Here is a 72,089-nt window from a genome sequence, read left to right as displayed (position 1 = left end):
GCACTAATAAGAGGAGAAGAGCACCTGCAAAGGCGAAGTAGTAGACGACTTAGGAACAACAACTAGAACAAGAACATGCACAACCTAAACAAGCAGAGCCTCAAGCTAAGCCTACAACTCAAGTTCCAACTCAAGAGCTCGAGCAAGTACCTCAAGTGCCTCTACATCAAGAGTAGGTACATCGAGAGAAGGTATAGGAAGGAAAGGTACAACAAGAGGAGTAGGAACAACAGAGGGTGCCACCAACAACTACACAAGAGAGAGACGCCTCTCCCTCGACTCCAAAAAAGGGAAATGATTAAATCAATTGTGGTGGGAGTAAGAAGGAGAAGACTAAATAAGAACACTCTATTACAAGTTACGATTGCCATTGCACCAAAAGATCGACCTGTTAATACCTAATACAACCACTAGACTTATTGAACACAAGAGGTGGTTAAGCCATGTCACGAATCTTGAAGGGGAACATTGGTGGTTAGTCCAAAAATCCCTCCCTCAATGTTATTCCAGGAGATTCGAACCTGTGACCAAGCTCTGATACCACTTGTTACAAGCTAGGGTTGTTGTTGCACCAAAAGATCGACCTATTAATGCCCGATACAACTACTATACTTATAGAACACATGAGGCAATTAAGCTGTGTCACGAATCTCGAAGGGGGATGTTGGTGGTTAGTCCAACACACTCCACCCCCACAGGTGCTCAAAAAAATCTAGGAATCAGAGGTGGAAGAAGAGGAGGGGGAACCCATTGAATATGTCCCCTTGAGCCAAAGGACTTGTGCAACTAGGGCAACACAAGAGGAAAGGAGAAGAAGTTCAATAGTGACACCTCCATCTGCTCTGAAAGAACCTATTCAGGTTTCAACATCAGAAGATGAGCAACAACAATGAATAGCTGATATGGAGGGTCAAGAAATTGATGTCTTTGATCTCTCTAATTTTGATTTCAAGCCAGTAGGTATTGAGATGGTGGGAGAGAGGATTAGAGATACTCCTATGAGTGAATCCTTAGGAGAGGACTAGAATCAATTGCCACCTCTACCTCAAGGACCTCTTGGCATTCCACCACCACCATCTCAAGACTTAACATTCTTGGATAAAGGCTCAGTGACTCCACTTCCTTAGGCTAAAGGAACAAAAGAACAAGCAATAGAGGAAGCCATACCCCAACAACTGCATGTTGATGAAGTATCAAAGGAAGGGAAAATACCTGAAGGGCCTCAACAAACTTCTCATGACATAGAAGCTAGGACTTTAGCCCAACCGAATACAAAGAATCCAACTGTTGATCCTTCTCAATGAGAAAAGAATTCAAAGAGGACTGATAGGGAAAAGGGGCCTGCAATAGAAACAACCTCTTTAGTCAAGTACATGTCTCCAGTGGGCACTACACCGACATGGCAGAAGATGGAGGTCATGTTTTGATAGAAGAAGCAACTAGATTTAACTATTGAGGAGGGGATGAAAGATCTAGTAAAACCCATCAAGAAGCCCGAGCCACCTACAGGTGATGCACGAACATTGGCCTTCATCATGAAGAACCAAGATTAGGGCTTTCTTGAACACATAGCTATTCCTCCTCCGCATGATGACATCGAGCAACTGACTCCTAAGGACTATCAAATAAAGGAGGTCATGTTGGATAGACCCACGATAGACACTGCTAAAGTGATGATCACTATGGGGATGAAAGAGGTGTTTAGACATATGAGCCGAGATGAGTCCGAGTTGATTGCGCTGCGAAAACATAACAAGCTTTCAAGAGGCGATTTGCATGGAGTTGTGGGCCCTATAAACCTTGATAATCTAGAGATCACTCTTGCTGCGACATTAGAGAGGAAAGAAAAGGGGATTGTACAATTAGACCCATTTTTGGAAGCATGTTAGCAATGGTGTGACAATTTTGAGGAGAAAGGCGTACAAATAATATAGGGGAACTTGAGCCTGTTGCACCATATTTAGTTGAGTATAGAAAAACTAGTATTCATAGTAAACCAAGATTTTGGATTGATGGATGAGGTACATACTTGGGTAAAATACCTTCAGGCCTTGACATGAATAAAATGTCAAAGCTATTGTACGCTCATGGAAGTATATATAGTTGAGGAGTTGAATAAACTTGATGATTGGATTGAAAAGATATTTTCTGGTAATAAAGTCATGGAAGGACTACATGCAGATATTCAAAAATTAAGAGATAAAATTCAAGAGAAAATTTTGGAAGTAGAAATATATTACAACATTGTTTGCCTTGGGATTTTTGAAGATGAGTCAAAATCCAAGCTCATTGCAACACAAGCAGTAGTCCAACAATTTCGAGGAACACACGAAGATGCTTCGTCAGATGAAGACATACGACAAGCATTAAAAACTAAAGAGGTATTGTTGGAGCTAGATACAAAGCTTGAAAATTTTGTGGATACTCGTATTGAAGTAAGTACCTGCAGTTAGTAAAGGACAAATATGAAGCTCTGGATTTGCTAGAAGTTGCCCAGGTAATAGAGATAATAGAGAAATTCAAGAGAAAACATCCAGACATCATTTTGGTCTAAAGGGGAAGAAAACCTAGATGCTAAAAAAATAATTTTGACACTTACGAAAAGTTTGGATTTTTTGAACCTGTCTTCAAGGTGCGTAGGTGCACTTTTCAGACAGGTGCAATGATGGTTTTGAAGAAACAGTGTGCTGATAGTTAACTGCCAGTTCCTAATTTAGAGTATTCCATGCATTGAAAATGCATTTTGACGATAGTTTGACTCCAAGGAGTGCCTAGTTAAGGCCGAGCTTCCAATTTTAAAGCTTCTAGAGACTCCTAGATCATCTTGCTGTTGCATTCTTCTTATCTTCTCATTCTTTTATTTTTTTGTGTCATGTAAAGGCTCATGCACCCATTAATTGATATAAAAAAAGGGTGAAGACCTACATAGCACCATTTAGAGAGTCAATTTGTATATAATTAGATTTGTTTTATTAGGTTTTAACATGAGTTATATTTTAAAAACTCTATTTCCTAACACAAAGGGAGGAGATGATTTCTTATAAATACATGGATGTAATATGTATTCTAGGGCATTATTTTGATGCAATAATATATGCTATTGGTGCTCTTATTTTGAGTGTAGTTGTTCTTTACAAAGTGTGTTATTTTTATGAATGCATGTTCATGTATAATAATGGAGCCAATTTTTTTATCGTGTTGTTATGATTGTGTGACCTTTTAGTTTGGGTGTTTGCCTCGTGTTAACGAATTTCGCTGATGTACAGAGTTGGAGAAAGTGTCTCGCATGAGCACACTTTTCGTGGCCTTGCGATTTGATGAGAAGTGAAACATCTTTAGGTTATTATTGAGTTCCCATCGATGATTGCATCAGTGGAGGTGAGGAAGTGCTACTCCTAATTTCATTGATTTCCTATCCGATCTTTTTGATGATTTAATTCTAGGTGCATTGTTACCGTGGTTTATGTGCATTAGAAATTTCCCTTTTAAATTATTATTTTTAATCTCTTGTTACCTTATCTCTGTTATTTTCTTTTCTAACACTTGGTTACAATAGGAATTCATATAGTTGCATCGATAAATTGCATTCATCATAAAACATAGATTACCAGAAAAAATCTCTTTTGTGGTTAGCTTTTCAAGACAACATATCAAACAAATTATTTGAAATTGGTTCGGACTAGCAAAGTCCTCCTTGTTAACATACACATTAATCTTCAATTGAGCGGATTTCAGTAGGTCTCAAGACCACCTGGAACCTTCGAGTTTATCCTTATTTAGCTTTTCAAGGGAGGAGTTTGAAAAGATCCCTGCTGTTCAACATCATGCAAAATGACAACTCAACAGAATGTTATTCAAAAGAATTCAATTATGTATACCAAAAAGTTCTATGAGAGGTAATTTAATTAAGGAAAAACATTGTGGTGGTTTTGCTGGACATTTTGGAATTGATAAGACATTGAGTTTGTTGAAGGATAAGTATTATTGGCCACATATGTATAAAGATGTTCAAAAGTTTGTAAAGAGTTGTGAAATTTGTCAAGTTGCAAAAGGAGTAAGTTAGAATACTGGATTGTATACACCTTTTTCTGTTCCTGAGAAACCTTGGAGTGACATCCATATGGATTTTGTTCTTGAATTACCTAAGACAACAAGAGGGTGTGATTCCATATTTTTGTTGTGGATAGATTATATAAAATGACACATTTCATACCATGCCGTAATGGTTAATCCATGTTCGAGACCTCATCTCAAGGTATTTGATTGAAACAAAGGTTAAATGCAGTAGAGTGTTTGTTCCTTCGAAAAATGTTTCTTTAAGAAGGGTTTTCCATCTAAAGGAAATATAAAAGGCCACTTCTCTAAAGATTTTGAAAATAAAGAGCTACGTGAATACAATATGAGAATATTCTATGGAGATACCCAAAATATGCTTCCAATAAAGTCGGTCGTAAAGACACAATTTTGATATATAGAAAATCAAGTGTTAGATGCTCAATGCAGAGAATAAGAAAGTGAAGTGCCCAAGGTATTGAAGTATCATTCCCTGCACTTGGATCCTGAATCAAAGGAAAGATAAGCTTAAGGATAGACAAATTTGTGTTCTCTCCTCCGCACATATTAAGTTATTGTATAAATTCTCACTATGGATCCTGAAGTTAGAAAAGGCACTTTCCATTAAACTAAAAACCCTTGTTTCAAAAAGTGGCTTTTAGTGATACGATTTCACTTTAAGTGAGGTAATATGGCTTTTGGATTTATGAATCTTTATGTGCATAGAAATAAAATGTTTTAAATAGCTGTTGATTATTGAATATATTACAAATCCTACAATTATGATCGTTGGTTGTGCTTAATTTTGTATGTGTGGTGCCAACATTCGGATTTATGCATCTATTTCATCGGAATTGTCTCAAAATTATTTCCTCAATGTTTTAACGACTATTTATCGAGAATTGCATCCTCTGTGAAATCAAAGTAAATGACAATACGAGCAACAGTTTATGATAAGATTATAGGCTTCAAAGGTGAATTAAAAGATCTTATTGATACTTCATTTAAGTTCTACAACTTAGGTAGTCTTCATAGAAGGCTTAATTCTCAGCTCATTCACCTGATTACCCAGAAATTGAAAGAGTGGATTGGTGAAAGTTGCCAGATTTCACATGGCTGTGCAAGCTCCAAAGCTGGTTAGAGAATAAATCAAAAGATATGATTTAGAGATGAAGCAAATCTTTTTTCCTGATCAGTCTATCCTTCTTTCAATAAATGAGGCCTTAATGCAGTCTGCATTTGGCATGCCTGTGAAGGAGGAATATTGTGATATTGATTTCGTATCCACTACATCCATGTTTAATGAAAATAAAACTTTGAGAAGAGAGGAAACGTAGAGGACCTGATTCCAAACACCTCACTCATAGAAGAGAAAGATGCTAAAATGCTCTTTGGGACCAATTTGAAGAAATAAATCATTGATATCCTGGCCTTACTACTGATATTGAAAGGAAAAGAAGAAATTGTGGCATTCATTGACCATCACGGTACAAGACATATGTGTAGAAGGATTGTAGATCGACTAGGCTGAGATCATATGTGATGAGCTTGCCTCATGGTTGAATTCAACTAGGGAATTCAAGAAATTTTACATGTCTTCGTATTTAATTGACGCCTCGGCTAAACATCACATATGGCCAAGTCTTCCCAGGACTGAAGACTACGATGAAAATACAAGGGTGTATGAATTCTACCTACACCTTCAAATGCACATGAGCTTTGAGGAGTATGTGAAAGTGAGTGATGCCTTCACTATGAGATTATGTTGGGAATTGCAAGGCTTCTTCGATCGAATATTTTCACCAGAAGCAATTTTGGCTATTAGCCAGTTTGGATGCTCTTTGATCCAATTTCCGAGCTTCTCCTACCTACAGATCAGTGCTTTTGATGGTTTTCCCAAAAGACTTCCTAGGTACTCGGAGGACAAGGTTGTTCTTGTCGAATTATGTTGGAAAATACTTGAAGTGAACACCTTCTATTTGAATGTAAGGAAGATGACTGAGAGTTCCTTCCCATAGTGGTTGGACCCTATTCCTGTGCCTCTACATCCGATTCTCGGAATCTAGTTAAGAATTTTGAAAGTAAATTCAAGTTCATTGATTATGAGGTACTTAGGCCTCATTATGACCCTGTCAACTTCGTGAGGGCTCAATTGAAGTTGGGATATGCCCATAAACACGTTCTAGATATTGAAGATTTTTGGGCTAGATGTTTCAATGAATATCAAACCCAAGAGAATTATTGGTCTGGCTAAAAAATGATGAAATCAAATTGTATAATGACTCTATTGATGTTTTTGATCTTGTAGATGAAGACCACTATAAGCATCCCTCGTCTTATGAGTAGATTAAAGGAACTACCATTATGTCTATCCCACCTGCATGTCTTGTCATCGATATAATGGTGGTCTTGATGTATGGGATCATTAAGAGGATAGAAAAATGGGTAGAGTGGACTCAAGTGAGAAAGAAAAGAATGGGAAGCACAGGATCCACTGCTGGAGTGACTTCCAGAGCTTCTCAATTAGTTGCAGTGACCTCCACCACTATTGCCACTTCAATATATGTGGGCCTAGCTAAGTCTATTGGCCAAAGAGGAGACCAACCCTCAAAGAAGAATCTTCCAGTTACCCCTACTTGTGAAGGAGGATCTTTTCCATACACAAGAAAAGTTAGGGAGAAGGAGAATAAGAACTTTCTTTTAAAGCTACAGTAGGAAAGACAATTTGGTCAAATTGGTAGATCATGGATTGATTAGATAAAGGCACAAGGTCCTCCAATTATTGAAAATTTGGAAAACCTACTATTAGATGCTCACAATTTAAGGGAAGCAACTTCTAATCAACCAATTACCATGCAAAACGCAACAGATAGACTAACAGAGCAATTGCACTAATACTTTGGTAGTGTTTTGCGACGTCAATGTGTATTTGGCATTTTTTTTTGTCTTATAACTCGACGACGTTGCAATTGCGACGTTATTTTTTTATAACGTCGCAATTGCGACATTGTTGGGTTATAAGACCAAAAAAAAAAAGGCGCATTGCTCACAACGTTTAAGAGAAAGTGCCCAATGAAAAATAAAATTTAAAAAAAAAAAAAAAAAAAAAATTAACAAAAGAGAAAGTGCCCAATGAACTAGTTCTCCCAGCTGAGCGAAAAAATCCCTTAGGGCTGAATCGATGATTAGTCGATCTCCCAGCTGAGCGAAAAAATCCCTTAGGGCCGGATCGATGATCAGTGGAGCGCAACTTATCTACCTCCGAGCATAGCTTATGTACCCTTGAGCACAACTTATCTACCTTAGAAGAGTCATCGAACGAATGGAATGAATGCAATTAAAGGGAGTGTTCCAAGGAGATAATTGGTTGGATGAACTTCATTGGTAACACTTCATCTTGACAGAGTGTATGGTAGGTACACTGATTTTCGACTAGTTGCTTTGTTTTTTTGCTGTCTAGGGCAGTGGTCTCCCAAAGGGTTTCTCCAGCAAATCATACTCTCTTCAACACCCTCTATAAATTCTCAATAATGGGGACAGATTTCTCACAAAATTCTTCATAAATCCTCCAAATTTATTCCTCAATTCAGTTTGCATAAATGCTCAATGATGGAGGCAAATTATTCACAGAATTCTTCCCGAATCTTTCAAATCAAATATTGAATTCACTTTAGAGAGTTTTTAAAAAAAAAATTTTGTTTCCTCCTCCACTGCCTCTACATCATGATCATCCTTTGATTTCTCTGAGATCTGAGTACAAACACCACTATCATCATGCTTAGTTTTTGCAACTAGGGGGACCATTGTGAAGTGACTATCCAGAAGCAATGCACCCATAGTGAATGCTCCCAAATTTTGACTTGGATTGCACAATTATTTTGATAGGATTCCCAAGTCTTTTAAAAATCACATACCTCATAGAAATGATCATTAGAAAGTGATCTAAAACTCTAGGGTTTAAGAAGACTCCCCAAACCTCCATTGGATTTATTTTGGATCCTACAACCATAATGGGTTTTTTAGAGGATCTCCAAAAGAACACAATTTTTTTAAAGGATCCCCAACCCTTCAAAATGGGATTAAACTTGGTTCCCATAACCAAAATGTCACCAGCAAAAAAGAGACCCCACCAATCATCCATAGTTGTAATGTGTATTTGGCATTTTTTTTCAATAAATTCCCTATGTGAGCAAAATCATGACTGATTTATCATATCTCTGTTTTATGCAATCTGAGACAACTTTTCATGGTTTTGTTTGATCAAATACATATGGATTCTTGTCCATGGGTTCCTGCAAAGAAGAGGGAATATGAGTACGATTATAGTTAAAAGTCTAACTATCTATCTCAAACTTACAGGTATGTTCTACATGTGACCTGGTATGGTACCTATCTTATCGATTCAAAGCATTCACCCTTGCACCTCATCAACCTTGTAAAGTTTCCTCCACACTGTCATTTTATTGACATCAATAATATAGCATGAAGTTCAAACAACCTTTTAAAGATAAAGATTCTATACAAATAAAGCATATATGTTACAGTTTAGACTTTGCTAAAAGAGATTTAAGATATACAGAATTTCTAAACAAGGGAAAATAATTTTATTTAAGAGACAAAACAGGCTAAAAAGTAACATTATCTACACAGTTGTGCTTGGGACTATATGGCTCAGTCGCCACCTGCTCCTTGTAGCTTTTAAAACCTTCAATGATCACCTTAGTGTATTACTTAGTGATTAGCCTATTGCATAATATAATACAAGTGTTTGAACTTAAACACAACATTGTTGGAAATATTGATGACACGTGCACATCAATTAACATGCTTCTGAACATGAACAAAGAAGCAACCCAAAGCAAGCCACATAAACACAACACCACCAAAACTACAAAATAAAATCGTTGGCAGTTATTTTAAAGCTATATCATGCTAAAAACTTATGCAAGGTAGTAGTAAAATCCCACCTATTGCTTTTAATCCACAAACACAATCCCAGAAACTCAAAATTTATTCTTGAATGAATTTTTGAAAATAAGTAAATACAAAAACAAAAAAATAATGCAGAATAGGTCAGAATGGAAAACTCAAAACACATTGTATTAACAAGGCATATTTTTGAATATTGGGATGCTCAGAAGGATAATTTTGAAGTTAAATAAGCAATTTAATGCATAAAAATAGTCTAGAAGGCGAAAGTTGAAAAGAGATCATATAATATTTATTGTAAATTTCAAACCTATATCTCTAATTCGATTAGAACAGTGAAATAATTTGTAAAGAGTCAAGACTTTGACAAAGCTTAGTTTTGTTAACTTTACATAGCATCTTGACATTCAATGCATGTATGTTTGACGCTGAGCTAAGCTATATGTAAGCGTGATAATTTGTGCTGCACATGGATTAGAATAAAAGTTAAACCCACATCACTTTGCAAATGATTGTTTGGATTCCCAGAATAAATGTGTAAGTGTGATGCAAATCAATTTGGAATTTTCATACTGATAACTTTACCCAGCCTTTTGAGGGAAAGCCAACATCATTTGTGCAGGTTCTTCCGATACTCGAGAATGAAAGTGCATATTTAAAGTGAACAGAAGATTGGGAAAATATTCCCTCCTAAACTATATCTCTGAACCAATAGCCAACCCATGATTATAATAAAATCAAGGTTAGTTGAGCATTTGAAGAAAGTCCATGCAAGGCTCTATTAATTTAGACAACATTGAAGCAAATTAACATTCTGCTTTTTCATGACTATGTAATTTATCTTAATTTTTTGACTGTGTTCAAGATTTATTATTTTTTATTGCAATTTCAGGTATGGATTTTACGATGAATGTTTGAGAAAATATGGAAATGCAAATGTATGGATGTATTTTACAGATCTCTTTGATTACTTGCCACTGACAACCCTTATTGAAAACCAGGTAAAGAAAAAGATATTATACACTATTTTGTTGGTACCCTGTGCAGCACAACGAACTTGTTCTTACTATAAGAAAATTTTCTTTTCTTTTGTTTCATTGCAGATCTTCTGCTTGCACGGAGGTCTTTCCCCATCATTGGACACACTTGATAACATATGAGCTTTGGATCACATACAGGAAGTGCATCTATACACATAAGTATAATGTTCTGTGCTGCATAGATTTGAAAAGAAGATCACAACCATAACATTCAATTCTATGCATGATAGTGTCTTAGATCTGGTTCTATGTAGTGTTCTCTATTAGAAGAATTTTCTGTCCTGGTTCCTAAATAGTTTCTATTTGAAAGTATTTTGGTTGTACTGGCTATGTAGTGCCCTGCCAAGGAACCCTTGGAAGTAAGCGTAAAACATGCAGGGGATTTTGTTAAAGCAATTGCATCATTACACACTTAAATTAGGACAACACTGTTAACACCATGAACAAAAATGAACAAAAAATCACTATCACTTTGTGCTTGTGCACAAGTAGAAGTTTTGACACACTTCCAAGGGTCACCTGACACTCTACTAAACAATTGTAATGAAATTCCCACATTCCATTGTTTTGCCTAACACAAATGACCTGTTATCAGACCAGTAGGGATGAAGGTTCCAATTACTGGTTGGAGGCACTGATTAATGTATGTGTTGAAATATTGGTGGAGACATTAATCTAGCAAACTTTCCCACAAGCTGAGTTAATATTCATCCAAGACTGTGCTAACTCCAACATATGGCTGAATACATAACATCCTCTTCAGTTAGGGTCCAATAACATAATTTTCAAGGCCAAATCACTTCAGTATAACAACATACATATACATCAATTTGCTACATTACAATATCCATGAATACATGCATGACTCTTACCAAAATTGGAAGAGAGAGAGAGAGAGAGAGAGAGAGAGAGAGAGAGAGAGAGAGAGAGAGAGAGAGAGGTGCAGAAGGAACTCATGTAGGTGCCACTAAATCCGATTTAATACTTGTACACTGGTACCCAATAGTGTCTTGTCACACCACTCAATCATGTGGTACTCTCAGGTCCGCCTCACTATGCTTGTGGAGATAGTCACATAGCCCAAACAAGAACACAAGGCATACAAGGAGGTATAAGCATACTCACACCAATCAATGTATACAGAGTGCAAATAAATCATAGGCTTATTTAAGAGAAAACATGGAGCAACACAACATGAAGCAATGGCCACAATGCAATATCTAAACACACTCAATCAACCAATACCCAAGAGGTGCTATTCATACTACTAGGACTTCGGTGGTTGAGTACGGTGCATAGGGAATTTCAATTATTGGTGAAGAGAAAATAACATTAATGATCAATGAATAAGTCTTTTAAGGCATCAACATTTCTTATAATAACCCCATCCCTTCCAAAAAGTTTAAATTCTTCTAGATTATTTAGAATGGCAACATTTGGATGGTGTAATCATTCTTATATATTCAAGTGTGGCTATATACATTGATGGAAGGCCAAAAGCAATAGGGAATATTGCGGGTTTTATAAATAGTACACGACCCGGGTCAACTATAAAGCAACCCAATTGCATATTTGAGGTGCGTGAGGGAAATTGTGTATTCATCTGTGCGATAAAATTAATATGTGCAAGGGAAGAGCTTCTTATTGATTACAATTTGAACCACATAGATACAAACGAGGCTACTATCATGGGGGTGGTACATACTATTAAACCAACTTCTAATCAATGACTCCAACATACCATTTAGTCAATAAATTTTTGGCTAACATTTTTATACTTGATCTTTGACACAAGGGCACAATATGGAGCAACTGCTCGGAGGGGATGCTGGCGATGTTCCCGGCTCATCTACACATGAGCAGGTAAAACTCATTGTAATTGTGCAAACTAGATAGAAGCAAAATGTTATTTTTTAATGTTGTTTTCTTCATTGTTTTGGAGTAATTTTGATAATACTAATACTATAGTTTTCACAGAGGGCTAGTGGTCGGAGGGAGGGAAAGGAACCTGCAGTCCCTTAGCAGCCCGCCCTTGAGGAGGACCCGTTTTATATTGATTTAGTAGAGACCGATGACCTGATCGGTTCGATTAAAAAGTTACTAAAGAAAATTGGCAAAGAAATTATACGTTTGGCAACCATTAAGCCTACTACTCAGGAAATAAAAAATAGGGCATCTGAATTGTTGCACACCTCTGAAACCTTAAAAGTAAGTATTAATGAAATTTTTAATTATAACAAGAGTTCAATAATGGTTTTTATGTTATGCTCTTTTATGACATTAATTAAAATATGGATACGTTGTCTTTACAAAGTTTTTTGCATGATTTCGAGCCCCATTCCCATGATGAGGGTGCTGTAGGTGGTTCAGGTAGATTGCATGTTCCATTCCCCACTTGTGTTTTCCATTGAATATAAATAGGAATTATCATAATCATTGACAATACATGCAATTAAGACTGAATTTATGCACGCGTTCTATATTTATGCATGCTCTAACAATTTTATTCTTCAGCTTCAGATCCTATGATGATGCCGCCTCCATCCAGGACAACCACAAATCTCTTTTCAACTGCTGAGTCGACAACACATAGCTTACAGGCATCGAATGTTGCACCATCTACTGGTACACAAATCCCTCTTTTTCTCTCTTTTGTTATGTGTTTACGATGTAGATTGTAATGACCCCCCTTTGGTAGTCACTCAACGTTTAAACTTTTTCACAATTTTTTTACAACTATTTATTTGATACGCCTTTGGTTTTTATAATTCACGTGAATGATTAACCAGACTCACATGTCTACTGTCTTTGAACTCAAAAATTACTTTTTCGTGTATTTTTCACATCTTCTTTCATGAATCATCACCTTCTTTTGATTGTTACAATTGCCAACTCCTGTTCAATTGCTATTTCAATGAGTACACCAAGCCTACACAAATTATACTTGTTCACTGCAGCCTGAACAGATTTACACTAACCACTAAGCCTGCAAAAATTATTCATCAAAAGAGGATGAATGCACATCATAAAATCTACACTTCCCTCAACACATTTATGAGACAAAATATGGTTCCAGCTATTATTTTGTATTCTTTTAATGATAGACCTTATACAACTTGATATTTGCATCTTAATGAAACAAATAAAATAATAACAACATAAAGTATCCAAAATCATAACAATGCATAGTGGCATGGATCACCCACCTACGTAATGATTTCTTTAAGAGATGCTATAAAGAAAAAGATACATTGTCTATTTTTGGATAGTGCTCCAGAATTTCAAGCACCCAAAGTGCTTGGAACATGACCCTAAAGATGTTTAGTAAATAATCGAACTGTTAATTTATCTGAAACAGGTTCTTCCCTTTTGATTGTACAAGCAGAGAGCAGTATCCTATCAATCCAAGTCCTCTCTGTACAAAAATAGTGGCCTTCTAAAAGAAATAATAAATGTCATCTTTGAGTACATTATATATCAACTTACAGGCTCATTAAATATCTATGGTTAGCAATATTATATTGACGTGATGATCCTAACCCTTGTTCCAAAACATATTCTTAATTACTAGAATGTTTTCATCACACTGAAGAACGAGCCGTCAAGTAAGCAATAGGGACATCTGTGATGCTTTTAGAAGATGAAATTTTTCCAAAAAAAACTTAAGGAAAAGCAAAAGAAACTAATAAAATGAGGCATCAAGTGCTTAGGACAACCTATGGACTTGCAAAATGCTGTCCACATACAAAAAACATAGCTAAATTATGTGCAATGTCAAAAAAAAAAAGCTAACACTAAATTTAACTAGAGATTAAAGGTCTTGCAAGCTAAAATTGCATCATTTCTCCCCAATATCATAGTCATTCTCTGCAAATCTTATGCCACTCATAAGCTAGATGAACAAGACAAACACAAGCACTACGATCTTTCCATTGCAGGCAAAGATTAAAATTATTGTAATTTCCTAGTTTCCTTTGCGGGATATTTGTTAAATCATTCCAAAAAAAAAAAATATTTGAATGCCAATATGTTGACATTCATTTCCTTCCACAATATAGCTTAAATTAAAATGCCAATAAGATTATGGACATGTAGATCCTAACTTCTTTGTAGCTAGTTTTTTGTCACACTAATTATTTTCTTGCCTGCTATTAGTAACTGTAGGTTCATGTTGAAATATACTAGCTAGGTATTTGAAGAAAAAATTGGATTTAGTTTCCAATAAATCTTTGACCATCATGATAATGGAGTTTTGGGTTTTGTGCAAAATGCTGATATTTTGTTTGTTTTGTGGTTTTCTAATTTTTTGTTATTTTTTGAATAAGATAGAATGTGTAGAAATATCAATCTATCCTAAAAAAAATTGGTACAACCAATGATTGAAACAATTTCTTATGAAATAATTTCATGACAAAGACTTATGAAACTTTTTGCAATAGGAGCTACAACATCATTCCCTAGATGTTCCTATGTTCCTAGTATGGGAACAGTGAAGGATGTCATATTGATCATCAGCGACTATGAAGGCATTCCATTAAAAGTAGCCAAAGTTCCAATTACTTTAAAGTTATTATTCTATAGTGATATAATAGTAATATAGTTTTTGATCACTCTTCATTGACTAATGATCCCATGATTGTTTTGTAGGGAATGATGTTTTTTGGAAAAAACTTGGTGATGAGTGTTTGTGAATATTCGGGCCCACCATGCATGCCTGGTGGAACATCATATCCTAACTAAAACCCTAAACCACTATTTTGATTTCATATCATTGCTAGAATAGTTTTCCTTTTCATCCATTTCTTGAACTATATTAAATGTAGGTTCACTTCATTTATGAGTCTAACATTTTTTTTTTACTTAAAAGGTGGAATCTCCGAGACAAAAAGTTGAAAGATGATCTTATAGAGAGCATGACCCAACTCTTTGGACCTCGTGCATTGAAGAGAAACAAGCTCCTTGAAAAAGTTTGTTTATGTTTGAAGTATATTAGGGACCAGTACAAAAAAAATTTATGGGATAACCCTAGGTACAAGCGTCCACCCTATGTTTCTGAGGCTGAGTGGCAGGCTCTGATTTTGGATGGAAAGTATAAAGCTGACAAGAAAAATGCAATTACAACAGTAGAGAGTACACCAAGGTATGTGATACTGTTGAGAATGTAATTATGTACTAATTAACCTTTATATTTATACTATCTAACATATTTCAAACTTTTCATAGATTGCTTGACACAACAAAGGCAACAAAGGCAAGACTAGAAAAGCACGGGACACACAAGTTCGGCTCTGGTGGTTTTTTGAAACTTCAAGCACGAGTTGTAAGTATTCTTGATCCTCAACTTTTGCAACTTTTGTATTTCCTTTTGATATTTTAACTACCCTCCATTGGTTGATGAAACAATGCAAGTAAAATTCACCATACCACGCAAAAATGCAGGGCTCAGAGTTCAAGAGATGCCTCACAGAAGGGGATAAGAGAATTGGCTTCCAACAAGGCTATAGAGCCGTGGCTGAATGGCTACGAGCTGAAATCAGTGTGGAAGGTTCTAATAATGATGCATCTGAGCCACAGGTAAATAAGCTAAATGAAATTTATTTCAAATTGAATACTTTACCAATTAGTCTATTTGATGTTAAGTTCCAATATAAAGTGAGTATATCTGTTTTACGCAAGCAATGATAACAATGCGTAGGATGTTGGAATGCAGCTTGACAATCCTTCTACACAATCTATGAATGCTGAAGGTTCGCATGATGTGCATCCCAATGGTGGAGGTATACATTTGCTATTAAATTTTTTATATGTAATTGCAATTGGTGTTTGGATTAACATAACATTTTGTATAGCAACTGTAGAGGATCGAGGGGTCGATGTTCATGAGCGTGTTGATGTTGAGTCTAGACAAAATGATGCGGTCAGATCAGGTAAAGAGCGCCACAGTTATGTTATTTAAAATAATTAAATACTTGTAACAATTATAATAAATTATTTTTAATTTAACTCTTTTATTCGTTATTGTAGAGGACCCCCCTTTGCAACAGCATAGAAATTTGAGATCATCAAGAACAGAGAAAAGAACTGATGAGGGGGGAATTGATGATGACATTGATGTTCCTCTTAGAGCTTACATAGAAAAAAGAAATAGAAAGAAAAAAAAGAAATGATTGTCATCTATTGATAATGATTGAATTTCATGTCTCAATGAATTTAATTATGTGCTAATGAATGTTCATGAATTATGTGTTAATGCAAAATATTGATGAATGTTGCATGTTTACGAATCTAATGTGTTAATGAATGTTATCATGTGATATTGATTGAATGTTACATTTTATTAATGGTTGAAAGAATGAATGAATGTTAGATGTTAACGGGGAATGTAGAGTGATGTTAGGGGGAGGGGGTGGGGCCAAATGAGCTTCCACGTTCATGTGGTTGGCCCTGTTTAGTAGAGAATATTAAACTATTCTTGAAACAAAGTGAAGCTCAATAAGATGTAAGTGAAGCTCAAATTGGCACAAATAGGGAGTCAATATGATGTAAGGGGTCATTTGAAGTCCTAGGGTGTCCTAGGAAGAGTTATGGGTGGATGGTAGTGTTTACATGATGTAATAGGCTATTAAAGCCCCTAAATGATGTAAAATGCACTCAAAGTGCAAGATCTTGTAAAGTTGCCAACATTGGCAACATAAGCCAACTTAGGCTTGAATGGGGTTAGTTAAGGTTATAGGTGTGTGAAGAGTGTTTTAAAAGATCTTTTATAGTCATTTAGGAATGACATTATAGTTGTGATAAGTCTTTAGCCGAGAAAATGTCAAAAAAGATAATCAAAGGTAATGATGTTAAAAAAGTTATAAAAATTGTCTATTTGCTATCATAAGCCAGTTAGAAGAGCAGTTGGCATCCAAGGGGACTCTAGTTCAGTTTTATGAGTTAGTTAGATGGGAAAACATTTAGAAAAGAAATGTCTTTATAAGAAACAAGGGCAGAAGTTGAAGAGAGGTGTATGTAACAAGAAAATAAATAAATCAAAGAAATCTGCTATTCACTGTCATAGTGATAGTTTCCTAATTGCAAGATTCGACTTGGTAATCCAATAAAGTTCTTTATATTCAAGATTTATTGTTGTTGCTCCTTGAAAAGATTGTCATGATTTGTTAACTCTTGGCAAGGACTCTTGTTAACTCTTTTCTAAAGTTTAAATCACAAATCACAAATGCCTTATTGGTGTAAAGCATGTTACGTACTATTTGTAATGCTAGACAGTATAAATTATCACTCAAAAGTGGAGATTGCATTCCTGGTAGGGTATTTGGAGCGGCATGATTAGTGGAACATTGCTACAAACAATAATTCTTTTGATCATCACATGGAGGACAGACTAGAATAGAGAGGTATTACCATATTCATATTAGTGATCTAATTTTAAATAAAATTGTTGTTTATTTCTCTCACTTGAATATCACTGAACCACTTATTGCCATTTGTGTTTACTTTTAGGCATCAGAAGCAGGAGATAGGATTAAGGTGTGGGAAGGTTCAATAGCTCCCATGATAGACAATTGAATGGAGGTAGAACAGTTAACCATTTTTGGGGGTTTATGAATGAATATGGGCTTGTTTGTATTAGTTTGAAGAACCTATGGCAAGATATGCTCAAGGAGATCAAGAGTTGGCTGTGTTTATGATTTGATTGTACTGCATATCTTAGTTCAAGGATTTTATTTTTTAACCATTTTTAGTTAACATTGGTTTAATTTCTCATCTTTTGCTTTTTCTATTTTTCATTTAGTTACTTTCATGGCTCAGGCTATTCTTACCTGAGGTCGCAATTTTCTTTGTATTTGGTTAATAATTTTGGAGCAATTTTCAATTCGTGGGCCTAAATTGGTGACCATTCATAAGAAACATTTAAGCTTCCTGTTCAATTTTCACATCCAGTGACAAAAAACCCTTGGGCTTCCAAAGATATTAAAGGACAAAAGCTCTCTTGGAGTTCCATTACTAGAATTGCGAACAAATGTTGTCATCTCTATCTAGGACATCTCCGTATGAGCATTGCATTGGAGTAGATTTGACCAGTTATCTTAAGTTTCAGATATAGAGCAACTAGATTTGCAAGGGAATATTATATTTTGGATTTGGATAGCTTCGTTGTTGATTTATAAAGTAATAATTGTTGATCAAAATCATTTCATTATTAGATCTTGAGTGCCATACTTTGAAAAAATTGTTATCATCATAAATTGCTGCCAGTATTTGCACACATCATTGTTTGTAAAGCATTTATTGAAAACTTCTGGCATTTTGGGGGTTTGTTGCAGAGTTCCTAGTAACAAATGAACCGAGCAATTTTTTTGTTTTGTTTTACTTTTTCTGTTGTCGCAATTCTGATGGACCCACTGATGGGGTTGCCGTCGCATCTACAAAAACCCCGTCGCAATTGCCTGGGATTTCGTCACAATTGCGATGCCTACCCCAAGCATTGCAACAAGATTTCTGTAAATGCGACGGCAACCTCGTCGGTGTACCCATCGCAATTGCGACAGTGGTCAAAGGAATTATGACAGGTTGATGCCACAATAAGGTGATTGCATAGCGACGGATAGGCATCGCAATTGCGACAGTAGAGGATAGAGATCGTATTTTGCGACTAAATAATAGTGACGTCTATTACTGTCACAGTGGCGACACATAGCTGTCGTAATTGCGACACATAGCCGTTGCAAATTGATGCCAAATGTATTAGTGTTGGCACTATTGCAAGAAGTGATCGATATGAAGACCTTCGTTGCCATCTCCCACAAGATCCTTTAAACATGTAAAGAGCCATTGTTTCATTGGAAACAATATTTGGAGTTTATAGAAAAAAGATCTGCAAATAAGCTTAAAGATATACATGACCTAGTGCAAAAGGTTACAGAGAAGCTCTTTGTACACTTGAAAGTGTTGCACACAGAGTCATGTATCTAGAAATGGTCGATTGGTAGATATTGAACTGATGAAGACCAAGTTCCTAGCATTTGTCGATGAGGCCACTTATCCACTCAACTTCCAGATGACAAAGATCTAGGAGCTTTTGTTAGTAGACTCCATCTTAAGGCAAGCATTAGAGAAGTTCCAACCAAAAGTCACCAAAGTGGATGAGTTGATAGAGATGCATGACTATTGGATGATTCGAGCTGATAATATCATAATCCCAGGTGTCGATGAGCTAGATGAAGTAACAAATGCAATGAAGGCTTATAGAGGTAAGGGAATGACTCTGAAGAAAGCATGATGCTTTGATATTCTCTCAGACATCTCTCTATCTCTCTCTCTCTCTCTCTCTCTCTCTCTCTCTCTCTCTCTCTCTCTCTCCCCTATCTAATTTCTCTATTGTAGCCACTTTTGGCATTTTCTTAGTATACTTAGACTTTATAACGGACAATGACTCAGTCAAGTCCTCTTTTTTTAGCTTTCTCTGTTCAAAGATGCTTTGCATTGTAATCATCAAATGTCACTAGCCATTTTAAAAGGGCCTATATATGTAACTTTTTGAGAAGTTAATAGGATCGATAAAGTTATTTTGTGGACAAACCCCTATAGCTGGGACTACTGTGTGAGACTTCGAGTCTACATTTTAAATTTGTTGTTCATTTAGTGACTTATGTTATTTGAAATGAATGTGCTGTAACTGAAATTGAATGATTGCAAGTAAAATTGGTTTTATTTCTTTCATCTCATTGGATTGTTAGCTTTACTTTCATCAGCATAAGCATTATTATTTCCCTTTTGTTATGCACTATAATTTGTGTGTGTTTTAGTCACAAGGGGACAATCTGGGTATCATCAAAACTTAGCTATTTCAGCAATTTGGGAATCACCCAATTAGTCATCCTTTCCTCTCTTTTTCTCTTGTAGGCAGCCTTGCATACATTTTAGTCTTTACATTCAAGTTTGAGTAGATTTCATAATAAATGTTAGTCTCCTTTTTGAAAATTGCCTAGGTTGTTCAAAGTGTTGAACAATCTTATTTTTGGCCTCTTCTACTCTCTAGTTAAGAGCATACCCCAAAACTTAAAAACAAAATTCATTCCAAATCTTGCATTTTAGAGGGAGTTGTATCTTTTAATTTAGGGGTCTTTGATAGATTACTACACTGACCCATTTTGTTGTTAGCTTCTTTGGTTTCCATTAGTCATTGGGCACTTTGAGTGTCAATGTATAAACCAAAGTGCTAAGGAAGACAAATTGTTAGCCAACACTTCCTTATGTATGAAATTAGTTTTTGATTCAAGATTATTTTACACACAAATTAGACAATTAAATAAATGGGTTTAGTTTGAGTTAGTGTAAATACTAAATTGAACTACAAGAAAATTCTACATATTAACTACCACTTTTTAGCTTCATATAGCTTTGAGCATTATTTTGACTCACTATTAGGTGTAGGGTAGTGCCCTACTATTTTAAACTATCTTTTATTCTATAACTTTGGCATTCAATGGCCCTATGTTAGAAGGGAGTATGTCATGGCAACTAAATTTGAAATGGGAAGTTGAGTGGATTTAGTAATATGGATGATTGTCAACTTTTATAAGGTATTAGGCATACATTATAGGCTTGAATGATCTCACTATAACTCAAAATAGATGAGGTGGTGAGTTCATGTATGGTGCAAGCTAAGAGTTGTTAGGCTTGGATAAAATGACATTAGTGCAGTGGGAGGAGAAAAAGGAAAAGCATTTTGTTTTTCTACTAAACTACTGATTTGGTGAGTCCCTTGCTAAATAATGCACAAAATTGATTGTTTAAGACAATAGAATAATGCCCAATAGTTAAAGGGAAACTTCGCCAGATAAGCCTTGAGATTCTTAATGTGCTTATTTTGTGGTTGGGCCACTAAGAATATAACTTATTGCCACCTTTTAATGGGCTTAAGCATTAAGTAGTATTTAAAGGGGAAAAGTGAAGAGAACAACTTGGTAGGTTTCTCCTAGGGGTTGAAAGGGTAGTAGGATCATCTAAATCATACAAGTTAGAGAGCCACATATAAGAGCATTCTCTCATAGTATTAAAAAAAATGGGGCAACCAAGTTGATGAGAAATAGACCACTCATATAATTAACCAATATAAAATTAACACACAACCTCCATGCATATTCAGTGAGTCTCATAAGCCTTGAACCATTTAAAAAGATAAGATTTATGAAAATCAAAGAATATGTTGCACAAGATATCTAGAAAGCTTCATGAAAATTGGAACTATTGATTGCAACTAGGGAAGACTTATCCTTCTTTTTAATTACCCTAGTTACAAGGCAATAGGCCTTCACCAACTCTCTAACCAGGTCCATATTCTTATAAACATCAGATACAACCAATTTAGCCACGTTTAACTCCTAAGGATTAGACATTGGAACTCCCTTTCCCTATTATTCCAAAAGTACAAAAACAAAGATTTACCAAAAGTGTTAGGGGTTTCTGGATCTTGACACTAATTGGATGTATTTTCTTAGGCATATTCATTCTTGGACAATCCTTTAGATTTCCTTGATAGAAACTCAATGTATTCTTTTGAATACTTTCTCTCTCTAGTTGATTTCTTCCCTAATTCTTGAGAACTATTGCTACTCATCTTCTCGAAGAAAAAAACTCTAAATTATGCACAATTGTAGTTAAACTAGGGAATTCAACACCATCACCACCTCACACCTTGTAGTTGCAAAGAAAAAGCTTCCACGAATGTCATTAATACTTGAACCAAATTTATGAGATCAAATTGAAAGTTTGCAAAATCCTCAACACAATTGTACCTATACAATTTTTAAACTTGAAAGAATTGGTCATCATCTTAGCCATTAATGGTCATAAATTTGGGCATTAAAACTATAAACTAGTCATACAAATAATAATTCTATAATGAGCTATATGCAAAATTTTGTGGGTTCTACTAGTCACTAAGACACATGACACATATTTGTGGGCTCTTAGACAAAAGGAATACCCATTACGAATCCCCACAATCTGATAACAAGCCCTCATAGTTCTAGCTCTCCAATAAAAAGTTCTAAGCCCTCACAACCTCGAGATCTAGCGATTAAGGGAAAGTTGATCACCACTCACCAATTCTCAACCTCAAATTCTTAAGTCCCTGAAATCATAGTGACTTGGAGCTAATGGTAACTTTAACCATTGTTTTGATCCCTTTAACTATCATGACCTAGTTAGTACCAACACAAACTTCTAGTTTTTAACTTTCCAATGTTTTATGTTAACCTCAGACCAATGTGAAGTAGACATAACCCTTAACCCTAACCTATTGGACACATGACCATTACTCACACATTCTTTTCTTTAAAAAAAAACTACTAGTAAAATTTGAGAGGTCATGCTAACATGGAATAAATCCTTTACTATTTTGAATTTGAACCCTCCATTACCATTTTGAATTTGAACCCTCTGTGTGGCATGCATTTTTAATTTCTCTATCATTAAGATAAACATTCCATTTCATCCCAAGAGTTAGTGACAAAGTAAAAAAGAAACTCTTTTTTAGTCACAAATGAAGGGACATGTGGTATGTAATTGCTAACTCTCAATCTAGCAACACTTAACATCTCTTGATCTCATGAGATGATGATGAGGCCAAAAAATAACTAATACCATTTCATTTTCTAGTTCACAACTTCACTATGGCTTAAGATATATAACCTTGCGAGCTCAAAATAACCATATAACTTTACTGGAAGCCATCTACTCACTAGTTCTCAACCTTAAAAATATAACAAAAAATAGTCTCGAGAGCTAGCAAAAACCATATGAAATGGCTTACTAACTAATTCTCACAATTATAAATCATGACATCGCACCAACTTGAGACCACACAACCATATAAATTTCATTAACACTCTCCATCTCACTAATATAAAATGTTAACACTCAAACAACTAGAGACGTCACAAATGAATAAAAAGAAACACTCACTAACTTGTCACTTAAGATATTAAGCATAGACCAACAAGTTACAAATAAATAATTAAACTTGTCTAATAAATCATTCGACCAAACTTGACACTAACAAGGACTAATAAAGGAGGACAACTCAAATTTCAACACATGATGACTAGCCAGCTAAGGTAAAATACAAACATAAAACCCTATCACCATGAACATGATTGTAACTCAAGAAATATACTTCTATAAATTGGATGATAAAGAGTGGCTTGTCACAATGAAGCTCAACATGACTTAGCCAATTGTTTCAAAGTTCTAACAAGGTTTAATCCACAACCAAATTTTTTTTAGGCCTAACAAGGTTAATTATACTTCATTTCAATCTCATTCACAAATACTTTTACAAGTATTCTTCCTTATGAACCATTTATTATATATCTTTTTTCTCTTTACTTGATAAATATGAAATATTTCACATGAAAAGTTAAATTGATATTTCTATTAAGATTCAATTGTGTAATTTTTGAGTTAAACTCATTGATCCATGTCTCATTACTAATGTTTCATAAGAACCTATCCATAATAAGAATGAGTTGAACACTTAGTACTCATTGCATCTAGTTGATTCTCACAAAAGAAAATAAATAGGCATCCATAGGGGATCACCCATCCTAGTACTATTCCAATTCAAATGTGCTTAGCCATGGAGTTCTCTCCAAGGTTAAGATCATTTACATTTCTACCACTTTTGCAAAACCTCCAACAATTTTTTTCCTTGTATGAATAGTACATTAAAGATTCCCTTTAGCTTATCAATAAATAAGTGGGATTAATTCTCCATAATAATTCAAAGCGTGATATGTCTAGTAGGGTTCAACATTGTAGTTTTTAACTTAAAATTAATGGCCCATGTTTCATAAGTAGTGGTTCACAAAAACCCATCTCACGAGAAAAAATTGACTTTTAAGACTCATTGCATCTAGGTGATGCTTGTGAAAGTGAAGCATAGGGCCTTCATGGGAAGCCACCTAACCCAAGAGTATTCCACGTCAAATAAGTTTAACAAAGGAATTTCCTCCAAGGTTGAGCATACTTAGCTTTCTATCCAAATTAAAAATCCTTTATCAATTATTGTACTTCATAATTTACTCAATATAGAGCTGTTTTATCTCATCACCTTATCAAGATTAAACCATGTAGTTTTTGAGTCAAATTAGTACAGACATGTTTCTACAAGAAATGGCGCAGAATAAAGTATATTTCGTAAAAGTTAATGGTGCATTCAAAACTATTTCTTACAGGTGATACTCATAGAGGTCAATCCTAGTACTACTCCAACTCAAACATTCTTGACAAAGTTTCTTGTAAGATTAAACCCACTTTCTTTTCTATCTTGTATGAAAAAACTCCTAAAATTGTCTTTCCTTATGAGTCATTCATAGTGGAGGCCCGTTTACCTTACCAATTGATAAATAGGAGATAGTTTTCCACATAAAGTTAAATTGAGTTACTATTGTTAGGATTCAACTATGTATTTTCTTATCTAAATTCATTGGCCCATTTTTCATGGATAATAGCTCACTTTAACCCATATATCGTGAGATTGAATAGAACACACAATACTCATTTCATCCAAGTAATGCTCACAAAGGAAAAGAATTGGGCCATCCTAGGAGGTCACCCATCCTAGTACTATTACAACTTGACTGTGCATAACCATAGAGTTTTCTCCAAGGCTAAGGTCACTTAGATTGCTATCCCATTTAAAATATATTTAACAAGCATCTACGAATAGTTCATTATAAAGCCTTTATATTTTTTCAATAGATAGGTAGGATATATTGTTTCCATATCAAGTGAATGTTTGATATTATCTATAGGGTCTAATTAGTGTAGCTTTTCTCTGAAACTAAGTTACCCATGTTTCATGACTAGTACTATTCACAAAAACCCATATCTCACAAGAAATCATAGAACACTTAACACTCCTCACATCTAGGTAATGCTTATGAAGGTGGAGCATTAATCCAACCTCATGGGAGGTCACCTATCATATTACTATTATATCTCAAAGAAAACTAACGAAAAAGTTGTTGAATATGCCAAATAACTAAGATAGAGGGTGAATTAGTTATTCCCACACTATTAATAAATTGTTTGATCTATCACTTAATACTTAACAAGAAACAATTACCACTTAAGATATGTCATTTATAGCACAATAATTCACCAATTTGAAGACAAGCACTAAAACGCATAAACACCCCACCATCAATGCCAAGATTTGTGGGGAGAACCCAAACTGAAAAAAAGAGCCATGGAGAATCTAATTCTCATGAATTAAAAAACACTATTTAAACTAACACTAGTTAAGGTGATTTTGTACAACAAGGATAACTACCTAAAATTCTCACTTACTACTATTGGAGTAATTGATCCATGGTATCACAATTCACATATCCCAAACTTCAATTTTTCTAGGCCACTTTCCAAAATTTTATTGTGTACATAAATCTTTCTAATCATTTCCTCAAAATCATCTTTAGTTTGTTTCCATTTCTCTATAGCCACATCCAAATCGGAATAGACTAACCAATCATCAATTTAGTTATACTTTACCTTGGTATTTCCATAAATATATTTCTCATGCATTTCTTTATTTTTTAATATTTTGAAATATCAAGATCTAGTTCTAGATCCAAAACAATGTCTTTTATATTCTTTGGTTTCTATAGTCCTTTCTTTGTGTCTATATATATTTTCTTTAGATTACTTCAGATCATGATTCACTTCCTTGTGTAATAGCTTGAATTTCCTGATCTAATCTCTAATCTTGATCATACATTCATTAGCATCTATCAGATTTTCCTCGAGTTCTCCCTTTTCTAGTCTTGTTCCCTCTATGTCACTCATAATATCTTTCCAATCTTCATTCGAGAAATATCCTCAATCTATTTGTTCAACCTTTCAGGATCTCCCCAAAGTGATTAAGCTTTGTCACCATGGGACCAAGATTTGATACAAATCATTGAATAGGTTAAACATGATGAGAAATTTGAAATTTAAGCTCATCATGAATATTCTATCCCTATAAGTCTCAAGTTCAAACCAAGATATATATATATATATATATATATATATATATATATATATATATATATATATATATATATATATATATATATATATATATATGCACGCACACACACACACACATAAAATATAAAACTATCATGTAACTTTTTCACTTTTAGCTAACTATTTGGTAAATTAATGAACACATTATGTTTTTATCATTGTAGGTCATGTTTTGACATGACTTTGTTTCGTGTCCAACTGATAGAGTAAGAATTATCATTGGGCTGTAATGTTAGACCAATATTGCTTAGAAGAATGGGAAGAAAAAAATTTCCACTCCAAAGATCCTTGTAGACCGAGTCTATATCATCCAAGAATAAGAAAAGTTGGACGAGGAGGTGACTATATATAATAAGGTGGATTAAAGCTTCATTGTTTCCCTATACATTTGGTTAGGCAATGGATCACTTGACTGAGGTTAGGGAAATTATATCAAGATAGAATAATAGAAATATAAATATCCTACATGGTTAGAAATTTTATCTACCTATAGTCTACTTTTACCCAATTATTGTTAAAAATACATGCTTGAATAGAAGGATAGCTTAGACACATGATCAATTAATTAATCTAACACATACAATTGTTGCAAATGAACTAGTACCAAAGTAAATAAGTCATTTAATTTTATCCAAGCCAAGGAAGGCAATAGATACAAAATAAATAGATCTCACTATTTTTGAAGGTAAATGAATCTCATAGAAAGCACTCCAAGATTCTTGTACTCAAAACATGGCTTATAAATGCCAGCAAGCATTGGGTGAAACAAAGATATTGTAGAAAAAAAAGATGATACTATTTTCATGCATGAAGTAAGGTGTTAAAATAGTATGGATAATAAAATCATCAATTTTACTAACCCTAGAAAAGTTGACATTCTTGGGTAAGGCCATGGTAATGGTTCCCACTTTTTGGCCAAATTTGACACTAAAATAGACAGTTTTAACAAAAACTTTATTTTCAAATGCATATTGCTAAAAAATCGTAAAGAATTTGATGATGCTGCAAACTAGTGATTTTGACCATTTTCTATGTAATTTCTAACAATATTTTAAAATTTTTTTTTAATATTCATTTGAAGTCCATTTTTCTAGATCTCCTTTGACAAGTGGTTTATACAAAAATTGAAATTTTCAAAAAGTGATGGGTCTTTTGATCATTAGAGTAAATAATTAATAACTAATTAATTATTCTATTTACTTTAGCTTACTTAGGTAAATGCATTTTATTTATTAGTTGTAGCCTAGGAGTTTGTTATAAGTTGTTGGCAATACGAGAGTTTTTTCTCTCCTAAGTCATACTTATCATTTCACCTTGTTCAAAGACTTTCCAACTCATGTGGATGTATGCTTAGTTGTCACACTTATCTCCTAGCATCTTCTAGCTTGTTCTAGGAGATTCCTTGAGGCCTTTATAAGTGATCTCTCCCTCATTGTATCAACAAGACTTTTAGCATATTGTAAATACATATTTTTTTGTGTTGCAATATCTTGTGGTCTCTCATGTCCATTTAGGGTTTTTCCCTTGCTCCTCTCTCTTCTCTCTTTCTCTTCCCTTTGATAGGTTTTCACATGTAGGTGATCTTGGGTGTCTGCGGAGTTGGATTTCATCAACTCCAACATGGTATCAAAGCCTCCTTGCTACAGCTTGGTTGAAAGATTTTGGAAGCCACAATTTGAAGCTCTGATACCATGTTGGAGTTGATGAAATCCAACTTTGAAGATGCCCAAGATCACCTGCATGTGAAAACCTGTCAAAGGGAAGCCAAGGAAGAAAGAGCGTGGAGCAAGGGAAAAATCCTAAACAAACATGAGAGACCACAAGATATTGCAACACAAGAAAATATGTATTTATAATATGCAAAATGTGATTGTGATGATGATGAAATACAATGAGGGAGCTCGAATATAAAGAGCTCAAGGAATCTCCTAGAATAAGCTAGAAGACGCTAGGAGATAAGTGTGACAACTAAGCATACATCCACATGAGGTGGAAAGTCCTTGAACAAGGTGAGAGGATAAGTATGACTTAGGAGAGAACAAACTCCTGTATTGTCAACAACTTATAACTAACTCCTAGACTACAAATAATAAATAAAATTCATTTACCTAAGTAAGCTTAAGTAAATAGAATAAATAATTATTAAATTAATTATTTACTCTAACACCCCCCCTTAAGTGAAACTTAGGGAAATGCCTTAAGTTCACAAAACTAAGATGAATGTAGAATGGGTCCCAAAAACGAGGCTATGTTTAGGTGCCCATGAACAAATGCAAAAAATGCAACCTTTGAAAATGGGAAAAGAGAGAAAACCACATGGGAAAAACCCTCCCCCAAAAAGAGGTAAGAATCTAGTGAAGAACAAAAGAAGCCTCCAACTAGGGAAATGTCCCCTAAAACAAGAACAAGGAGTGATCATGAAGAGCATCATTGAAGCAAGAAGAGTCACAAATCTGCCATCAAAAAGAAAATTTATGATCTGAAGAACCTCCATGGAAGAAGAAGGCACGAACCAAGAATGTCTATATGGTAGATGATCCATCTCACCGAAATGCATAGGTAGCCAACCATTGCAATCACCTTGTATATAGGATCAACCATTGAATACATAGTTCACACTATTGAACCATCAAACCATGGAAGCATTAGAACAATAACATAACTCCCCCTTAATGCAAATGGGGTGAGATGACAGGCAATTAAGAAGGTGGGCCAAAAATCTCCTGCAAACGAACCAAGTATGACGAGAGAGGGAAAGAGGTACAAACACCTATAAAGACATGGTCACATTGACACCGCATGGGGCTAATATCATGGAACAGACACTCACTTGACAAAAGGAGAATGCCTAAAACAACAAACAACTATCCCCCCCATGGTGCTTTATAAAAATAGTGCATGTACAACTGACTCAAAAATAACGTTCATGACCCCCAAAATGCAAGAGAGGCACTTTATCTCAGTGCGATACATAAAACTGCTTCAAAATGATAACTACAATGATCAAAACAAGAAAAAAACTGACACAAAAGATAGGACAGCCTAAAACAAAAGAAACCATGCCAGGAAAATGATCCTCGGACCTAAAACACCCAAGATATCCATCATATAGCAAAAATGCCAAAAAAATGATAGAGAAAGTATGGACCAGAATCTAAAGAAAAGGACTACATTTTTGAAAAGATGAAAAAATCAGCTTTCCAAAAATATAGCATTTTCAAAAAACTGACATGGGATGCAAAAGAAAAGCTTGTCGGAGTCAAAAACACAACTTTAGACTTTGACTGAAAAAATTGATAACAAAAATGCATCAAAACCTAAAAATACCTACACCAATGTTTCCATCTTGGAACCAGCTTTTTGGTGCTTCTTTCAGATCAAAAAAATAACTCTGTATGCTCAAGTTATGGCCAAAAAACCAAGAGTAGATCCAAAATGACCTAGGAGAGGTGCAAGGGGCACATGATGTAGCATTGACGTCAGCAAAACACTAGCACAAATTTGATGGCTAGTCAACCATTGTAGAAAAAAAAATTCCACGTGGCATGCCATGTGGTAGGTCCATGTGGCAAAATTTGATGTGGCAGGGGTGACGTGGTGGGTCCACGTGGTAAGGTGCCATGTGGCACCTAGGCCACGTGTCACCTCAGTAGTGGCTGTTGTTTCTGCAAACACTGACTGGGATAGGACATGTCCATGTGGTAGTTGATTGTGATTCCACACAGGTGGCAAAAATAGGTAGGAACAACTTTGGGCAGAGCGGAGGCAGCAGATTTCGGTGGCACTGGTGGAAAAGGTGGTGGGTTGGCCGAGCGACGAGGGCTGCGGAGTGGCTACTGCGAGGGTGCAACCAGACTATGGCCGGGTGCAAGCTACATGTGAGCAGCCCTATAGTGGCCACTAAGCAGTGCCACGATGGCGTGATCTGCGTGACCTCAGCCCTGCATCATCATCCTTCTTGCACCTCTCCAAGGTCCTTTTTGACCTAGCTTTGGTCTTTTGGCCATAACTTGAGCATACAGAGGTATTTTTCTGATCTGAAAGAAGCAATAGAAAGCTGGTTCTGAGACACAACTATTGGTGTAGGTATTTTTAGGTTTTGATGCATTTTTTTCTTATTTTTTAAGTTGAAGTTCAAAGTTGTGTTTTTGACTCCGGCTTGCATATCTTTTGCGTCCCATGTCAGTTTTTTGAAAACTTTATATTTTTGGAAAGCTGGTATTGTCACCTTTTTAAAAATGTGATCCTTTTCCTTAAATTTGGCCCATGCTCTTTCTATCATATTTTTGGCATTTTTGCTATATGGTGGATATCTTGAGTGTTTTAGGCCTGAGGATCTTTTTCCTAGCATGGTTTCTTTTGTTTTAGGCTTTTCTTTCTTTTGTGTCAACTTTTTTCTTATTTTGATCATTGTAGCTATTAGCAATTTTATGTATCGCATTAAGATAAAGTGGCACTCTTGCATTTCGGGGGTCATGAACGTTGTTTTTGAGTCAGTTGTACATGCACTATTTTAATAAAGCACCATGGGGGGATAGTAGTTGCCACGTTTGTGCTGTCTTCCTTTGTCAAGTGAGTGTCCCTTCCACTACATTAGCCCCATGTAGCGTCAGTGTGACCGTGTCTTTATAGGTGTCTGTACCTCTTCCTCTCTCGTCGTCCTTGGTTCGTCTACAGGAGACTTTGGTCCACCTTCTCAATTGATTATCATCACACCCCATCTGCATTAAGGGGGGGTTATGTTGTTGTTCTAATGCATCCTTGGTTCGATGGTTTGATAGTGTGAGTTATGTATTTAGTGGTTGAATTTATATACAAGGCGATTGCAGTGGCTGGCTACCTATGCATTTCAGTGAGATGGATCATCTACCATATAGACATGCTCGGTTCATGCCTTCTTCTTCCATGGACATTCTTCAGATCAACAATTTTCTTTCTGATGGTAGATTTTGTGACTTCTTCATGCTTCAGTGATGCTCTTCATGATCACTCCTTGTTCTTGTTTTAGGGGACATTTCCCTAGTTGGAGGCTTCTTCAGTTCTTCACTAGGTTCTTATCTCTTTTTGGAGAGGGGCTTTTTCCATTGGGTTTTCTCCTTTGCTCTGCTTACAGAGATTGCATTATTCATGGGTACCTAACATGGCCTCATTGTCGGGACCCTTTTTGCATTTCTTAGTTTTGTGAGCATAAGGCATTTCCCTAAGTTGCACTTAAGGGGGGGTGTTAGAGTAAATAACTAATTATTAATTATTTATTCTATTTACTTAAGCTTACTTAGGTAAATGCATTTTATTTACTAGTTGTAGCCTAGGAGTTTGTTATAAGTTGTTGACAATACGAGAGTTTTTTCTCTCCTAAGTCATACTTATCCTCTCACCTTGTTTGAGGACTTTTCACCTCATGTGGATGTATGCTTAGTTGTCACACTTATCTCCTAGCATCTTCTAGCTTGTTCTAGGAGATTCCTTGACGCCTTTATAAGCAGTCTCTCCCTCATTGTATTAACAAAACTTTTAGCATATTGTAAATACACATTTTATTGTGTTGCAATATCTTGTGGTCTCTCATGTCTATTTAAGGTTTTTCCCTTGCTCCACGCTCTTCTCTCCTTGGCTTCCCTTTGATAGTTTTTTGCATGCAGGTGATCTTGGGTGTTTTCAAAGTTGGATTTCATCAACTCCAACATTAATCAACATTTGAAAAAAAAAAAAAATGCTAATTACAAAATTATTTCAAGGCTAGAAGAGTAACATCAATATCTAGCAAGTTTTGTTGGTTTTGTTCAATTTCGTCAAAAGTATAAGCTTTGTTTAGTGACAAAGTGAAACTAACGATAATTTAGACATAGGCTTCCTTTGATCAATATAACTTGATTTGTATTGATTGAAATGAATTTTTTCTTGACTTGCTAGAAAGATAACACACATAGCTTTGATGATCATATTTTTGAAAAAATGTATTCTTTACTTTTATATTTTTCCCGAAGCTTCAAATGGAGGTTTCTAAAATGACCCAAAAAACATATATGTAATAATTCTAAAACTAAAACATCACAATAAAAATAACATATGCTAAAAATATGTTCATTGGAGAGCTTATTGAAAGGACAACACTTTCCCAAATTTAGTTTTAGAATGTAAGCTTTTTTGGCCCTTGTTTGAGCCCTCAAAAGAGAAAAATTTGATAGTAATTATGAACAAATTTGGAAATTTTCATTTTTAAAGGCTTCACACAAATTTCACTTATCGCAAAGCCTATTTTTGGGTTTTCGCATGAAGCCATCAAGGTGGTTTACCAACTTTTGATGGGGGGTTTTGTACAAAGCCTACTGGGTTATTTCCTAGTCACAACGGTGGCTGTGGAGGAAGGGCCAAGGGGGCTTCAAGTGAAACCCCTTATCGGCTAGCGGGGGTTCAAGCAAAGCCCCCTGTCACCTGGGGGGAGGGGGTTCGAGCAAAGCTCCATGCAAGCCAGGGTGTTTCTATTAAAGGCCCCTAATTGATAGGGGGCTTCGGTCAAAGCCCCTTCACTTCCCAATGGGCTTTGTTTGAAGCCACCTTCTAACTTTTTGGGTACCCAAGGAACTTCACTCGAAACCCCTTGGATGTGATCTTGGTTTTATAAAGCTAGTTTTGGTGGCAGGTTTTGTTTGCATATTTGTGGTTTGAATGAGGTTCAAGCGAATCTTATTAGGATTCTTACGAATCCCAAGGCTTAGTACAAAGCTCTTATTGGCCAGTGGGCGCATAAGGCTTCGAATGAAGCCTTGGGGTTTGCATGAAGCCCAACCCTTATGACTTCACACAAAGACATGTGGAGGCTTTGCATGAAGCATTTGCTTCGCCTGAGGCCCCTAAAATAAGAGAGTTCTGATTTTCATCCACTTTCTTTTGATGAAAAGTGGTAACCAATAGCATGGCTCGAACCTCTTCTAATTTATTGATTGGAACTTACAATTTGGGTGGGAGAACAATTCCCAACACCAACTATCTTACCTACCATCTTTATCGACACAATCTATTTCTATCTTCATGTTGATACATTTGTAGAATAAAATACATTAAATTACAACAATGAGAGGGGTATAAAGAAGTTAGGAAGGGAAATAGGGGACTTCCCAAGGGAAATCCAATTTGAAACAATGATCTTTACACACTTTTCATGTCAAATATTTGCTAGTGATCTCCTTGAGATGCCAACTAATTGATAAGAGCACTCCACTTCTCTAACACTCTTGAATGCATTAGGTACATAGGGAAAGACACATGAAAAAGGGATTTTAACAACCATCATTAACTACCTATCACATCATTAATACATCTTTCATTCAACAATGGTGACAGATGGTAGGCTTCAAAAGGAATCCCAATACAATGGGCCATGTCCTAAAGGACTTGAGTTCCAAGACCTTTGAGTTTGGAACCCAGGACACTAGATACCATGTATTGCATGCTCATCTGACTAGGTCATAGGGAAGACAAAATCCAAAACCCAGAACTATACTTTGTAGAATTGTGGTGCTTTTGAAAGAAAGAGAAGCTTCTTCTAAGAAAGTACATAATTAAACCAAAAAAATTCCCTAATGCTGAAAATATTGCTTATAGAAGGGTCCTTGTTGCATGTCCTTATATGTCACAACACAAGATGCATCAGATATAGAAGGGGAAGCCTCATTGACCTAGGAAGATAATTTTTTTGGACCCACAATAATGAGGTTCTAAATGTGTAGGCACCCTTCTATTTGCTAACTCATTTCTTCCATGGCCTCCCTTCATTGGATGTCTCTCATCTTGTGTTAGCAAGTGGTCCTTCCATGGTTAGGACTATGTGACCTATCTATCCTAGAAACCTTGGAGAATCATCTTCCCTTCTTTTCTTGGAAGTGCTTAATTTATAAGGCAACAACCATCTTCTAAAATTTACATCAGCTCTTGTCTTGCCTTGATACTCAAAGAATTTTGTCAATCCTTCAAAGGCAGAATCTATTAGCACCTATCAGGTTGAGACATATGTTAGTAACATAATCCTTAAAAACCTTATTTTTATTAGGCTTGAGACCTTTTCCCTCCTTCCTTTTCCTTGCAGACATATATTGCATTTGGAGGGGAACACAAAAATTGGGATTCAAAACAAGTAAAGTAACTCCTGGTAAAAGCCAAAGATGGAATCTAAAATCCATATCTTGGAAGAATGAAACTATCTCTTACTGGTCATGGGAGATGAAATCCCTAAACCCCCAAAACATGCAATTTTATAAATTGTGAGTACAAAATATATAGTTTCAAACTTAACAAAATATCAATTATTTATTTTTCACTAAAATCTCATATCACATCACCTAGAAAAAGACTCCAATGAAATGGCGTACAATGTTGAGTTGTCCTTACATGGTTAATAAGACTACTATTCAATATTTTCTTGTGTGAAACACATGGTCAATTGATGTTGTGTGTTTTAGATGTGAAAACCATTTGAATTCAAAATACCAGCCAACTTGTTGTTAATGACATAAGGCACTCAACCTGAGGATGGAGAATGCATCTTGGTAGATGATTAGAGGAAAAAACCACCCCTTACAATCATGCAAGTACATCAATAAGACCACCAGAGAGGTAACAACAAGCCACCACTAACCTATTAGGGTTGAGGTCATACATGTACTTTTAACAATGACAACATATCAAACACTCTAACTTTCAAAGACAAGGCCACCAACCAAGCACCCATGAAGGCATGCATATAACTTCTTAGCTGAGCCATGTAGACCAAATTGATTGGTGGAATTAAAACCCATGTAAAAATAAGGACAAAAAAGGAGCACTAGAGGGTGTCGAGGATGCAAACTACTCTATCGGTAGAGTAAACACCAAAAAAAAAAAAACTAAAAGAAGAAGACTTGCACCACCAAACCACACAAACCAAAAGAAAAAAAAATCATGAAATTAAACCACAAACTAGTGATTCAAACTAGAGCAACCAAGTACATTTAATAGGAGGAATATGAACTTGTTCTGCACACAGAGAGGGTGGAGATAATGAGCCCCGCTTTGCAACAAATGACCAGAGGAAACAAAAAAACAACATGGTGAAAGAAAGTTGAATAATGACCATTGAAGATACATCCTAGAACGTAGAACAAGAAAAAAAAAACCAAAAGTAACACAAATGGAGTGAAGAAAGAAAAGGGTGAGTGATGAAAAATCAACAAAAATATGAACTACAAACAAAATATAAAAAAGGAGAAAAAACTCTAACTTGTAGGGGTATCACAGAGCTAGGACTCGTCCTCATCCAAACACAAACCAAAACTAGCTTGACCCACTAGAGCACTTGTAGACTAAGGAAATGATTACTTTGTAGATGGTTGGCAACCCAAAACCAAAACTTCTTCTTGCAAAGAAGAATCATGATTGTTGAAAAAAGTGATAATTAATCTCTTTAAGCATCTTAAATAATTTATTTGTCATAGTAATTAAAGGGTGCATTAGTCATACTTGTCCTTCATTAATAAACCTTGCCACATGTTCAACATAAGACCACATAAGCCTTTTCTTGCCATAGCATATTTGACGGAAAGGGTTCTTGACATGTCTGAAAATTACTTTTCTCATTAGATGTAGACCCTTAGCCTAAGGTAGGGGATCCTTACTTTCTTCTCCCATACACAAGGGGATGGAAACCTAAACATGGATGTAGGGACCTATATGCTAAAGACCAAAAAAAAAGGACTTGTCTTAGATGAGACAAGATAAACAAAAAAGAGCTCACAAAATGTAGGGACAAGTATGCAGGACATAACACCATGTTTTTGTTCTTTTTGCACTTGAAGACAATGAAGAAGTTGAATATTATTATTTGTATCAATTTTTCTAGGAAAAAGTAAATTAGACCACTCAATTACATATGGGAAGATTTATAGTACCCTATAGGTGTAGTATTGTTAATGTACATGGCTTAGATGATATGATTTGAAGAACCCTAACTTGTGATTATTCGAGGATTGACAAACAAAGAGGAAAATTATTCCTTATTTGAACATTTCCATTGCATCAAACGTACACTTGATCAAATACATAGGAAAACCACAAAATAAGACTTTTTAGATGGTTTGCAAGTTATACCATGATGCAATACTTGAAACAATAAATGGTAGAGAAGATCTAGTTGGTTCATTGGTTTGAATGCAACTAAAAAAGCATTTAATGTAACATTTATATTTCATATATTTTTTGGGAAAGACCAAAGATTTTCTCTCCTTTTTACTTTCCTACCATTGTCTTATAGAGATAATTTTTAAATAAAAATTCATATCAGTAATATAAAGAGATGAACATTATTGCGATATTGGTACCAGGATTCAATTGCATAATTTTTTTAGTTAGATTCATTGACCCTGTGCCTCATAAGCAAAACCTAGATTTCATGAGAATGGATGGAACACTTGACCTACAATGGATCTAGGTAATTCATAGAGAGGTGAAGTATCAATAATTCCTAGGAGGTCAACCATCCTAGTACCACTCCATCTTGAGAAAAATTAATTATCAAGTTTTCTACATAGTTAAACCCACTTTGCTTGCAAATCTATTTGCAAAACCTATAAGAAAACTTGAAACCAAAAATATCATTGTTTCCACATAACTCATAATAGATCTAAAATAAATAAGCACTTGAAATATTTTGGAATCCACATGTAAGAGAATAAATAACATACCCACAAAAATGTGACACAAGATATACCCTAGGAAACTGTCAATGAGGGGAAAAAACTCAACCTCCAAAGCATGTATTATTTAGTAAAAAACTATTTCAAAAAAACTATGAAAGCCTTCAAAGCTGTAGCCAAAAAAAAAACAATCCATGTGAACAAGCATGAATCCACACATCCCATTCCATGATTTCTACTTTCACAATTCTCCCTTGGCTAACCTATCAAATCTTGTCTTGCTTGACTTTCCTTTTTTCTTTCTTGATTTTTTTTCTACAACTACCCTTGTAGTTTCTTATATAGTAGCAAGATCCCACAAAACTGCCAAGTGGTGTTACATAAACCATGTCCTACCTAACCCATTGACTCCATATTTAATAGTACAATTTTAAAACTTTCTCCCCAATATTAGATAACTACATCAAATATTATCACAATATTACAATACAATTCATAAGTATATACCATGAGAGATCACCATGTTGCATGTCCATCTAGTTGCTCCTAAGTATAACATTACATAGTAAAATAAATAATATTGTGCAATATGTGCAACACATAATCCCAACAATCTCCCACTTGTTGTATACATTGCACTGGGTCAAATAGTAGCCACACAAATGAACAAGGGGACAATCCTTCTAGCACATCCACCATCATGAATTAAATTGCACCATGTGCTCCATCTTGGTACTCAAAACAAAACCAAAGTATCCAAATTCACAAATATGAATGAAGCCACCTCCTATTATGTCATTGCCACTAGACATACATAGAAGGCATCCAAGGAGAAAGCCACCCAAAATATCATATAAGAATCATAAAATCTTGCACCAAATAAAATTCCAAGAAATACATGTGATGCAAAGGTAATCACATGCATCCATAGTTATCAAAATCCATAGCTGAAAGAACACTCACAACAAGTGCCAACCTGTCCAACTATCGATACCTTCAAAGTTATACCAACTGAATCTCACATCATCAATATACCTAATCTCTAACTCACAGTAAAAAGACTCAAGATAAATACTTGCTACATAAACATGAAGAAGTACCCATTGAAAAAGATAATATTAAATTATAAGAAATTCACTCAGAATATCTCAAATAAGTGAGTCTATGTAGTGTCAAAGACACTCACAACACATAAATCAATAACCCTGAAAGAACAACTCACATAACGAGTCTCTAGCACTCTCCCAAGTTCTCCACAACCAACAAAGAAAAGGGATAAATAAATACCCATGCCATCTCTCATGTGAGATACATGAATACAAACCTATGATTATAGCCTCCAACCAATCCCAAATCCAATGTAAGTGAAACCAAACATCCAAAAAGATAACCAAAACCAAAGAGAAACCATGCAAATCATAACTTATATCATGTCTTTCTACACACACCTCTAGATGTAAACTGTACAAGTATGATCGCCTTCATAAAACCCCAACCAAGAAGCCACAACAACATCCAAATCATACCATATTACCAATCATGGATGTAAGCCTCTCACAAGAAGATTAAACTCATAAACCATTCCTAAACCAAGGAATAACCATTCCTAATCCAAGGAAATATGCCCAATATAAATCATCTCCCAAAATCAACCAACATAAGAACATATGCACATGGAGATAACCAATGCTAAACCATCTCTCAAATGAAAATTCTAGACCTAACTCATGTACCATAGCTCAAGATCCATATCAATGAAAGACAAGCATAAACATAGTGTACCTAGGTTACTTCTCAATTAGTAAAGTTTCAAGTAGTCCAAAAATGAGGAATGAGAATACTCATCAAGATATCCAAGTTTCCAACCAAAAATCATATAAGAATAATCTCCTCTCAAATCCATATCATGTGAATGCTCCCCAAACTTCCTATTGAAATCATTAATTGACCCAAAAAATACTTCTCTAATCTAAGAGAAGTCAACATCTGCATCATCTCTAAGTATCCATGAGCACTTGTAACCAATCCATCCATGTCAACTCCAAATGCAACATAGAAATATCATGAAGTATTTAGAAAATGATCAATGTACTCAATACTAAGAAACTAAATCAAGATTAATGTCAAAATTTGAACCATGGCCTCAAGAACATAAACATGAAAAACATGATTTAACCATCTCAACCAAAGAGATAAAATACGCCATATGAACATATCATAACATGCTAAAACTCTAAATGCATATCAAGAGTATACCAAGACATAATAATGAAATCATCCTATTACCAAGGATAACATGTCAAATGAAAGCATAAACCACACATCTAAGAAGAACCTCATGAGTCCTCAAGATGCAAACATCTCCACACACCATGAAGAACCAAGTGCATCATGCAAATATCAAAGAGGCTTCTGTTGTAACAAGATCTAAAATATCTTCCAACATCTAGAATCACTTAATAAATATATCAATGGAAATAACTTCCACTCAATCATGGTACCGAGTCACCCATGGCATCATAATGCCCATCTCCTATAGGAAGATCCTCCAAGTCTACACCCACAACCCTACATGAAGATCCTCCGAGTCTACACAAGCAACCAAAGTGTGAGTTCCAAGTGAAAATAAGATCTCCGACCCGATAAGATACAAACCAAACAAGGAACTAATCCTACCCTACCACCTCATCATTGTCACAAGCTCCCACTAAATCATATATCCAAGATATTCATGATATCATGATAAAAAAGCCATCATCTATCTATGAGAATAAACCAATGCATCAATCTATTAAAGAACTCAAAGTGCATGCTATGAGCTCCTCAAAGGAAACCAAATAACCATGATCCTCAACCAAGAAGATATACTACTAATCAAATTAGGAATTTAAACCAATGAACATGAAGGATGAACCTAGATATCCAATCATGTCATGCCAAAATCCATGACACCATGATCAAACCCATGAATCAAGCATCTAATTCTCAAAGTGTCCAATCTATTAGCATAAAATAGTTAACCACAATCCTCTAACATGACTGTGCCTAGTAACAACATCTCATCCCTTCTACATGAAGACCAATCAATAAATCATGTAACTAAGGGAATCAAAATCCAAATCTAATCCATAAATATGAACATGCATCAATAATAAAAGATCAATGGGCAAAGACAACACATATGTACACCATAAATAAAACCTATAAGTATAGACCTCTTACAAAATTGCACAACTTATAGACCTAACAAGTCATCATACATATCCAAAAATAAACACTGATAATCATATCATCATGAAACCCATCTGAAATATAAGTTGAGTATACAGTAACATCAAATCTCAAAACTCCAAAACATACAATGTCATAGACTCACAATAGTAACCATAGTCAAATATATCATAAACTATTTAGATCAATATATCATCAAATAAGTCATATGAAAGCTACACTAAATATAAACTAAAGTGTAGATCTATCTAATAGATTTCTATTTACTTTTCTAAGTCCCAAATTTGACTGTATATGCCCAAGCTATGCCCAAAATTATGCTTAAAATAAACAACATCTAGCTTTTGAGATTTTAAAACTTGAAAAAATGTCAAAATCATAGACTCAAACCTACATCAAGTTGTAGTGCTCCAAATTAGCTTTCCAAAAAATATAAGAAGTCTAAAATCCAATATCTTGACTGAAATTTATGGTCATTTTACCAAGACAATCTTTTTATTACTTTCAAAGTAATTTTTTTTTGTAATAAAAATTCTGACAAGATTAAATTTGATGACTGTCATGGGATGAAACTCAAAAACTCTTTCATTGTCTCTCAACACTAAACTAGTGCATATTAAATATCAAAATCTATGGAGAAATCAACTTAGATCTAATGGTGAGGTCTTTTTTTTGTCCAAAAGGTCATTTGTGCAAGCTCCCCCCTTAAACCCCCATTTAAATGAAACATCCAAAAATATCCTTTTGACCAACAATTTCACAAGCCCAAAACCTGCCAACATCTCATCACAATAGAAAACCCAAAGCTCTTAAATCTATAATAAAAATCTATAAAACACACATATCTTGTCATTTCTTTCATTCTTTCATGCATTCCCATGGATTCAATCTAGGGTTACAATAAAAAAACCACAACTATGATATCACTTGTAAGGAAATCTGCAACAAAATATATCACCATTTCCACATAAACCACAATAGATCTAAAATAAATAAGCACTTAAAATCACTTGGAATCCACATGCAAGAGAATAGACAACATACCCACAAAAATGTGACACAAGATATACCTTGGGAAACCCTTAGTGAAGGAATAAAAAACCTCCAAAAGCATCCAACATCATGTATTATTCAAAAAAAGCTATTGTAATACAACCATGAAATCCTTCAAAGCCATAGCGATAAACAAGCAATCCATGTGACCAAGCATGAATCCACACATACTATGTCATGCTTCCAACCTTCACAAATACTCTATTGGATAACCTGTCAACCCTTATGTTGTTTTTTTTTTATATAGTTACCTTGTGGTTTCTTATATAATAGAAAGCTCCCACAAAACCACCGAATGGTATCACACAAATCATGTCCTAAAACCATGTGCTACCTAACCCATTGAACCCACATTTAATATTAGACATTTAATTTATTTTCCCCAATATTACATAACTATATCAAATATTATCACAATGTTACAATACAACTCATCAACCATATCTCATGGGAATCCCTCCATGTTTCATGTTCATTTGGGTGCTCCTAGGTACAATATTACATAATAAAATAAATAACACAATATTATGCAATGTGTGCAAATTACATAATCCCGAAAAAATCATCACCAAGTGTTGTGTCTTATGAACCACTTATTATGAATCCACTTAAGTATAAATGATTCATAAGAGACAACACTTGGTGAAGATTTTACAAATGGGGTTGCAAGCAGAGTGGGTTTAACTATGGAGGAAACTTTGCATTTAAGTGTGCTCAAAATGGAGTAATATTGGGATGGGTGACCTCTTGAGAAGCTTGTGTGCTTCACCTCTATGCAAATAACCTAGATCCAACATGCGATAAATATTCCATTCATTCTCATGAGAGATGGGTTCCTTGAAACACTACTCATGAAGCATGGGCTCAATGAGTTGGACAAAAAAATCTACACATTTGAATCCTGTTAGCAATATCACAATTTGACTTGTTGTGGAAAATATATCCTACTTATCAATTGAATATTATTTCCTAAGTTAATGATGTATTGAATTATCATAAAATTAATTTGAAGATTAATTGAATTTTATCAAAATCTCTTATTAATTTGATACAAAACCCCATGAATTGCACCTTAAACCCTCATTAAACCCTTGCAAAACTAGGGCCTCTTTAGTCTCTTTCTTCCCAACACTTTCTAGACTCAAACCAAGTTGTAAAACCTTGAATAAGACATGTTCTAACAACTTCCAACATAAAATAGTGACATATTTAAGGAAAATTACCTGCTACTATATTGGTAGCTGCATTCCCAAGCCCTTCTCAAAACCCAATTCAAGGTCATCACCAATAACTTTTCAATTTTCTCTACATTTTATGTTAATGTAATATATTTATAGATTAAAAGATAATTTTGTGAGAATTAGATAACACATTCATTGAATGATCATTACATTCACAAGAGAAACTTTATTTTTACAAGAACTTTCATTATTATATAGTTAAAAGCTGCTAAATGATGCATACTTCAATCCATTTGTTGTGGGACCATTCTGTCAGCTTTGTTAGCTCCAATTGGCTAGGTAAACACTAGGAGACATCTTGTTTCACTTACCAAGTATCTAGAATTTTTTCAAGCGTGCTAGACCTAGGTGTTCACATGGTGCCCTAAGTTGGTTGGGACAATACATTTTGGATGATGATATCTCAAACCTCCTAACAGGTATCAAAGTTATGTGCAGTACAAAGGGAAGGTGTCCCCAAGTCTTAAGTGTATGTAGCTCCATTTTTTGAGACTCCACATACTTTTGGTTTTGGTGAACACATTTCACTTGACACAAAAACTTGCATTGTTGCACAATACAAAGTTGCTAAATGGTGCATCTTTCAATTTATTCATCATGGGACCATTCTGTCAACTTTGTTAGCTCTAGTTGGCTACTTAAAAACTAGGGGATATCTCATTTTTCTCATCGAGCATCAATAATTCTTATGTGCATGCCTAATTATTCCCAAGGTACACCAAGTTGATTAGTACAATAATTTTGAAGGGAGATATCTCAAACCTCATGATGGGTATTGAATTTTTGTAAAGTGTATGAGGAAATATTCCTAAGGTCTAAGTATGTTTATGTGCATTTTTTTCATTTTTTGATACTTCACATAGTTTTTTCTGGAGATCTTACTTCACTTGACATAAAAACTTGTATTTTTAGATAGTGGAAAATTGATAAATGGGGCATCTTTCAATTTGTTCATTCTGCGACAACTTTAGCAGTTTTGTTGGCTCTAGTTGGTTGGCTAAAATTCTAGGGGACATCTTATTTTTGTCACCAATCATGGAGAATGCTTCCACACATGTTGGACTTAGGTGTTCCCAAGGTTCACTAAGCTGATTAGGAAAATGACGTTTGGAGGGTGATATCTCAAATATTGTAATGGGTATCAAAATTTTGTAAAGTGCACAACGAAGGTGCTCCCAAGGTCTAAGTGTGTAAAGCTCTATTTTTGGACACTTTGCACATATAATTTTTGGTGAGCATGTTTCACTTGACACAAAAAAATTACATTGTTGCATAGTAGAAATTTGCTACATGGTGAATCTTTCAATCCGTTCATCATGTGACCATTCTATTAGGTCTATTAGCTCTGATTAGCCAAGCAAGTGATAGGGGATATCTCAATTTTCTTACTAAGCATCAAAAATTCTTATGCGCATGCTAAACTTAGGCATTCCCAAGGTGCACTAAGTTGATTAGGACAATAATTTTTGAAGGGTGATATCTCAGACATCATGTTGGGTATCAAAGTCTCATAAAGTGTACAAGGAAGCTATTCCCAAGGTCTAAGTGTGTGTAGCTTTATTGTTTTATACTCTACATGGTTTGGTTTTGCAAAGCATGTTTCACTTGACACAAAAATATGTATCATTTCATAGTTGAAAGTTGCTAAATGTCTTTCAATTTGTCCGTAGTGGAACAATTCTTGTCAACTCTATTAGCCTCAATTAGCTAGGTAAATGCTAGGGGACATCTCATTTTGATCAGTAAGAATTGAGGTTACTTCTACGCATGTCAAACCTAGGCGATCAAAAGGTGCATTACATTTCTTACAAAATGGAAAAATTACTCAAATGTTGCTAAGCAACTCTTGAATTTTTTTTTTGGCAACTTGGAAAATATGCTATGCCATGGTTCATGTAGGGTCCAGGTAGTATTATACCTTGAATGGGAGGTGAAAGGACATGGTGTAGTCATCATTCTTTTGTGATTTATCATCTATGATTAGAAATGAAGAGGATTGCATGAGTTTGGCTAAATACTTTATAACTATACTTTGTTTTTGTCGACTTCCTATGCATAGTATCACAATATCATGGGTTGCATAGTTGTAGAAAGGAATAGTGAAATTTTTATATTGCATTTGGTTAGGTATAGTTCCAGTTGAAGTTCATTTTATTACTTTATCAACTTTGTGCCCATTGAAGTAGTGAATAAGTCTAGTAATAGTGTTAAGATCTCTTTTGGTGGAGAAATATTTTTTCCACTTGAAATAAGTATCATGAAGACATTGATACTTAGGATAGAAGTGGGAATGTTGGGAGATTTCTTTTTTTTGCAGCGAATAAAGAATTTTTTGCCTGTGAAGGAATAAAACACCAGTTGAGCTCATGTGACTAGTGTGGTTGCTAAAGACAACATATAGAATTTCATGAATAGAGGGGTCCAAACCTTGTTGTAAGTTGCATGTGATTACATTAGATGGTAATGAACTAGAGCTCAAATATCTTTAGATGAAAAAAAAACATTCTATGTCACCATCTATATTTAGTACTAAAACCCTAAGAAGGGTAGGGTGTTTTAACTAAGTGTATATATGGTGGCTCTAAATTTAGAGAATTGGAAATTAGTTGAAGCCCCCAAATGGGTGTTCAAATCATTTATTTTTTCTACGAGGTGTGTGGTAAATTTTTGAGTTATTGTGATTTTATTATTGATCAAGGAAACTTGTCATTGGGCCTATTTTTAGGTCTCCTAGTGAAATTATTGCTTGGGGCTCATATCTTATCCTTAACGCTTGAATATTTGAATCTAATAGAGCTTCCAAAAGGGTATTATTATCTATATTTTTATTTATAATTCATTTGAGGTTATTTTGTGTTATCTCTAAATTATTGACTTCCTTGACTTAATTCCTTATAGGTCTCTCTTGGGTACTTAGATACCGTTTGAGGTTGTGGGTTTTGGTCCTTGGATTTGGACCCCAAATAACTTGTGTTCAGAGTTAATGAAGAATGTTGAACATGCCCTATAGGTTAAGAGGTCGTTGTGTAGTCAAAACCTTATGTTATAGTATGAGAGTGCTATTGAAGAGATTTTATGAGTAGGAAAGATCCTAGATGTTGGTCTTGTGTTTAGGTACTTGCATCATGGAAGAATGCAATAAGGATTTTGGAATAATTCTAATTTGTTTGAAAATTCTCATTAGAGACCTTACCTAATCAAATATCTAAACTTTCATATAGTCAAATACTCATTCAAACACCCAATAATGATACAATCCTAATAAAAATTTCCAATTAAAGATAAATGCTTCCAATACGACCAAAATATTTCTTAGAGTGAATGATAAAATAAATGACATACATAGGAATATAATAGAGTAATAGTGATCTTTTTAAATATGCAAACATATTTTGGAGATAAATTCCATTCAAATCATATACATGAAATACTTAAAACAAAAACATGATATATATTTTGATATCCAACCATGTCATACATCAATAGTCTTATACATAAACTATATTTCCAATAATGGCATACATGAATTACATGTCCAATATTTCATACATAAAATATAATAAATAAATATACTTCAAATTATGTATGTCTAATATATCTGTCAAAAATGTCATACATTGAGTAAAATATATACAACATATGTCCAATAATACCATTTAGGAATATAATGTGCATCCATGTATCTACTCCATCCTACAAGGGGAACAAAACAAATCCATAGATGCCTTCAATCATTGTGTAGAGGGAGATGTTGTTGATGAGCAAATCTTCCTAACATGTTTGCTAGTCTACTTGTGTAGACGCTCAAAAATGGTTCGCATCTATGAATTCATCACTTCTTCATACTAATTTGTCCCATTTTCTCATTCTACTAACTTTGATCTTTTGGCCAGATTGACCATATTTTGTCATTTGTATCCCCTTTCACATCAATTTCATATCAACTCAGAATCATATCAAATCAACTCGAAATCGGTCCTAATCAACCTAAAATGTATCAAAAATCCCAAATCAATCATCATTTATCCGCTCCTAGGCATTGTTGTGGCTTTCAGTGCCTTGGAAACCTATCAACTTATCAATCTTATCAATCTGACCTTAGTACTGTCATGGCTCTCAGTACTAGGTCAAAATATCATTCATTTCATTCAATCTTTGATGTTGTTGAGGCTTTCAATGTCAGATCATGGCATCATCAACCATTTTAATAATATTGACAGTGTCTGTCAGTGTTATTATGATCAAAACTTATCAATCAATTTCAATCCTGTAGCATTTACAATGTCGGTTAAATGTTACATATCAATTAATTCATGTCATGTGTCCTTGGCATGTTATCAATTTTGATCTATCAATTAATTTGACCATGGCTTTGGTCTACCTTTTCATCATCTTATTCAATATCCATCGTCGTCACATTTTCATCAAAGGATACGGTCGCATTCATTTAATCAATTTGGCCAATCATCTACTAATTTTCTCTATAGGATTAAATAACCCATAATTTAATTCTATTATTCTCACTAATTATTCTTCCTGATTATCATCCTCAATTAATTAATTTTATTAATTAATTGATTCATTATCTGCAAACCATGGAAATTTACAATTTCTTAAGTTCCATTTTCCATCATTAATTCCATTTTCTACTAATTCTTATTTTGTGGAATAAAAGGATTTTTAATTCAAATATTCCATAAAATATTTCATCATCATGACACTTGGATGTGACACCTTGTGGATTCTCCTTTGACACTTGGCTGAGATTTGTCATAATCAAATATTCTTATCTCTTACGCATGTCCCTATTTGGCTTATTCGTCATAGATTCTTGGCTTTAAGTGGGTTGAGGAATCTTATGACGCATCATAGATTCTCTTCCAAATTCGACTCTCGTGTGTCATAGAATCTTACTTTTGGCATATTCTGTCATATGCATCATAGGAATTATTATTACCTCTTACGCATGTCCCTATTTGGCTTATTCGTCATAGATTCTTGGCTTTAAGTGGGTTGAGGAATCTTATGATGCGTCATAGATTCTCTTCTAAATTTGACTCTCATGTGTCATAGAATCTTACTTTTGGAATGTTCTGTCATATGCGTCATAGGAATTATTATTACCTCTTACACATGTCCCTATTTGGCTTATTCGTCATAGATTCTTGGCTTTAAGTGGGTTGAGGAATCTTATGATGCGTCATAGATTCTCTTCCAAATTTGACTTGCATGTGTCATAGAATCTCAAAATTGGCATATTCTATCATATGAGTCATAGGAATCTCTTGCCACATCGCACATCTATGGGTGAAAAATCCAATGCCCTTACTTTGAGTGTTGATTATAAAATGAACACTCTTTCTCTCATTTTGAGTCCTTGAGTCTCTTGAATCCTAGAATGCTGAAGTCTTGAGTCTCTAATTTTCATTTTGCATTCTCTCTCTCACATAAAATCACACTTCAAGTATTCTAATGGCATTATCACTATCATAGGATTTTGCTTCAATTTTGTGTGCACTATAAGCAACTTTGGAGCTACAATCATTTGGAGAAGAAAGAAGGACATGGGAGATACAAACGAAAAAGGGAGTTTTTGATTATGTTTTCTTTCTTTTGTTTAGTTTGGCTTTCATGGTAGACTAGTGGATGCTAACACATGATTATTGAGTTTTGTGATTTTCTCATAGTGTGTTATGCTTCTAACCCATTTTTCTAGTCCTACAACTTGTATAGACTCTATTATAGCTTGAGCTAATACAATCAAAAGTATACATGAATCAGTAACTATTATACATTAAAATAAAATATATATATACATTAAGTACAATATTTTCTTTCCGCTAGCAAAAAAATCCATTTCTACATCAACCTTAGAGGCGTGCAAATGATTATGAGTAATAAGACCCTACAACAATGATCAAATAATCACTCAATCATACTTATGAGTATCATTTCAAATTTAAATACTAAATATTATAAATAAAAAATAAAATTATGCAAACTCTTTCATACCTCAGTTAATGACTCAAAAATAGCCACTACAACAAAATCTCCATGATTAATAGACTGATGAAGATGCAAAGGAGTATTCGATGTTAATAGATGAAAATGATAAAACATGAGAAATATTTGTAGTTATAAAGAATACACATATTTTTATAGAACATCATCATTTAATAAATTTAAGCACCTCTATGAATGTAGCACCACATTCTTCATTTTGTGGCATCCATGATGAAGCTGAAACATTTATATATTCCTCATGTATGTTTAAATCTATTAGATAATTATTTATGCAAAATAATGTACTATGGACATACCAATTATATTGCATTAGTACATGTATATACCTATGGAAAAAATAAAGTCATCCAAAAGAAAAGTGACCCTAGATCAACATCACTATGACCACTCTGACTCTACATATTGATCATAATATGTTAACTCAATTGATCATTCATTCATTCATTAAATAAAAAATAATTAATTGAATAAAATTTTAACATGAAATTTTAAATGTACCTCTACACAAGTGGTATCATGTCCATGCTTAGAGCCTTGTGTAAATGTCGATGGTCCCCTAGAGAACTAATAGACATGGATATTTTCTTTAGTCAAGCCTCAATATGATTACATTATAAATAGATGTACTAATTATAATAATTAAATTGATACATACATGTGGAGTAATTGATAGAGCATAAAATGGGGCCAAGGGATCAATATTAGTGCCTACAACACTCTAGCCCTAAATTTTGAACAACACTAAGACATACAAATTTATTAGTCATTCATGTACATATGAAATATGATCAAATAATTTTAATAAATTATAAATATTGTCCTATTTTCAATGCCAAATGTGGCATTGAGGAAGCCATCTATCATCATCCCATCATCGTCATTGTCTCTTCTAGAAGCCCTAATCACCCAAAGAGCTCCACATGATGTGCACATGTAACGTTTATGATGATTCGAGTCATCCACAACAAAAGGAGTGTCACACTGAATGAGTCTTTGAGTCAAAGCACTAATAGTTCCTAGTTTGTTGACCTCTACATGTTCCTTCACAACAAAAGGAATAGTAACATGCTCCATTTTGATGTAGGAGCATCCAGAGGTATAAGGGCAATTCTGTGTCACCCAAAAAAATGTACTTAGACTTAGTTTCTGTTTCATGTGTTTTCATTTTTGGATACCCATTTGGGTCAAATAAAGGTTCCAACTCTCATAGTTCTTCTATTAGTGTTATGGGTTAGAGTTTTTAATCACCTTGGGATACGTGTAAATGCCAAAAAAAAAGAGTATGTAATTGAGCCATCATTTTGGTGAACAAGAAGGTGTAAATTGGTTGAATGATTGTCATTGTAATTTAGAGCATTCTAGAAAAAGAATCAGGTCAAAAGGCCCCACGGTTTGAAAGTAAGAAAAAGAAAAAAAAAATTATAAATAAAAAAATAAATAAAAATAAAAAAATGAAGATGTGGGTACTAGCAGGAACCAGAGGAACGAGGGTTTCAATCGCTCCCATGATCAAGACTTTGGAAATTAGAGAGGAAGAGGTAGAGGACGTGGACAAGGAAGAGGAGGCTTCCGTGGTACCTGTTTCTATTGCAATGAAGAAGGTCATTGTGCCTTTGAATGCCCTCAATGACAAGGAAGGACAGATAGGAGAGTTGCGGGTCAAGCTAGGGTTGCTCATGTGGATGAGGATGCACAATCATCACATTCAGAGGATGCAGAAAGAGGAGAGACTTTAGTAAATGAAAGGGTCCTACTAAGTGGCGAGATTGAACTAGGACAAAGGAGGAGTTTATTCCGTACTAGGTGTAAGTGTGAGGAGAAATGTTATGATGTGATCATTGATGGTGGTAGCACTGATAACTTGGTATCAGAGGAGATGGTCTCTAAGCTGAAGCTCAAGAGGGAGAAACACCCCCAACCCTATTGGATCGCTTGGGTGAAGGATGATCATATGGTCCTGGTAAGTGTGTTAGAGTAATTATTTTGTTTCACTTATTAATTATATCATCTTGATTTAATTAATTAAGTGGTTTATTACTCTAGTTCTTAAGCTTTCTTTTAGGTGCATATAATTAATATTTTATATTAATTATAATGTGCAAACCTAGTTAGGGTTTCGTGATTCCTTTTATAAGGATTCACCTCTTTGTATTTTTTCATTCACTTATTGGATCATAATAGAGATTTCTCTTTGCATGTCCATAAGATGTCTCTAGCTTTTTGGCCTCCATAATTTTTTCTTTCTTTTGTTCTTTTCTTCATCCATGTGACAGGGTTATGCATGCAGGTGTTCTTGGGAGATTAGTTTTTCACCTAATCTAACACGGTATCAGAGTAGTCTTGTTGCTCGTTGTTCGTGTTTTGTTGAAGTGTTTCAGAAGCAAGAGTTTTTCAAGGGGTTTAGAAGCTTTTTATGTGGATTTAGGGGGGACCTTTGTTTCTGGTCACTTTGGGCTCAAACAAACATCACCATTGTGCTCAGAGCGACCAAAAACTCCAGAATCCATATAAAATTTATCCATTTTGGACAATGTTGATCTGGGAGGCAAATTTTTTTTTCCGTACATGGCCGTATAGCCCCTGCATGCAGATCAAGGCAACAATTGTTAAAAAATTACAAAAAAAAAAAGCAGTTTTAAGACTGTGGCGGTTTACTAACCGCAGCGAAACTGCTGGCGGTTACCACTGCGGTCACCGCTGGCGGTTACCGCCCAGCGGCTCCGCGGCGGCTCTGCCATAGCGGCGCCTCCCGCCCACCATTGCCACTAGTGGCTCGACTGTCCTCCTCTGCTCTGCCTCCGCTCCATGGGAGATTGTTTATTTTTTTATTATTTTTTTTATTAAAAAAAATAATTTTTCATGCATTTTCAAAGGCCCTATTGGTTTTTTTTCGTAACTTGAGCATACGGATGTATTTTTTCTATTTGAAAAATGCCCCAGAAAGCTGGTTCCATGAAGGAGATGATGGTATAGGTGTTTTTGGTTTTTGCTATAGTTTGGTTGCCTGTTTTGGCAGTCAAAGCTAGATGTTCTATTTTGCCTTCCGAGAGCCATATCTCGCTCATCCGGACTCTTTTTTGGGCTTGCTTTATATCCTTGGAAAGATGGTTCAGTGAGTCATTCAGTTGTAGGGGTCTTTTATCCAAATTATACTCTAGGTTCTCTCTCCTTTGAGTTTTTCTCTTTCGCACTCTGGCAGATTACTTGGATTCTATAGGTAGTGGGATCTCTTCTTTTGTTCTTTTGGCTCACTATTCTTTCTGACTTCTGAGCATTGTATGCTTCTCTTCTGTTGCATTCTTTTTTCTATAAACTCACTGAGATAAAGTGTTTTCTTTTGAATATCTGGGATCTTGTACACCTTGTGTTTGTTTGTACTCGCACTTAGTTATAAAGTGCCATGGGGGGTCATGATGTTTTGGCATTTTGTGCTCATCCACCTTTGTCAAGTGAGCGTTCCTTCCATGACATTAGCCCATGCAGTGTGTCAGTGACACCGCCCTTTATCCTGTGCTTGTACTTCTTTTGCACTGTTGGTGTTCCTGATTCTTATTGTTGCAGATGTTTTTGGCATTGCATTTCAATTTTCCTGTCACCCCTCTCTCTGTTCAGCATTATGAGGGGGTTCACCTGTTGGCTCTATTGCTTCCTTGGTTCAGTTGAGTGATCTACGTATTCAATTTTTGTTCCTATGTACTAGGCGGATGCAGTGGCTAGGCACCTATGCATTTCGGTGAGATGGTTCATCTACTATATAGACACTCATTCATTCCTACTTTTGGAGGTCACCTCTTCGATTGATCAGCTCTTCAGACTTTGTCTTCTCTACTTGGTCATGCTCTATTTCAGTGGGGGTTCCAATAGTTTCTGCTGACAATGTTTGCAGCTTCATGCTTCAGAGATGCTTCATGCTCTTTCTTGTTCCTTTCTTTGGGACATTTCCTAGATTGGAGGCTTTTTTTCCTTCATCTAGTTCATATCCTTGTATTGAGTACCTGATCAGGCCTTGTTGTCGGGACCCATTTTTTTCTGCTTTCATAGCTTTGCTAGGTTAGCTTCCTCCCAAGCTTTGCTTAAGGGGGGGTGTTAGAGTAATTATTTTGTTTCACTTATTAATTAGATCATCTTGATTTAATTAATTAAGTGGTTTATTACTCTAGTTATTAAGCTTTCTTTTAGGTGCATATAATTAATATTTTATATTAATTATAATGCGCAAACCTAGTTAGGGTTTCATAATTCCTTTTATAAGGATTCACCTCTTTGTATTTTTTCATTCACTTATTGGATCATAACAGAGATTTTTCTTTGCATGCCCATAAGATGTCTCTGCCTTTTTAGCCTCCATAATTTTTTCTTGCTTCTATTCTTTGCTTCATCCATGTGATAGGGTTATGCATGCAGGTGTTCTTGGGAGATTAGTTTTTCACCTAATCTAACAAAGTGACTAATGTTTAGTGAAATTCAAAATTGGGAGTTACCATGAGGAAGTTCTTTGTGATGTTATTCCAATGGATGTTTGCCATCTATTGTTGGGTAGACTATGGCAATTTGATAGGCATGCAGTACATGATGGTCATGCAAACACATACTCTCTAACAAAGGATGGAGTTCACCACAAACTGAAGCCCATGAAAAAGGAAAGCGAAAAGGTATGTAGCAGTGCTAGGATTTGTCTTGTTGATGGAAGGAAGTTTTTAGATGGCATGAAACATCAGCATATGTGCTATGCTTTGATTCCTAGGAAAGATAAAGAAGGTTGTAGTGAAATACCACTTGAAGTTTTAGATTTACTAGATGAGTTTGGAGATGTCATCTCTGATAATGTTCCAGAACGATTGCCACCGGTAAGGAAAATCAGTCATTAGATAGATTTAATCCTAGGAGCTAGTTTGCCTAACAAGGTTGCTCATAGGATGACTCCTACTGAAACATAGGAGCTAAATAGACAGGTTTAGGAGCTATTGACGAAGAGCTTGATTTGGGAGAGCTTGACTCCATGTCCAGTACCTGCAATACTGGCACCAAAGAAGGATGGAGAGTGGAGGATGTGTATAGATTCTTGAGCTATAAATAGTATAACCATTAAGTATCAATTTCCTTTGCCAAGAATGGATGATCTTATGGACTACTTGAGTGGAGCTCAATATTTCAAAAAGATAGATCTCAAGTGTGGCTATCATCAAATATGGATACGAGAAGGAGATGAGTGGAAAACTGCCTTCAAGACCAAGGAGGGTCTTTATGAGTGGTTCATCATGCCTTTTTGACTGGCGAATGCTCCAAGCACCTTCATGCGGCTTATGAATGAGGTACTTAAGAAGTTCTTGGAAAAATTTGTTATTGTCTATTTGGATGATATTTTAATTTTGAGCAAGACTTTGGAAGAAAATTTATTGCATATTCGTAATGTCCTTGAAAGGTTAAGGGAAGAAAAAATGTTAATTAATCTAAAGAAGTGTATCTTTGCAAAAAGGGAATTAGTCTACTTGGGGTTTGTTATATCACCTGAAGGTCTCAAAATGGATCTAGAGAAGGTAAAATCCATCTTGGAATGGCCTACTCCAAGGTTTTCTACTGAGGTAAGATCATTTCATGGTCTGGTTAATTTTTACAGGAAGTTCATTAAGAATTTCAGTGGCATATGTGCACCCCTCACTGACACAATAAGAGGGGATAGAAAAGAGTTCAAATGGATTGCAGCAACTGCGAGAAGTTTTGAATTACTAAAGAAGAAGGTGATAGAACAACCTATGTTGGCACTTCTAGATTTTAGAAAGGTGTTCTAGGTGGATTGTCATGCTAGTGGCAGCACTATTGGGGTTGTATTAAGCCAAGAAGGTAAGCCTATTGCATATTTTAATGAAAAATTGAATGACGCAAAGAAGAAGTATTCTGTTTATGATCAAGAGTTCTATGCAATAGTTAAGGCCTTAAAGAAATGGAGGCATTATTTATTGCCAAAGGAATTTGTTTTGTATACTAATCATCAGGCATTACAGTACATAAATAGCCAAGGTAAATTGAATTAGAGGCATATGAAGTGGGTAGAGTTTTTGCAGAGCTATACATTTGTGTTGAAGCATTGAAGTGGAAAATCTAATAGGGTTGCAGATGCACTGAGTAGGAGACAGTTGTTGCTTACAGTAATGCAAGTTGAAGTAGTTGGGTTTGATGAACTTAAGAATCTATACCCTGAGGATCTTGATTTTGCTGAAGCAAGGAAAGCTTCTAAAGAGCCTGTTGCTGTAGATAGAACCAAGTGGCTAGACTATTTGATTCAAAATGGTATGTTGTTCAAGGGTAGTCAATTGTGCATTCCAAGGAGTTCCATGAGGAAAAATTTGATTAAGGAGAAACATCGTGGAGGGATGGCAGGACATTTTGGTCGAGATAAGACCATTGCCATTCTCAAAGAACATTATTTTTGGCCTCAAATGTCACAAGATGTGAAGAAGTTTGTACAGAGTTGCCAGATTTGTCAACTTGCCAAGGGATTTAGTCACAATACTGTACTATATCAACCATTGCCTATTCCATCAAAGCCACGGGAGGATATAAGTATGGATTTTGTTCTTGGATTGCCGAGGACACAAAGGGGTAATGACTCAGTATTTGTGGTGGTTGATAGGTTCTCCAAAATGGCACATTTCATTTCATGCCACAAAACTCATGATGTTGTCCATATTGCAGACTTGTTTTTCAGAGAGGTGGTAAGACTACATGATCTCCCAAGGAGTATAGTTTCTGATAGAGATACTAAATTTGTGGGGTATTTCTGGAGGACATTGTGGAAGAAGTTGAGAATAGGCTTGAAATTCACTTCCACACATCACCTGTAGACTGACGGCCAAATAGAAGTGGTAAACATAAGTTTGAACAATTTGCTGAGATGTTTAGTTGGGGATAAGCCCAAGGGGTGGGATTTTATTCTACCACAAGAAAAGTTTGCTTCCAATAACTCTATAAACAAGAGTACTGGTAGATCACCATTCCAAATTGTATATGGAAGTAGCCCAAGGACTGCACCAGAATTGAGGAAGATAGAGCAAGGGGAGAGGACAAGTGTTGAAGCTTAAGAATTTGCTAAACATATCAAGCGTCTACATGAGGAGGTCCAAGCACACATTACCAAGATGAACCAACAGTATAAAGCCAGGGCTGATCAAAGGAGAAGACATAAGGAGTTCCAAGTAGGGGATCTAGTCATGGTACACTTAAGAAAAGAAAGATTTCTAGTCAGTACTTACAATAAGTTGAAAATGAAGAAATTTGGCCTCTGCAAGATTCTAAAGAAACACGACTCAGGAAATGCATATGAGGTGGAGTTGCTAGATGGTATTCACATTTCTCCTATTTTCAACATTGCAAACTTAATAGAGTATCATGATGATGGTGCAGCTAAGAAGCTGATGTTAGAGCCATGTCCAATTCCTGCTTCTAAGAAGGAGGAGATAGAAGACATTCTAGATCATCATGTGGGCAGAGGTACCAAAAATAGGTAGTATGACGAGTATCTAGTCAAGTGGAAAGGATGATCGATAGAGGACTCAATGTGGATATCAGAAGCTAAGGTTTCCCATTTGGGATTTCCTCTACCATTCATAAAGTGACAGGGTCACTTTTCAATCTACCCTGGGTGTCTGATGCAGGAGCATCCAAAGATATAAGGGCAATCCTATGTCACCCAAAAAAATTTACTTAGACTTAGTTTCTATTTCATTTGTTTTCATTTTTGGATACCCATTTGGGTCAAATAAAGTTTCCAAGTCTCACAGTTCCATTGTTAGTGTTCTGGGTTAGAGTTTTTAATCAGCTTGAGATATGTGTAAATGCCAAAAAAATAGGAGTACGTAACTGAGCCATCATTTTGGTGAACAAGAAAGTGTAAATTGGTTGGATGATTGTCATTATAATTTAGAGCATTCTAGAAAAAGAATCAGGTCAAAAGGCCCTATGGTTTGAAAGTTATTGCAGTTTTTCAATTTTTGGAGACCTCCTAAGAATGCTTCAAAGTTAGGTTAGGGGTGTTAAATGACCTCAAACAAGGCCAAAAATTGTGGGATGAGTGAAGCTAGTCCATTTGGCTATAGAGCTCTTTGAGAGCTTTCCAAAAATATAAACAGTTAGTCAATTGAAGCTATGGTTCAAAAGTTATGCCTCCCGAAGGTTCCATTACCGTTTTTGGATTCTTCTAATTTTGTGCCGACTTCTAATGCGACTTCTAGAGCCTTCTACTTGGTTGGTGGATGCCAACTAGCACTTTCTAAAATGTATTCCTAATCATTAACCCTTTGGGGTCTATTTAAAAACATTTCTGGCGTTGTAAAAGGCAGTTCGGAGTGGAGTTTGAGAGAAGGTACTGGGAGAAGAATTTATCTCCAGATTTATGCTATTGTAAGCCCATAGGACATGTTTTGGAGTCTGTTTCTCTATACTAAGTGTACTAGCATATTTTTATAGTTAATAAAATTTTCCCTTTCCTGTTGTGTCCATTTTGTACTTGGGTTGTGTCCCCATCACATTTGCGGCTTGCTGACAAGCACCCTAATTGCATTAGGGTCGTGATGTTCCCCCCACATCTCAAATAATGACCCCCACCTCTACAATAAGAATCTAACATATAAAAATAATTGAGGATCTCCCCAAGGATAAAAACACAACACAATTTCTGTAAGAAATAAATTAGAGCCTCGTGATTATTAAATGGAGGAGCACTAAAAACCATCCACCATATGTCCCAAAAGATATTTTTAATATGTTCATTAATGCACCATTGGATGTGGAACCTCTTAGTTACAATTCTTAAGGTGTCTCATTCACCTAGCTTTTGAGTCAATTTACATATGTCATATTTTGTAAATTTCTTACTTTTTACATCATCATAGGATAATTTATTAGTTTAAGAATTTTTCTATGGGAAAAATTCACCCAGGAACTAAGAACTCAAACACAAGCACAACTATAAACTAAGAGAGAGAGTATGATCAGAATGATGATATATTCAATATGCCATGTTAAGAGTACACTAGGAGTGCCTGTATATAAAGGTCTCTGAGATACATCTAGAATGCATCATAATCAGCTACATGATATGTCAACAACTAGGCACATGTCCACTAGATATGGATTATCCTCCATTAAGCACAAAAGTAAGTGCGGTAATGAGAGGATAAGCCTACAAGGGTGTGACACACAAAATAGTGTTGTAGACACCATGTGCTAAAATAGAGTTGTGTACTCCTGTGTTGTCAACATGACAACTCAAAAAGGTGCACAAACTCCTATGTGTCTCACAAAATAAAATAATAAAATAATGCATTAACCTAAGTAAACTTAAGTAAGTATAAATAGTGAATACTTATTTACACAAATACCCCCCCCTTAAGTGCAACTTAGGGGAATGCCCTTAAGCTTAAAAAACTAGGATGAAATGAAGGATGGGTCCCAACTACTATGCCATGTTAGGTACCCATGTTCATAATAAAAATGCAATCTCTCATAAAGTGGAGAAAGAGGGAAATCCTCATGGGAAAAAACCTCTCCCAAAAAAGAGAGATAAATAGGGATGCATGGATGGATGGAGTAATCAAGACCCACCCCCACCCCACCCCCCTCCCCCACCACACCCATTATGACATACATCTAGTATATACAAAAGAGAATGATAAGAGGAGGAAGAGAGACAGAAGAGGCTCCTGCCCCCAAAGAAGAATGCTGAGAAGTGAAAGAAGATCCAATGAAGAAGCTAGTCCAAGAATGTAGAATGGTGTTCATCCCCTTAGGAAGAAACAAAGGCAAAGGTAAAATCCTAAAGATGTATGGTGGCCCTGAAACTTGCTCAAGTATCCTTGTGCTGATGTTGATGCTCACCCCTTCCAACTATGCTGAAAAGAATGAATGCAAATTTGGCAAAGATGTCTGTTGAACCTATTCTAGTGAACCATCTATCTCCTCAACTGGCAAAGAGACCTCCACTAATTTTTATTCATAAGGATCCACAATCACACCTACCTATAAAGATTGATCATGTAGAGAATGAACATGAGGGTCAGAGTGAGCCCTTGCAACAACTATAGAAGGATCATCATCATCAATGAGAAGATGTAAGTCCTCAAGTTGGTCTCCCAAGTCAACTAAAGCTAGAGCTAGAAGATGAGATGTACCATGCTGTGATGGACCTTTCATTGTGAAAATATAAGCATGTGGACTAGATTGATGTGACCTCTCACTGCAACTATTGATAGTACCCTATGGGTCTAAACTTGTTGAAGCATTATCGCTTGTGTCACTATCAGTTTCCACTGTGTATGATGTGAGGAGAGGATTAGAGGATAAGCTGGGTGAACTTTCCTCAAAGTGAACATCCTTCTCCACAAAGATCTCATGAGTCTCTAGATCCATAAGTCTATATGCCTTAGCATTGTCTTCATAATCAATGAAGGTACAAGGCCTTGGTGTTGGTACCTTACAAGTCCTAGAAGATAGGTTTTCCCATGCTGGACAACCAAAGGCTCTAAGGTGACTCACAACTGGTTTTCTGCCACACCATGCCTCAAAAGGAGTCTTTCCGTCTAAGGCATTATGAGGAGACCTATTAAGTATGTGAGTAGCACTACTAATGGCTTCAAATTCAAGTGTAGGATCAAGAGACTTGGCTTTGATCATGCAACTTGCCATGGTCTTGAGAGTCTTAATCCTTAGTGCTACAACATCTATCTTGTGCAGACTAAATGCTGGTGAGTTCTGAAGATCAATCCCCTTAATTCTACAAAAATCCTTAAGTCTTCTGTCTACATATTTATTTTTAGTGTCCACCCTTAGTACCTTGATGGCTTTTCGTGACTTGTGTTAAACATGAGTCTTAAATTCTTGATGCTTATGAACCACTTCACTCTTACGATGAAGGAAGAAGACCAAAGTGAATCTTGAAAAGTCATCAACAAATGTGAGGATGTAGTGGCCTTGGTTGACTGAAGTCACTACAAAAGGTCCTGCTAAAACCATTTGAACTAGCTGAAGAACAATTGGAGCTCGAGAATACTTCCCTTTATCATACTTCTCCTTGAGATTCATATCCACTAAACATGTTGAACATTCTCCCTTAGAAAAGTTGATATTAGGTAGACCTTTGACCATGTGTTTTGAGAAAATTTTCTGAAGAAAGTAGAAGTCAAGGTGACCAAACCACTCATTCCATAATATGATTTGTGAAGTAGAGTGAGTCAACAAGGCTTGAGAAGGAGACTTAAGCATAAAGTGGGAGAAAGAATAAAGCCTCTTGTCATCATTGACTTTCCCCACTACAACCAATGAATCATCTCTAAAAATTCACACCGACACTGAATCTAGAAGGAACTCAACTTTGTGACCATCTCCAAGGTGAGTGATTTGGTAAACTAATAGGAGATTGGAGCTAAGGTTTGGAACATAGAGAACATCTTTGAATTCCCTATTTTCAATTTTCACATGTCCTTTCCCTTCAACTTCCATTTTGGTATCATTTCCCACAAAGGTGTGTGGTACCTTTGACTACTTCAATGAAGAAAAGTCTTGCTTTGAATAACCCATATGATAAGAGGCACCTAAGTCAAGTATCCATTCCGAAGAAGAACTTGTGTTTGCCATAAGTGCTTGCCCTTTACCCTTTGAAGAGGTTGGAGTAGAATCCTTGGAAGTACCTGACACTTGAATCTTGTTCTTCCTGAGTAGGTGTTCCAACTCATCAATTCATTTTGTCTTGAAATGATGCTCATCATGATTTGGCTTTTTGCAGTATGCACAAAAGAGTTTGTCTTTCTTTCCATTACTTCCCTTCTTGTTTGAAGAAGAACTGCCTTGTTGTGAGGAGGATTGTTGTGTCTCAAATTCTATTTTATGCTTCCACTACTTCTTCTTGTTGTTGCTTTTCCCTCCTTAACTTGATTTGTGCTCATCACTAGCCACCAAGGCTTTGGTCTTTGATGACTTGAGAAGTCCTAAATCCATCAAGTGAGATTGTTCAACAATCAACATTTCTACGAATGCATCAAATGAAGGCTTTTGGTAAGCATATCCCATGGTCAACCTATGAGTATTAAAACTTGAAACAAAGGAAGCGTACTCTGAAGGTAGCCTCTTTAGGATGTGATGAATCAACCTATTATCCTTCATGGGATTTCCATAATCTTTTAGAAGTGCCCTATACTCATTGGCTTTGATGATATAATCCTAAATTGTGTCAAAATTCTTTGGATCACCCTCAATTTGAAATCCCTTTTCTTCATCCACCTTACCATACAATGACTCAAGTTTATCCCAAATTTCTTTAGAGTCTGAAAAATTTTTAATGTGAAAGAGAAGATCCCCATGTACACAATTCTTGATAACTTCTAAAGCCTATCGATCTTGAGTTTGCCAATTAATGAGTTCTTTAGCATCAATAGGTTTTGTAATTGTACCATCAACATAAAGACTATATCCTTTTTCTATTAATCTAATCCATGCAATATCTTTCCATTTAGAATAGTTGCATGACGTTAGAGGATGAAATTTAAAACCCATGATACAAAAATGAAAAGAGCACTATAGAGAGACATGAAAACACAATACACCCCCGCCATTTCACTCAATCAAAAGACCCCCCCAAAAAAGATTCTATTGGCACTTTATAAGTAGTGTGTGTACAATGAGCCACTTGTCAAAATGATCAAAGTGGACTTTTTGATTTTTCTTTTACAACTACCTTATGAGGCCCAAATCTATCACTAAGCACTATAGCTCAAATTTACAACAGTTCTGAAAAAGAATCAAAGCTTTTACAATGCTGAAAAGGCCTAATTCTGAAAGTGAGATTTTTGTCCACACAACCCTTGAATTTGACTTTAGACGTGGAAAGTAGATGAAAAAATACACCCTTTCAAAAAAAATAGAACATGAAAAAGTGACCAGATGTGCCCATACGGAGTGTTTGAAGTTGCAAAATGTAGGATTATGTAGGTACAATCACCAAAAATGCAATTTCTACAAAATCTATGCACCAAAACTAGAAAAAAACACCACCACTAGAAAATTCAAGAAATTCTACCCAATTTCAAAAAAAATTGCATTGAATTGGAGTTTGAATGTCCAAGTTACGGGCTCGCGAAGTTAGGCTACCAAACTAAAAAGCAATTTGGAGAGGGGTCTGGAGAAAAAATTTCAAGTCTAAAATTGACGGTCAAATGTCCATCACTGCAGTTGAAAATCTCCTAGGAATGATGGTCAGATGATTGTCAAATTTAACACAGTGATCTGGTAACGTCAGCAAAAATTGGGCCCCTGCTGATGTGTTAGGTTGAGTAGGTGTCCATACTGTATGGATTAGGCATGCATCCATATGGAATCTAATGACATGTCACCACATATGATGCCTTGTGGATGAATGAATGGTTTCCATGTGTCCTTTCAAAATTGGAGGGTGGGAGTTTGTCATAGTCATTGCTCATGACTGCGTACTGTTGTGTGGTAGTTACTGAGCATCCACGTGGTGACACATGGTGCTGCCTGTTTCACTGTACAAGTCTTCTATATGGGAGAATATGGTTGGCCCACATGTCACTTAGGTGGTGACAATCTGTAGTGTGTAGAAAAGGCCACCAGCATCAGAGAATTTAGACGCGTGGGCGGGAAGATTACAAACTTGCCAGAATCTATGCTATGAATGCTAGAATATTTAAATCATTGTTAGTGCTGACTTTATCAAATTTGTGGCTAGAAACCTTTCTCGCATTGTTGGAATTCTTGCACGACTGGGAAAGGATTCTGCTAAATACCACTAGGTTTTAGAGGGTTAATCCCACATTACCACGGTGGGAAAGGCTTGAGCTTTTTAAAATGAAATTCCTTGCACAATGCAAACAAAGAGCCCACCAGGGTTTTTGTAGACTTTTCGCCAGTGGGTATTGTGGAGGGGCTGGATAAGGTGGTAGTTGCTGAAATTTTTTGTGCGTTGCCAAAAATTTGATAGGCTGCTATGGGGTGCCTACAGATTTATTCTACAGCCTTTGTGATTTGAGGTACGACCATTGCTTTAAAAGTATTCTCCTACCACAAATAAAATATACTATGCAGAGTCGGGATCTCACAACCCAGTTCTACAAGAAAAATTTCTCTACTGGGCAAAGAAAACTTTCACAACAATTCAGACGGAAATATGCAGAGAAATATAAAAATGTAGATTCGAAAATCAATTAAATCTGCAAAAAATGACCATACCCAAATTGCAAATTGGGGCCTCTAGGGTCTGATTTGCAATTTTTTTTGCCTCACGGTTGACTTTGGGCCAAGGTAGCCAAGTTTATAGTCAATCTTCACCGATTTAGCATTTCAGATGTAGTGGTGAGGTCGGATTTGGCTCTAGATGCTCCCAATTTCTATAGTACTCTAGATTTAGGTTAAGGTGCTAAAGCAACAGTGGTTTCAAACAACTATGTGATGAGAAAATCTCCAAGCTCTGATACCATGTAAGAATTTCCTATGGGCAAAATTCACCCACGAACTAAGAACTCAAACACAAGCACAACTATAGACCAAGAGAGAGAGAGAGTATGATCAGAATGATGATATATTCAATATGCCATGTTGAGAGTACACTAGTAGTGCTTGTATATAAAGGCCTCTAAGATACATCTAGAATGCCTCATAATTAGCTACATGATATGTCAACAACTTGGCACATGTCAACCAGATATGAGTTATCCTCCATTAAGCACGAAAGTAATTGCGATAATGAGAGGATAAGCCTACAAGGGTGTGACATGCAAAACAGTGTTGTAGACACCATGTGCTAAAATAGACTTGCATACTCTTGTGTTTTCAACATGACAACTTCAAAAGGTGTGAAAACTCCTAAGTTTCTCACAAAATAAAATAATCAAATAATGCATTAACCTAAGTAAACTTAAGTAAGTGTAAATAGTGAATACACATTTACACCAAAAATTAGCATAACTTTTTATATTCTTCTCTCTTACTATGCCATAGACTCAACTAACCACTAAAAAATGCTATGTGACTCATAATGCTCTCAAGGGATTGTGCCAATTGTGCCCTACTAGGACTAGTTTCAACTAATTTTATTAGCCTCATAATAATTTATTCTAATTCAATTCTTCCTCTTTCAATTTCACTCATTAAATTCTCTTAGGTCCCTGGAGGAGGTCTTTCAATTGGTGGAGTTCATAGAGCTTATTGTTCTTTGTTAGGAGGATTTTAAGATTCATTTTGTGGAGGGTCTGGTGTTGGATTTAGGTTGAATTAGTAAATTTTAAAGTGGAGTATTTTCAAGAGGATTGGGTGGTTCATTTTGTACATTACCTAAAAATTAAATGATAGTATTTTAAAAGACTTGAAACAAATTTTTAAATAAAAAATAATAAAAATATAAAATTTGTAAAAATAAACAATGCTCAAAATTAACATTGCTTCCACCACTTTGTGATTTTTGACGATGTGGATGAATTTTTCGCATGATTTGGAAATGAAATATACTAACTTTTACATGATCAAACTCCTCAAACAAAAATAAAGACACCCAAAAATGTATAAATAGAGAGAAATGAGGAATAACCCTTGGGTTTTTCAGCTTATCTACTTTTTCATAGCACAACTGCACTACACTGCAATCATGATATTCTTTTGATTTCACAAGCCTAAGGCTCATTGCATCTAAAAAACATTACATGATTGCTTTATTTGTTAGATAATAAAATAAAATGTGGCACCTTTTTGGTACCACAACCTTGTGCATACAACAAAGGAGGAAGACAAAAGCTAGACATCTCATGAATATGAGGGATAAATTTTTTGTAGGCATGAGAAGTAATGCAATGAAACAAAATAAATTAAAATTGATGGTTGAATATGTAGGGAAACATGGACTTTGATGACTTAATGACTTAATGGAAATAGATGAAGTTGATCCTAGTGGGATAAATCATAAAATTCTTATATTTAGGACACATGGAGCTTTTGGGGATAGGTTCCTATTTAGATAAAATAAAAAAGTAATAAAATTTCCACAAAGTCACATATTGCAAAGAGCTACAAAAGATAGGAACACCATTGAATATTCTTGGTTAATACTATAAGTTCTTCATTGTTCAGTTAATAATGACATTTGTGTAACATCAATGGAAACATACCATTTCAAGAGTTATTTCTAACAATTTCCCTCTTTAGCATTGATGAAACCACTATATTTCAACATAAAATGATAAAAGTATGAGCTATTTAATGATATCCTTAGTTTCATTTTGATTCTCATCGATACCAACTCCCTTTGTGATTTTTTCTGGATTTGTCTTAGTTGCTTCCAAATGAATTCTCCTTCTTGCATCTATCATGATTTTTCTTTGTACAATTGTCATTTTCTCCCTCTTTGAAATCAAATGCCAAAGGATACATATTGAAGTTATTATGTACCTTTTGTACTAATTCATGTAAAATATGTTGTGCATTTCACACCTAAAGTGTGGCAATTTGCATCAACTTGATAGATCTTCAATGGAACTTGGTTGATGCATCATTATTTTGTGTTTTAGTGAGCATCAAATAGGGGAATAACCCCTAGTTTACCTCTTAGATACATAAATTTATTTTTAGGTATCTCCTTAGTAAAAATGTCCACTATTTGCTCCTTGGTGTTCACATGTTCCAATCTCACCTCTTTGTCTTGAACCAATTCCCTTAGATAATGATACTTGATTTCAATGTATTTTGTCTTTGTCTACATCACAAAGCTTTTGGATATATTGATTGCACTTGATTTATCATAGTAGATAACCATTGGTTCCTTGATTTCCTCCTTCTTTCCTGATAGTAATTTCTTGATCCATATTATGGTAGAAATACTAATTGTTGTAGTAACATCATCAGTCTATGTTGTTGATTAAGAAATACATTTTTGCTTCTTGCATGTCCAAGATATTAATCTCTTTCTTGGAAATAATTCTCCTCTATTGCTACTTTTTCTATCATCAATAGTTCTTGCCCAATCTACATCAGTAAAGGTTTTTAACTCAATATTTACTACTTCCTTCAAACATAAACTATATTTTTTAGCTCCTTTTAGGTACCTTAGAATCCTTGTTACTGCCATCATGTGATTTTCTTTTGGATTTGTAGAAGACCTTGCAACTATTCCAACTACCAATGCAATATCAGGTCTAGTGTGTACCACATACTAAAATTTCCCAATCATTGATTTGTAGGTAGTCTAATTTACCTCCTTTGAATCATCATTTTCTGAGAGTTTATGTCAAATAGACATAGGTGTTCCAACTGGTTTGGAATCTTCTATTCTAAATGCTTTCCATGTTTCTGTAATGTATTTTGATTGAGTGATGAATATGCCATCCTTCATTTGATGAACTTATAGGCCAACACATTATTTTATCTTTCCAAACATGGACATTTCAAATTCTTTCCTCATTTCTTTAGCAAATGATTCACAAAATAGCTCATGTCCTCTAGATATGATATCACCCACAAATATTTCTAGTAGCAATATCTTCTCCTCTGGTCCTTCCTTTATATACAAATTACTATTATCATTTTTCTTTTAAAACCAATTCTTACCAGATATCTGTGTAGCCTTTCATACCATTCTCTTGGAGCTTTTTTTAGTCCATATAGAGCTTTGTGTAGTTTACATACCATGTCTCTCTTTTTTTTGGATCAATGAATCCTTTAGGTTGGTCACTATAGACTTCTTCTTCCAGGATTCAATTTAGGAAAGTTGATTTTACATCCATCTGATATAATTTGAATCCCTTTTGTTCATCATATACTAGTAGTATTCTAACTCCTTCAAGTCTTGCAATAGGGGAAAATGTTTCTCCATAGTCAATACCTTCTTCTTGTGCATAACCTTTGCATACTATTCTTTCCTTGTTCTTTCTTATTTCTCCTTTATCATTTTTTTTGAATATCCATATTTTACCACTTACATTCTTATCCTTAGGTCTAGGTACAAGAGACTAGGTTTTATTCTTTTCCATTTGCTCAATTTCTTCATTCATTGCCTCTATCCAACCTTCATTTTCTAAACAATATTTTACAGATCTAAGTTAAAATTCACTAAGCAAGCATGTACCTTTTAAATTTTTCCTTGTTAGCATGCCATGTGTCTCTCCTCCAAGTATTTTTTTAGGTGCATGATGTCTTCTGATATATTTTGCAATTCTTGGATCTTCCTTTCTTGATACAAAACTTAGTTCACTTGGTTCTCCATGATTTTTATCCTTTTGTTCAAGCTCCTTTGGCTAATCTAGCTGCAACTTTGGTTGCATTGTTTGTGACTCGAGTTGTACTACCTATCAACGAGGTTCCTTTGTTTGATTTGGCTGTAACTTGCATTGTATTCCCTATGACTTGGGTTGTACTCTTAGGAATTTTCTAGGTTTACTTTCTTGTTGCTTGACTTCAACTATTTGTGGTAAAGTCTAAGGTTCCTCCTCATAGTAAAGAAAATTTATGTAATCTTCAGGTTCCTTGTTGCTCTGTTCTTCACTTCTTTTTTCAAATTCATCAATCTATGCATGTGCAATTTCTATGAATTTGTGAGTAGCAAGATTCAAACATTTGTATGCCTTACTTTTATTGGAGTAACCTAGGAATATACCTTCATCACTTTTTGCATCAAGTTCTCCTTTCCTTACATCTTTCAAGATATAGCATTTTCTTCCAAATACTCTGAGATAATAAAAATTACTCTTGTACCCATACCATAATTCATAATTAGTGTATGAATTACTATGTTGATTGCTTCTCTCTGATATTTTGGTGCAACATTCTTCTCAATCATTAGTGTTCTTGCACACTACATAATGGATCTATTCCTTCTTTCTTCTATGCCATTTTTCTTTGGTGTTTTAGTTGTTGACACCTGTATTTTGATTTCTCTTTCATTGCAGAACTCAATGAATTCATTTAAAATGAATTCACCTCATCTATCTAATCTTAAGAATTTTAGATTCTTCCTTGTTTCATTCTCAACTCTAGACAAATACCATTTGAACTTTTCAAAAGCATCATATTTATCTTTTAAGTACATTATAGTCATCATCCTAGAATAGTCATCAACAAATAAAATGAACTATATGTCTCCATAGTAGCTTTCTATACCTATTGGTCCACAAAGATCTATATGAACTAATTCCAAAACTTCTTCAAAATTGAAAGACTTGCTTCTAAAACTTCTTTCATTCATCTTTCCAATTTGACATTGTTTACACATGCCCATCTCAGGTTTCTTTAGATTTGGTATGCCTATTAATATTTTGTTGTTGCTTATGGTAACCAGGTTATCAAAGTTAACATGACACATCCTTTTATGCCATAGCCAACTTTCCTCTATTTGAGCTAATAAACATGTATTTTTAGTGAGATCTAGGTAAAACTAGTTACCATGTGTCTGATTACCAATTCCAACCAGGTTTCCTTCACCATAAATAGCTTAGCTTTTCCATTCATGAAATCTACCTTATATCCTATATTATTCATTTGTGCCACACTGAGTAGATATGTCTCAATCCTTAAATCCATTAGGCATTTTCACATTTGATTCCTTCAGTTAATGTTATGAATAATTTCCCTTTTACATAACATGGTTCACTATTTTCAAACCTAACACTTCCACCATCATAGTGTTCTAAATGTTCAAACTTAGTGTTGTCACCAGTTAGTGATGAGAAAATTGACTATCTATGATCCATGTATCATTTTTGTTAACATCAAAAATAAGTGTCATCTTTTAATTTTCCTCATTATTAGATTCACCCTTAACATAAATATAAACTATTTCTTCTTCATTGTCATCACTATTAGAATCTTTAGCAATGTAACAAGATTTCTTACTTTTGTATTTTTATTCCTCGTAGTTGTTGATGTCTTTCTTTCCTTTAAACTTGTTATTTCTTTTCTCATCTTTGTCTTCTTTTTTTGGACATATTGCAGCAACATGACCAAACTCTTCACATGAGAAACAAATCAATGGAATTTTACCTTTGAATTTTCCTTTCCCTTTTGATACTCTTTTTGCAAGTAGGGCTTCAATTACTTCAAGGTCTTCATTTGTTTCATTTTCTTCTTCACTATCAACTTGTTTTCCTTTTGAATTTCCTCCTTTTTTGTTAAGAGTTAGTTTGGCTTTAAATGCAGATTAAAATTTGCTAGAAGTAGGAGCATAGTTATCAAAGTTATCCAATTCAAAAGCAATCAAGCTTCCAACAAGTGCATCCAAGGTTATATTATTTTTAGGATTGCATCTCATCTCTAGAATTGCTAAAACTCTAATTGCATAAATAGGAAGAAGAGTTCTTGGTACCTTGTTGACCACTATTTCATCAGTTATTGTTACTCCTGTAGCTCTGATTGTACTCACACTTTCTTTGATTATTTCTCTATATTGGACAATGTTCTCACCTTCTTTCATTTTCATTTTAACAAACCTGACTCTTAAACTTTTTACCTTGAATCTTTTCACATTTTTATCACATCCATAGACTTTCTGTAGTTTTTCCCAAATTTCAAATGTAGTAGGACAATCTTTAACCTCATCAAATTCAGAATAGTTGAGAGAGGAAGCTATATCAATAATCCTTATATTGTGATCATTTTCCTCTTTCATCTATTCCATAGCCATAGGTTTAAATGGTGACACATATTTTTTTTCCAAGTAGAACAAATCAACATCTCCAATGCTTGAAAGGTACAGCTTCATCAATTCACGCCATGCTGAAAATTTTTCTTGGTTAAGCTTGAGAATCTCCCTTCTATATGACATCTTGATCTTTAGCTTAGGTCTTTGAAACCTTTCCTACAAGCACCAAATTTGATGATACTAGTTGTTGGAAATGAAGATAGTGACTGAGAGTGGAGGGGTCAATTAGTTACTACAAAAACAATTCCTTGTCCTTAGATGTCATGAAATCAAAATTTTCACTGATAGTGTAATACTGTCCAACTTAGTTAAAACTAAGATATTTTTGTAACTTGATTAAAAAAGAGGTCTAGTGAAGATTAATCTATTTTAACATTTAGTAACATAAATAAAAACATAAAGAATTGAACACAGATGACATCGAGATTTAATGTGGAAATGTAATTTTGGAAAACCACCCTGCAACTAGTTACAATATTTTTGACTCTTTTGAAGTGAGCCTTGTTAGGAGCTAACCATTTTAAGGGTTACAAAACATATTGTTAAGTATGACCTTGTTAAATGATTTAGATCACCCTGTTAGGAGTGGCCTAGTTAGAGGTCATCAAACACTGTAATCTTGAAATGTCACCTTGTTAAAGGATTTACAATATGATTTTTAAGTCAACTCTATTAAGATAATTCTTCACTGCTACAATCATTTGATGGTAACAACAATTTGACCTAACTTGTGAAGTAACTTGTTTTATAGATTCAAATATCTATTCTGGCTTGATTTCTGGATCCTTACTGATTTGACTATTCTTTGCACCTTATCTTTCACACTTTCCTACTCTACCTTTTCCTTCAATCACATATCCATATTATTCCATGTATTCCACTTACACATCTTATCCTCACTACTTGAACTTTCTTATATATCATAAGATTTGACAATTTGGCTTGAATACCCTTTCAAATAATCATTAAATATCCAAATAGTTGGCCTCAATCAATTAATTATTAGACAAGTGTATTATGTTGTGACTCAATCAATCATGAGATTGATCACTCAGTTAGTATTGGAAGTCCTTTGATGCCTAACCACTAGGTTAACACCGAAAGATGCATATCCTTCATTTCCTAGCTACTAGGTTAACACTAAATGCCCTTCATTACTTGACTACTCAGTCAACACTGAATATGATTGGTTAATACTACAAGTCCTTCATTGCTACAAAATAATTGTTCCCAAAAAGAGCTACCAAAGATAGGGATTGAGGGGTGAAGTAGTGGAATTAAAAACCATAGGTGAACCAAAAGGTTCAAACCATAGGGAACTATGGAATTTGCAAGGAAAGCCTAAAGGAAATAATTCTCAAATAATGGAAAACTTGAATAGCTACCTAAAGATAGAAACTATCACTTGAACACCTTCATACTTAAAATTTTGGATATTTTTTGTGTTTGAGGATAAGAAAATGGAAAATGTGCAATTTTTAGAAAGGGGTAAGAAGACCTTAAAGTAACATTGAGCATATAGTTCATTAGTACGAACAAGTAAAATAAATTAGGTGTATTTTTCCCTTCTATACAAGTATGCAATCAACATAATGTTTTAATATGAATGACGTTCTATCAAATGTGAGAGTGACATTGACACATATTTGGCTTTTCACCAATTCCTAGAGATTCACTCATGATCTCTAAATTAACCAGAGTTATTTATATTTAATAGTTGTAAATCTAAAAATTTACCAATTAATTTACTACTCATTTTGCCTAAGCTAGATAACATTTTTTTAAACAAAATTTGTGTATGTTGTCCTATCTAACAACACACACTCATCTTTCTTAATAGACCTAGGGTATTCATATTAAGAACTTGATGTTGAATACAAATTGTGAGGAGACAAGATTAATTGATAGGTCATTATTAAAATATTTCATTAACTTTGATCTTCCTTTATGTTTTATTGCATTTTTTAATATTCTTTCACTTAGATATACAAATTTAGTTTCTTGGGAGTTTAATTTTGGACAACTTAATACTTACAATTTAGCAAATTATTTCCCAAATTAATTTGAAAACTTTTCTTATCCTTACACACATTTGGGCATGAAAAATTGAGGTGAACATGTAATTTATAGGATTATCTCACATGAGATGTATAACCTCCAAAATTTTAAATACACATTCTTATTTTGAGCCCATGTATGTGTTGATTGATTTTCTACTTATAGAAGCAAATCCAAAAGGTGCACAATTATACTTTTAGGTAAAAATTTAGAAACAAAATTCATGTACAATAGAAAATGGTTTTTGATGTCTTGACATACAAATATATAGAGAATCAATTCTAAGTACCCATACATTTCATTTATTTGATATTTTTCATTTTCATAATTTATATTATAGGTTTCAAAATCTTATTTTGGGTTGTATTATTTTACTCTTGAGCTCCCTATTATGTTTTGGGCTCCATTTTATTTGTGCTTGATACTTCTACCTTTCTAAGAGTTATATTAATTCGTGTGTGATTTTGTTTTCACAACCTGGTCAACCCTTATTTCAACCTCTAGAATCTCATTTTTGAATACATTTTCATTTCTTTATCGTTGCTATTATTATTTTTACATCTAAATTCAAATCTTTTTTTTTGTATTTTGTGAACTTTATATTTATACACGCTTGTAAGAAAAAATAAGGTACTCTGATCCTCACCTTCTCTTAACCTCAAATGACTTTATACATCTTCCTCTGACCCATAGTCACCACTTACATAATCTATACTAACATTATCAATCCTACCATGCATGTTTGGTTATATGTACTACCAAGTGTAGAAATCTGCTAAGTAGGAATAAGCTCACTTCTAGAATTTGTGCATTCTTAAAATATTTTCTAGAATATCTGTTGGACCTATTTGGTTGACCTAGAATAGGAGTCAAAAGATGCATTTTCTATGTTTGTGTAATATCCCCCCTAATAATAAAGTGTACTATTGACCCATATTTATAATGAATCAAAATGATATATAAATGGAATAAATAATTGATTTGGATATATAAAATTAAATAATAAATTATTAAAAACTATTGTCAAAGA

Source organism: Cupressus sempervirens, chromosome 8 (genome assembly GCF_028749045.1).
Source record: "Cupressus sempervirens isolate cs-2001-9-10 chromosome 8, ASM2874904v1, whole genome shotgun sequence".
NCBI lineage: Eukaryota > Viridiplantae > Streptophyta > Pinopsida > Cupressales > Cupressaceae > Cupressus > Cupressus sempervirens.
The sequence above is the reverse complement of the archived record's forward strand: the minus strand, read 5'-3'. Positions refer to the sequence as shown.